The 59982-nt window shown below is 39.0% G+C and overlaps 5 protein-coding genes and 1 pseudogene across 5 annotated transcripts; all 6 read left to right on the top strand.

The window, feature by feature from the left end:
* The first annotated feature begins 10650 nt into the window (after positions 1–10650).
* LOC129242168 (uncharacterized) lies at positions 10651–18963 on the top strand. The gene is given in 6 exon segments (XM_054878731.1): positions 10651–10949; positions 11043–13175; positions 13526–13663; positions 16498–16722; positions 16808–17800; positions 17802–18963. Coding segments are annotated over 6 exon segments (4860 nt in total). The 5' UTR covers positions 10651–10739; the 3' UTR covers position 18963.
* Positions 18964–19233: 270 nt separating this feature from the next.
* Positions 19234–20284, top strand: LOC129242167 (larval serum protein 1 beta chain-like). Its single transcript, XM_054878730.1, has 2 exons — positions 19234–19246; positions 19551–20284. The coding sequence occupies exons 1-2, from the start codon at positions 19234–19236 to the stop codon at positions 20189–20191; spliced, it is 654 nt and encodes a 217-aa protein (XP_054734705.1). The 3' UTR covers positions 20192–20284.
* A 10239-nt stretch (positions 20285–30523) lies between these two features.
* On the top strand, positions 30524–33183 carry LOC129240922 (larval serum protein 1 beta chain-like). The gene is made up of 2 exons (XM_054876994.1): positions 30524–30761; positions 30847–33183. Exons 1-2 carry the CDS (start codon positions 30552–30554, stop codon positions 32992–32994), a joined length of 2358 nt encoding a protein of 785 aa, XP_054732969.1. The 5' UTR covers positions 30524–30551; the 3' UTR covers positions 32995–33183.
* Positions 33184–38055: 4872 nt separating this feature from the next.
* LOC129242646 (larval serum protein 1 beta chain-like) lies at positions 38056–40681 on the top strand. Its single transcript, XM_054879412.1, has 2 exons — positions 38056–38275; positions 38369–40681. The coding sequence occupies exons 1-2, from the start codon at positions 38066–38068 to the stop codon at positions 40499–40501; spliced, it is 2343 nt and encodes a 780-aa protein (XP_054735387.1). The 5' UTR covers positions 38056–38065; the 3' UTR covers positions 40502–40681.
* Positions 40682–45682: 5001 nt separating this feature from the next.
* LOC129240995 (larval serum protein 1 beta chain-like) lies at positions 45683–48241 on the top strand (annotated as a pseudogene).
* An 8883-nt stretch (positions 48242–57124) lies between these two features.
* LOC129240857 (larval serum protein 1 beta chain-like) lies at positions 57125–59771 on the top strand. Its single transcript, XM_054876888.1, has 2 exons — positions 57125–57361; positions 57447–59771. Exons 1-2 carry the CDS (start codon positions 57152–57154, stop codon positions 59580–59582), a joined length of 2346 nt encoding a protein of 781 aa, XP_054732863.1. The 5' UTR covers positions 57125–57151; the 3' UTR covers positions 59583–59771.
* The last annotated feature ends 211 nt before the right edge of the window (positions 59772–59982 follow it).

Genomic DNA, 59982 nt, shown 5'->3' with positions numbered 1-59982 from the left:
TTTTCATGGAAACTTTTCTGCAAATTCTAATAACTATCCCTGCATGCGTGCATCACTGTATAACCAAAATGGAGGAACTCTGTGAGAATAAACAGGCCACAATTCACTGGATACAGGTGCACAAGGGAATATAGGGAAATGTAAGAGCTAACGAGCTTGCTCAGGCAGACACCCGCTTGCCTAGGCTGAGTAAGTCGAATATATATCCCTCACTCTCAGTTTTGAAGACGGAACTAGACGAGGAACTAACTCGGGAAGCACAGTCTATATGGGAAACCACGACCCCCCGCAGGATTACCAAAATATTGCTACAAACTTGCAATATGAAAGCAAACAACTTTATTCTATTATTCCCAAGGAAAGAATATAAAATATTGGTTGGGGTACTGACGCGTCGTTGTCTCTCTCTATTTCTCGCAGCTAAAATGAGATTGGACCAGAACGATGCGTGTAACTCTTGCGAAGAAGAAGAAGGGCAATGCATTGCGTTAGAACACCTCCTTTGGCACTGCCCTGCTCTAAGAAGAACTCATTACAACTGCCTGGTGTCGTATACTTTTCATCTCTAAAGAATATTGCTGACAAAAGTTTTAACCGGTTTTTAAAACTCGCCAAGACATGCATCACGAACTACATTTAACACGACTCCAACGACACTGCTGACACTAACGACCCTTGTGGTCCATGTAAGATCTATTCAGACCAGTCAGTAAGTTAATTTATTCTGCAAATCAAAATTTAGCTATACAAAAAGGTTTAACACTTAAAGTAAAGAAGTAGCTCGTGGCGGGATTGCGGGTTCCACTCCAAGGAGGGGAAAATTTTATTAGAAAGAAATAATGCAAAAAATATGTGACTGAAAAAAAAAACTTAAATATTCATTTGCATGTTTTGGCATTATAATTTATTTTCGACATGATCGCCCATATTTCTAATACGAATGTCATTCTTTTCCTTAACTTGATTTTCCGGTAAGCCTTTAAATTTTCTCGAATAAACGAAGTAAATAGTCGCATTATTTGAAATTATTTTTTTTATATACTTGTTCACTCCGCGCGGTAGTCTAGGACCTCAAGAAGACTTTGCCAGCATACACGGTTCTGGGTTGTTGTTCTTGCGCCGTCCCATGTGATCTAGTTCGCGCAACATCGACCTTCGCCTGGTGATCATTGGCCCACCGCGACCTCTGCTCCCATGTGGGTTTCAGTCTAGTGCCATCCTCGTTATGCCATCTGGTGGTTTTCTAAGCGCGTGACCTATCCATAGCCACTATCTGCGTTTGATTTCCCAAAGCTGGGCTCCTCATTCGTTGATCTCCACAACGCGTCGTTGCTGATGGTGTTCGGCCAGAATATTCCACAGATGATGCGGAGACATTTGTTGACGAAAGATTGTAGCCTCTATGTGATGGTGTTGAAGACCAGCCATATTTCACTTCTGTACAACAATACAAACTTCACACATGAGCTGAATATTCGCAGTTTAACGCGCCTGGAGATTTGCGAACTCGCCCATACTGTATGCATTCGCCCGACCGCCGCCCTTGATTTGTTTAGCCTGCTGTTGACATCTTCATCTGCTCCGCCGTCTGTCATGATAGTGCAGCCCAGGAAGCAGAAGCTTTCGACAAATTCCACCGGACACCCGTCAACCATTATAGATCTTGTTTTATTGTGGTTGACTGTCATAGCCTTGGTCTTGGCGATGTTGACCTCCAGTCTGACAGTGCGTGCCAGCTTGTCTAATCTGTCCGCCATCGCTTGCATACCAGTGAGTTTGTGAGAGAGGAGGCAGATGTCATCGGCGAAGTCCAGGTCCTCGCGATGTCTGGTCAAACTCCATACGTTACCTCTTTTATGCAGAGTCAATTGACTCATAATGTCATCTAGAACGATGGCGAAGAGAAGGGGCTACAGGGGACAAGCTTGCTTTATGCCTGTGTTGGTGGTGAACGGGTCGTTAATGTTGCCGTTGTGGAGCACTGCCAGTTCGGAGTTCACAGGTAAAAGGCTCTGAAGGGCTCAATGCTAAATAAACAAACAAACAAAATGTTCACTGTTCTAGTGGCCATCTCTTGACAGCAAACCTCAGATGTAACTTTATAGCGGTGGAAACGGCTGTTACTACTGAAGCTTAACAGAGCTCTTAATTGCTGTTAAATATCATAGATTCTTGATGGAAATAGGCTATTACATACAAATATTATATAAATATAATACTGAAACTCCGAAACATATGTATATAGATTTAAAAAACGTGTTTATTTATTATTCAAAGATTAAAATTAGTGCTCCATAGTTTTTTTTTTATTTTTAACAAAATTTATTTGTATTAGAAAATTTACTATAGACATACATATTTACAATAAAAATATATACACACATAATATATATTTACTTATTCTAAAAAACTTATTTAAATAGAAGAAATTAAAGATCATATTTGAAAGAACCTCCAAGGATGCCATGGTAACTTACTTCAGCAGCATTAGATAGCAATTGAGTGTACAATTTAGCACTTAAAACTATAGTCGCAATCATTAAAAATAGGCCAAGCCAAATAAGGCAAGCTCAGACAACGCCGAACCGCTAATATCACAACGCTACGCGGAAGATAAACGTGGTAGAGCAACAGTTAAGTCAGTTAAGTCTTAAAGCTATAATAACCGAGCCATTTACTGCACATATCTGACGCCAGCACTCAAGTGTTTCAATATTATAAAAAGCAAAATGTTTACTCCAAGTTCAACTGACCCATCTGACTACCGCCGGAATGTATATTTTTCCTGTAGGCCTACTTAAGCGGTTAGGGGTACTCACAATTTTCCCAAAATTTAATTTTTTTCGCATTTGCTTAAAGTATAATATCTTAAAAATATTCTGTGAAAATTTGAAGGGAATCCAACAAATACTTTTTGAGGTATTCAACAATTAACAAAGGGCGCTCGGGAGCGTTCGAGAGCAAGTAGCTGGATGCTGCACGTAAAACAGCCATAACTTTTAGAATTATTACCATTTTTTTGTTTTTAAATTTTGCTAAAGTCAAGTCGAAACAAGATATATTAATACTATGTTTTTAGTTTTGTAAAATAAAGTAATTGACTAGCAAAAAAACTTATTGAAAATCATCATTTTTTTCGGGCCTCTGACTACCCCAAACCTCTTAAAGTCGATTTATGCACAACAAGCCAAGGACCTTAGATTAACTTAGGGCAAATATCTAACATAAAAAGATGTCAAATATGCCAAAACATGGGAAAAAATGCTGGAAAATTACGAAAAAGGGGCACATGCCGGCATTTGAGCGATTATTTCGCGAAATATAAAACTCAAAAATATTCCCGAAATGAAATTAAATAATTTTTTAAAATTGAACGGAAAAAATTGTATAAAATTCTTTATGATTTTTTTTCACTAACCAAAGCACTGGACCTTATTTATATGCAATGATGAGTTGAAGCTAACGATGTTCTTGTATTCTCGGCGCGTGCTGGTCCATGATCTTTCCCTTGAAGTACATAGTAGGCATCAAAAGCAACTCATCTAATGGATAACTGGAAATAAATAACCGAACATGGTTCGCCGATGTGGGTGCTAACGCAGGTAAGATTGTAGGAAGAGAAATTGAATAGATTGTACGCCTGTTTGTGGCGAGTCTTTACCAAGTTACGTTCAAACAATAGTTAACTCAGTTGATATGTAGAGCTCGTCCAATTCCACCATCTACTAATCGAAGTGCTGAAATAAGAATGAATATTTATAATTAAAAAGGTGTGCTCAAAAAACGTTTATGAATAAAAATCTTACCGTATGGAAGCTTAAACGCCCTATACTGTTATCAATGACATAGAGAAATCGTAATATAGGGCGAGGAGATAAAAAGCTGCGCCGTTATCTGGTTGTTACCACCGCTCGGATATATCGATATTGTCAAGCTCTCGCCACGGAAAATCGGTTAATATTGCTCCAAACTGAAGGCCACCCAGGATACCGGTATCTCCTTCCTTATTACGAAAGAAATAAGGTGCCCTGCCGGCGCAATGCCATTAACCGTCCCAAACAGAACAGTGGTGGCCAATAAGCCGTCTAAGGCCCAAAATTATTAACTGCTGTTCAACAAAAACTTTTAATTTCGAAAAACTGAGCTAGAGGCTTTTATAGCTACTAAAAAGTGCATATTCCGTTCTAAGCAATGGAATACGCATTTGCTGATAACCTCGCGGTGATATGCTTAATGCTAAAAATAATTTAATTTATTTCAATGCGCTTAATGTATGCAAGTCTTAAAGACTTTTGATGCTGAATTTTTCATTCTTTAATATTTCAACATTAATACAATTTAATTGCATTTTTTGGCAAAACGAAAACCGTCTCCGATAAGCTACAATGAGCCTTGGCGCCGTAATACTATTTTTGGAGTCTTTTTTATTTTTATGAATTTTTTTAATTTTTTTATAAATAAAAAAAAATAATGGTATATATAGAATGCATTTCATATTTCGTCCACCTCAAAATCATTTAATTTTCTGATCGGCCTTCAAAATCGAAAGAATAGTTGCCCTGGGAATCAGAATTTGGAAGTGCGTAGGTTCGTATCTTCGTGCATGAAACACCAAAATTATAAACAAAGTTTTTTCTAAAGGCCCTCGGCAGACAATGCCAAACCTTCCAGAGTATTTCTGCCAAGAAAATGCTTCTCATAAAAAACCATTTGCCGTTCGGAGTCGGCTTAAAACTGTAAGAAGTGTCGCGCCAATTATTTACCTATATATTTTTATTTAATCAGAATTTGTAGGACTTAGAATTTCTAGGAAAAAAAGGCTCTCATTGCTGTCAGAAAGTGGCAATGTATGGCTTTTTCCTATGGATCTTTTTTTTATTATATGAATAAATATTTCATGTAAGGTAACCCAACTGCGTTTAACTATATACATATAAGCGCAGCTTCGATGAGGTCGGACAATGTGAAAATAAACAAAACTGGCGTCATAAAAATGTTTTTGATGGCGCCATCTTTTTACTGAGTTAATGCGTTGAAAGTTATATAAATGACAATGAACATACGGGCCGCCCAAAATCCAGTAATCACCGAAAACTCCATCGAAATTGCTAGTAAATTTATTTATTTTTATTTATTTATTCATGGAATCGGAGTTGAATATCTCCAAAACATCGATTTATTGTATTTTAACTGATCATTGGGCTTACGAAAAGTCTGTGCACGTTTCGTTCCGCTCAAGTTAACCAAAACTTGCTCAGAATTTAACATTTGAAAGACCTCATTAAAGAGGCGAGAAAAGACGAGTGCCGAATGGAAGGCCCAGATGAACCACCACCCAAAAAATCGCGTTTGGAGAAGTTAAAAATCAAGTCCAAGCTCATTTGTATTGACGATTCTAAGGGAATTGCAATTTTCTATCTTGGCGTTTTGAAGCACTTGTTGCGTCGCGAAGAAGAAACTTGGCGCTTATTGCATGATAATGCACCACTTCATCAATCCACTCTTGTGACTGATTTTTTGACTAGAAATCGCATTTTAACCATCAATCACTCACCGTATTTGCCTGATATGGGTCCCTGTGACTTCTACCAATTCGTAAAATTGCATTTGGCCATGAAAGGAAAACGTTTTGCGTCCGTATAGGTCATACAAAAGGCTTGTACCGACATCCTAAAAGACATTCCGGCCAATGACCCGAAACACTCTTTCGAAAAGCTTTTAGATCGCGCAAAACAGTGTATCGATGTCAGAGGGGACAATTTTGAATAAATAAATTCGAAGTTATCAGAACAAAGCTCCTATTGTTTCTATAAGCTTGTTTATTTTGGACGGCGCCTTGTATATGAAATTTAGTTAAAATCGGATAAATATTTTTGAAATTCGTACGCCACATTGGATCCGTCATTTGGAATTTTGAAAAACTAATTTCCGATTCCATTTGTGGAACAACATCAAGACGCACGCCAGAAATAGGAGGAGGAGCTCAGCTAAACCACCAACAGGAGTATACACGGCAATTATTTATTAATTTCCGGTTCCAAACTAGCGACCTCAAAAACTTCTTATGTGAAGTTTCATTCAAATCGATCAACGGCTTTAAAATTTTGGCGCTTTTGAGAGGCTTCTGGCCCAATAAAGCTCCGTTTCTATTTGCAACAAATTAATATTCCAAAGGCGGCCCTTGTATAATTCAGTCAGAAGTAGCTAGAGATTGTGCTCAACAAGTTACCCACACGAATTAGCACAAAAGAACCTCTTACGAAGAAGAACCGATTTTTAACTGAAATGAAACGAATTTACACTTTTTTCAAGCGGATGATAATCGGCGATGAAAAATTAGTTTCATAAACAACAACAGCCAAAGCAGCACGTTGTTGTGGTCGGATTATCTAAACGATTATTAAGCCCGGACTAATGACCGAGAAGGTTTTTGTATGTGTTTGGTGTGATTGGGAAGGAATTATCCACTATGAGCCTCTACCCAACAGGTAAAATATTCAAGCAATCGACCACAAACAGCCGGAATTGGCGAATGGAAAGAGGATTGTTTTACATGTTAATTAAGATTTTTTTTAAGAACACTTTTATGGCAAGCTGTATACATGCATTTAGCAATATTTATAAAATAACTTAAACTAACAGCTAGAGAATTCCAGTCGTTTATGGATGCACCCAGTGATACAACCCATTTTAGTTTTTTCCACTAGAAGACAAGATCTGTGGTGGATTTTCTTTTGAGTGGGGTAAAAACAATGGGATTCAGTAAGAGTGAGCTCGGAGCCTGAGATTGTGGATATTTGGAGGTCACGGTGTATTCGCGAGTTTGTAATATAGTAGGGTGAATTGGTGGTAATTCTTTGGCTGAAATCGTTGTAAAATTTCGATATTGGAGTTTGCCGCTGTGCCCCAAAGTTGAATGCCATAAGTCCAAACGGGTTTTAGAACTGCTGAGTATAAGAACAATTCGCTTTCGAGAGAAACTTGGGAATGACGATTTAAAAGCCAGTGAAGGTCGCTGATTTTAATATCAGGTGCTTTTCTTTTTGAGTATATATGTGTTTTCCACGTTTCTGTCTAGATGCATTCCTAGCTATTTGGTTTCATTGCTTTATGGCATTTCCATATCGTTGAGTTTTACGGGTGGACAAGTGTCTCGCTTAAGAGTGAATGTGACTTGTACTGATCTAGTTTCATTGTTCCATAGGTTGATTTTGTCGAGACCCTTTTGAACGTTAGAAGCAGCTGCTTGCTTAAAATTGTCACTTGCTAGCAAAGCAGTATCACCAGCAAATGTGTTTATATTGTAGTTACCCCCCTTCAATTTCGGGTAAGTCATATGTGTAGAGTAGGTACAATATTACACTTTCTTGGGGAACGCCCGCTGAACTTTCGCAGAGCTCGGAGAAGTGATCTAATTCCTTGACGAAGAAATTTCGACTATAAGACATTATAAGTATGCAGAAGTTTATAGGCGGTCTCGGTAGTCTAGCGTAGGTGCACTAGCCTGCCATTCCAGAGGTTGTGGGTTCGAATCCCACGTAAAGCACGGTCCTCGCACTTTTCCAAATTTACCTACTTTCCCTGTTTATAATAAACAAAAAAAAAACACCTCACTCCTCAAACCCAAAAACTTATCCCTTCCATCCTTACTCCTACACAATAGTCAGCGCTTTATTTGCATTGTGACTGCTAAAACAAGCAAAAACACACAGTTACACATTGCATCAGTGGCGCCAGCAAGAGAAAGTGGGCAACCGCGGTAATAACGCAGACAAACCAAATTTATCGAAGTCCACAACCATCTGTGCGATCCTTTTGTGGCACAAGAATGTGAAACACCGGTGGCGCTCCAAGCAGTAAGAAGCCGTTGTTCCTAAGCAAAGACAGGTGAGCATTCCCACTATTTAGGACTGATAGCGGCAGGCTAATCACCTACCCTGTCCGAAAACAAAAATGTTAACGATACCAACGCAAGACAAGTCTTGTCGAGGCCCTATGCTCACGAGTGGAGTGAACAAGGAAAAACAAAAAAAAAAGAAATTTATAGGGAGTTTGGTTTTAATTTTGTAGAGAAAACCGTCGTGCTATACTTTGTCAAAAGCTTCAGCGATGACTGCTGTACAGCATTTTTTTTTTTGCTCGAATGCATTGTCAATGTATTCAACCATTCGATGAACTTGTTGTATAGTTTTGTGTTCTCTCCGAAAACCGAACTGATGATTGGGTATTATTTTTCGTTCTTCGATGATCGGAAACAGCCTTTTCAGAATCAGTTTGGAAGTGATCGGTAGCAAGCTGATTGGACGATACGCTTCAACTGAATCTGGTTTTTTGCCAGGTTTGAGGACCATTTTAATTTGAGCAACTTTGCTTTGAGCAGAAAAATTTCCAGTTAGTATAACTGCCTCCTATTTCTGGGAGCTCTTTGAGTACTTTGGTTGTAATAAGATCGTAGCCGGGAGATTTATTTGTGTTCAGATTTTTAATGGCAGATTTCACTTCAAGTTTAGAAAATTTACGTATCGGTGGGTCAATTTGATAGGTTTGAGTTAGAACAGAATTTACGTCTTCTAGGGTATCGGGTGAAGAGGCCATTGAGTGCGGGGTAAATACTCTTTTTAAGTGCCGGGGAAACGTCGCTGCTCATTTGGAGTCGCTTTAATTAAGAATGGAAACAAACTAGTCGTTTCATTATCATGGTTTAGATAAAACTAAATGCAAATAAAAATCAATATATTTACATATTCATAGTATTTGTTGTCATTATTAATTTGGCGTTTTCACTTTTTGTAACTTTTACGTATTCTTGAAAATGTGCTCGATTAAGTGTGATGAAACGTACGTCAAAGCAGACTTTAAGCAGGACGAGAGAGGGAGTTCCAGGTGCCTTTCAGCAAAAATGTTGGAGAATTCTCTAAAAAACATTTGGTTTGGCAATCCATCTGCCGGTGTGATATGAAAAGCAAACGTTCATTATCACAGGCACTATAAATCAAGACATTTACATAACGGAGTATTTGCAAAAACATTTGCTGCCATTCGTAAGACAACATAAAGACTCAGTTCTGTTCTTGCCCGATTTAGCATCGTGTCAAAAAAGGCGGCTTCCCATGAATTGATATGAAAATCATGAGGTAAATATTGTTCAAAAGGACCATAGCCCACCAAACTGTTCACAATTGCAACCCATTGAAAAATATTGAGCAATTGCTAAAAAGAAATTGCTGAAAAGGCAAAAAAGAAATTAAAAATAAACAGCAGTTTAAAATGAATTGGCAGAGATCTGCAGATGCCATAACAAAAAATGATGTGCATCGCCCACTGAGAGAAGTCAAAACTAATTCGTTCTCCAAATGTATTCGTTCTCTAAAACTGGAGGATATTTACAGATTTGTCAAAGAATCTGGAAAATTCTCACAGGACTAACTACCTTTATCTCTGTCTCTATTCATTCCTATCTCTTTCTCTAATACTTTTCTCTTTCCCTCCTTTACTATCTACCCTCTTTACAGAGCTCTTTTAGGAGCCACCAAACCTCTTGGTGCTCCTTGGCTCGACCTACTCAAATTTCAAATTGCGCCATAACAAAGACAATTGATATGATAATAAAGAAGAAAATAAAATAAAAATTGTTAAAAAATTTTATGTTACAACGATTTTTGCACGACCAATATTTTTCACGTTCATTCTTATGCCAGATCTAACATATTTTTAGTGAAGCGCCAAAGACTTCGACAGCCTGGATGAGAGTTTCCATGACATCCGGCTTATAGCCGAGACCCATGTAGCTAAAAACGATTGTCATTGTCAAGCATTTGCAAAATTTTTTTATGGCAAAAAACTGGCCTCAGGATACACTTGTGAAAAGTTTTGATGATCAAATTTTTTATTTATACAGACTACAAATTCTTACCTCATAATGGATAAAAGTTATCGAACAAAATGGAGCATCGGATAATTCTAACGTCTAATACAATATAGTCCAAAAAAGAACTTTTTACTCAGCTTAATAATATAAATTTTTAAACATCTCAAAGTATAGACAAGTTATCCGAAGAAATGGCTATTTTCTTCTAACTATCTTAAAAAAAAAAACAAAAAACATACACATATGCATACCAGCCTACATACATATTTATGTATTTTCAACTAACATATTCATCCTGAAATAATTTCAAAGTTCATTACAGTTAGACTACGCCAGGCGGTTTTCCTTAGGCCTTGTTCACCATCCATAGATAAGAAATGCACCTAAAGCCAATTAGTAGAAATTATATTATTATATTGTATATGTGCAAATTTATAAAAACTAAAAACATATATAAGCATAAAACATATGGCATGGCACATCTGCTCGAAAATTCACAACGAAAACATAAACGACAGCTGACCATAACATTATTGAGTAATGATAATGGCCTTATCGTAGCCACATTAAACATAAGAGTATAAGAACACACATATAAACACACGAATGCATCTTACCTTAATACAAAATAAACACATTAAAATATTGATTGTTCTTAATAAATCAGCGCATGCGATCACTAGCTTGGCCACAAAAGGTCATGCAGAATCGGCAATGGTTTGTTATTTTTTTTTTTTTTTGCTTACCGTTTTACTGGAAAAAACTGTTCGCCACTGATAAGTGAAAGTGTATATAAAGGCATCTTTGCTGGCAGAACATCAACAGTCTTTAGGTATTGGAGCAAAGTATCTAATCCGGAGCAGTTGTCGAGATGAAGTTCACTATCGTTCTTTTGGCACTCGTTGGCCTGGTAGCCGCCGTCAGCGTTCCTCCCACCAACAAGGTTACAGTCGCCGATCATGCTTTCTTGGAGAAGCAGAAGTTTCTCCTTGAAATTGTTTACCGCGTAGAGGATCCATTAATGTTCGAAGAATACATCAAGATGGGTCAACAGACAGTCCATGACAAGGCGCTTTATACCGTCAGTTAAAATTCATTCATTCATTCCATATTTAACTTTTACTTTCATACGGAAAATATATAAAACTTTACAAAATATTCTGCATAATTTCAGCATTACGATAGCTATATGGAGAAATTCTACGAGTCCTACAAAATGGGTGTGCTGTTGCCAAGAGGTGAATTCTTTGGCGCACTGGTCAAGACTCACCACAAACAAGCTTATGGTCTCTTCAACTACTTCTACTATGCCAAGGATTGGGAAACCTTCCAACGAAACGTCGCTTGGGCTCGCATGCACGTCAACGAAGGCATGTTCGTCTATGCTCTTACTTTGGCCGTTATCCATCGTGATGACTTCCAAGGTCTGATGCTACCCTCCATCTATGAAATATTCCCACAATACTTCCTCAACAGCAAATTAATTTACGCTGCTGAGAAATTTGACTACAACACCTGGAGCAAATATAACCAGTACGAGAAGGAGTTCAACGATGTCTACTACAGAAACAACAAACACCACAACAAAGACTACTTCTATATGAGAGACTTCAAGACCTACCAATGGTGGAAGCTTATGGGTCTGGGTGAACACTGGCATGCTGCAGAGAAGAACTTCCCACTGCGCGAAAACACCTACGAACTTGTTTCTGACGACAAATATGCCTCATTCATGAAGGATATCAAAATTTTCTGGCATCCCGTTGACTACACTCGTGATATTGAGTTCTTCAATCACCACTCTGTATTGTCATACTTCACTGAGGATTTGGGCTGGAACTCGTATTGGTATTATTTGAATATGGACTATGCTTTCTTCTTGGATGGCAAAACATTCGGTTTGAATAAGGATCGCCGTGGTGAATGGTGGCTCTACAATATTGACCAAATGTTGGCTCGTTACTACATGGAACGTTTGTCCCATGGTATCGGTGAAATCCCTCAACTATCTTGGTATCATGCTTTCGAACAAGGTTATGATCCAGAATTGGTTTCGTATAATGGTGTTGGTTATAGCTACCGTAAGAACTACTTCGAAATACAAGCTTATGGCAACTTCGACATATTGAACCAAATCCAAAGCCATTACAAGCGTATCTATGGTAGCATTGTGTCGGGAGTTTACACTACACAGGATGGTCAGAAAATCGATCTGCGCCAACCGGAATCTATTGAATACATCGGAAACCTTTTGCAAGGTAGCATTGATAGTATTGACAGACAATTCTTCAACGACTGGTACATGCTGCAATATATGTACCTCGCCAACGTCGAAGAGAACGATTACGAAGTAACCCCCAACGTCCTATTGAACTTCGAATCCATGATGCGTGATCCTATCACCTACAGTGGAGCTACCTGGATCACCGAAATACTTCGCCTTTTCAAAAACCAACTCCCCTCTTACACCGAAGAGGAAATTGGTCTTACCGGCGTTGAAATCAAAAATGTCGAGGCTAGTGAACTGGTCACCTATTTCGACATGGTAGACATTGATGTTACCAACTTGATGAATGACAAAATGGTATTCGTTGATGGTTCATTCGTTTGGGATAAATCATTGTACGCTCGTCAAATGCGTCTCAATCACAAGCCATTCCACTTTAACATCACAGTGCAATCTGACAAGCAACAAAAAGTTGTAATTCGCTCATTCTACGGTCCTAAGTACGATGAGTACGGACGTCTTATCTCACTGCAAGAGAACCGCGAGAATTTTGTTGAGTTGGATGAATTCGTTTATGAGCTGACTGTTGGGGAAAATGTAATCAAACGCTCATCCGATGACTACCTCTGGACTGTGAAGGATCGCACCACTTACACCGAACTGTACCACTACGTTATGGCTGCCTTCGATGGCAAATACGAATTGCCATTAGACATTAGCGAACCACACTCTGGTTTCCCAGATCGTCTTCTCTTACCTAAGGGTTGGGAGAGTGGATTCCCTGTGCAATTGTTCTTCCACATTGCGCCCTACCAAGCATCCGTCGAGCAATACTCCAACTTCGACTCAAGCTACAGCAGCGGCATTGGTTCCGGCACACGTTATATTGACAACAAACAATTCGGTTATCCATTGGATCGTCCAATTGATGAATTCGAACTGCTCTCAATGTCTAACAGCTACTTCATGGATGTGAGCATCTACCACAACAACACCCTCAAGCCATACTACGAGGAATACGAGAACTTCGGTCACTTTGACTACAACTTCTACAATAATTACTACACCAAATACTTCCACTAAACCAAAGGCTCGAGCTGGCTGTGGCATAAACTAAATATCGGATTGGATATATTTATGTAAAATATGAAAACCTTGTCAAGTGACTCTCAAGTGTTTATTTAGTATTGTAAGTGTTAAAGGAGCAAAAGAAAATGCAATAAATAAAAAGTTCAACTGATGGTTACGGCAGTTAAATATGTATCCGACAACTTCGTTTAATTATTAAAACAGAGTTATACTGAGAATATTATTACACTTACCTTTGCAAGATAAGAATTTAGAAGTATCAAATATGTATGCTGGCCTTCAATCAGTAAAGCTTTAATGTCCCCAAGATAGGATAGTTTCTCTTTTGGTGTGAACGCTAGATTCCCGCTTGTGAGAGGAGCAGTAAGGAGCTGACATCGAAAGTGCCGCCTAATGCAGCCGAAGATGAAGCCCTTACGCCAAACCACTCCAGTGGTATTCGAGAACTAACAGATAATGTTAGCTCTGGATCAGAAGAGGTAACCGTCATGCATAAAACTGCTTAAGATTCACGAAGAGGGGTGTTGCGAAAAGTCGCTTTGGCAACCCATTTTGCATTTTCTCATCTATCTATTGTATTTCTCTCGCATTCCGCATTTAACACATGCCAAATAGCAGCAAATTCAGTTCTTTGCATTTAGCCGTTGACGAAAGCGCATAGACGCAGCAGAAAAGAAAGTGTAAGTTAAATTATATAGGAATTTTGATATTATATTGTTAAACTTATTGATCACAATAAAGTTTTCAGCTTCTGATTACTATAAACGTTACTTGACAAATTTGGTTATTGAATTTGAAACCAAGCTTAGGAAATAGAGTTTAACTGATCGCCTCACTGCCGTCGTCAAAACCAGTGAAAGAGATAATGTAGGTATTATATTTTGTATATATGTATGTATATATATATATATGTACTTTTAGGTACGTATGTATGATATATTTATAAATAAATATGGGCTGGCACATCTGTTCAAACCCAAGTTCGAGGTCACATACTTAACGAAAACTTGAACGACATTTCATAAGAATACAAATTTAATGAATTTTGGCTTTATGGCATAGAAATAACAGATTTTATATATAATAGATATACATTTTTTCAACACACACAGTTTTTAAATTTTATATTTCTGTGGTGCCAAGCAGAATATCAGAATTACAGTAGAGATGGCAAAGCAAAGCGTTTATCATATACGCATAGAAAAACCGTTTTCATAATGGGAATAATTCATAGGTAAATCCGGAAAAAACGGTTCGGCGACTCTTTAGCAGGAAACATAAAACACCTGTTCTCAAACAAATATCCCTGAGGGAGCACCCCTGAGATTAATGGAAGAGGCGTTTACTGCATAGAAAGCTAAATTGGGGAGTCGCTGTAGCAGGTAGAGAACGCAAACCAATGACGTCGTATTACTCCTGCAGAAGGCTAATTGAAAAAAAACAGGACCAATTTTCCGGCCTAAAGTTAAGCCAATTTTCTACTATGACATTGTAGTAAAGTGAAATGCCCTTAAGAGCGTGTGAACATTAAAGGATTGACAAGATTCACCGACTCGCATCTGTTCTCATAATCGGTGCAATGTAATTCACATCTTCAAAGGCATTAAACTTCCTTCCAGTAGATTTGCATCTGGCCATATTCCGAACATCTGGGAATCTCTTTTAGTTTGCGACTTCCCGACTACTGCAGTGTCTTCCATGTTGAACTGGTGGCAATAATAAAAACCGTAACACTGGTAGGAGAAAATATCTATATTTTTACTGATAGCTAAGCGGCGATAAAATCCCTCCAAGGTAGCCATGAAATACCGCACACCTCTAACGATATGGCTTATTCATTTCAACTAAAGGTAACATGGGTTTCTAGCCATTGTGACATTGGGGGTAACTGTAGGGCCAATGAACTAGCGAGACTTGGCACCAAGTTGACTGATGAGCACAAAGACAATGACATAGGCATACCCTTACAGACTTGCGAACTACCTATTTTTGTAAATTGAAAATTGTAAGCGCAACGAATGAAAGATGGCGTAGAGAACCCACCTGCAGAGTCGCCCGACAATTGTGAGGAAATCTTTGGATGGAAAACCATGAGGTGACTTGTACAAACTTTGCGCAAACATAGAGAGATGTTTAAATCGAAGATATGGGCAGATTAACTTTGAGCTAATAAAACTCCTGATAGGTCATGGTTGCTACCAGAATTATCTACATCGGTTTAAGCAATGTGAGTCGCCTGTATTTTTTGTATACTCACCATTTATGGCTAGCACACGAGATTTAGACACAATATCATAAGATCCGATAATACCAGAAAACTTAGTCGAAATCATAATGACGTAAAAGTATGCATGGTATAATATTTCATTGTCAATCACCGATATGAAGCACGGGATAAAGTCCAATACTGACGGGTTAAAGACTTTCGATGCTTAATCCTCGTAAAACAAAAAAAGTGGATCTAAATGTTATGGTGACATTTGGATATTTCAACAAAACAATGCTCCAAAGCATTTTGGTCCAGGAAAGTACCGCTATTGGACTGGCCATTAAAAAGTTCGGATTTGAACCCTATAGAAGAATATACATAAATTTAACACCTCAAGAGAGTGAAAAGGTCTTAACCAAGGTAAAATTTAAAAGTTAAACCCAGCTGTTGCGAGGGGCGAAGACTACATGACTTACGGACTATTTTTGTTTAGGCGCTGGGCCAAGAAAGGCAGAGAAGATAGCATCGTTTTCTTAATAGTAAAAAGCAGGTCGGATATATGAAAAGTGCCGGACCGACAGGTAAAATCTATGGCATAAGGATAGAACTGGTTCAGTTCCATAAAAAAAGCGACCTAAAGTGTATTGACAATCGTGATAAAATATTAAAGTTAACTTCCATGCAAACAAAACGGCTACTTATTGCCTCTATAATTGCATCCGAGCTCATTGTTTGAAATATGTGTCAAGTCTCAGCACTGCTGGCAATTATTTCAGATGCTGCTTGTGGATTCGAGAAGAACCATTATTTGTGATTCCTATAATTGTGCCTTCAATAGCTATACCACATCTTCACACACAATGTAAAAACACTTATCTGCTTATTTTACCCTAATACTGAAATAAAAAATAAAACATTTAATAAATATGCATTTAAATTTATTCTTCATAATGCATTGTTTATGATCACTAGCAGGTCATGAAGAATTGGCAATGGTTTTTTTTTCCTTACAGTTTGACTGGAAAAAACTATTCGTTCACTGATAAGCATTTTTGCTGACAAAACATCAACACTCTTTAGGTATTGGAGCAAAGTATCTAATCCGGAGCAGTTGTTGGGATGAAGTTCACTATCGTTCTTTTGGCACTCGTTGGCCTGGTAGCCGCCGTCAGCGTTCCTCCCACCAACAAGGTTACAGTCGCCGATCATGCTTTCTTGGAGAAGCAGAAGTTTCTCCTTGAAATTGTCTACCGTGTAGAGGATCCATTGATGTTCGAAGAATACATCAAGATGGGTCAGCAGGCGGTCCATGACAAGGCGCTTTATACCGTAAGCTAAATTCATTTCATCATTTAATTTTTACTTCCATATAGAAAAATTATAAAACTTTACAAAATATTCTGCATAATTTCAGCATTACGATAGCTATATGGAGAAATTCTACGAGTTCCACAAAATGGGTATGCTGTTGCCAAGAGGTGAATTCTTCGGCGCACTGGTCAAGACTCACCATAAACAAGCTTATGGTCTCTTCAACTACTTCTACTATGCCAAGGATTGGGAAACCTTCCAACGAAACGTCGCTTGGGCTCGCATGCACGTCAATGAAGGCATGTTCGTCTATGCTCTTACTTTGGCCGTTATCCATCGTGATGACTTCCAAGGTCTGATGCTACCCTCCATCTATGAAATCTTCCCACAATACTTCCTCAACAGCAAATTAATTTACGCTGCTGAGAAATTTGACTACAACACCTGGAGCAAATATAACCTGTACGAGAAGGAGTTCAACGATGTCTACTACAAAAACAACAAATACTACAACCAAAACTACTTCTATGTCAAAGACTTCAAGACCTACCAATGGTGGAAACTCATGGGTCTGGGTGAACACTGGTATGCTGCAGAGAAGAACTTCCCACTGCGCGAAAACACCTACGAACTTGTTTCTGACGACAAATATGCCTCATTCATGAAGGATATCAACATTTTCTGGCATCCCGTTGACTACACTCGTGATATTGAGTTCTTCAATCACCACTCTGTATTGTCATACTTCACTGAGGATTTGGGCTGGAACTCGTATTGGTATTATTTGAATATGGACTATGCTTTCTTCTTGGATGGCAAAACATTCGGCTTGATCGCCGGATCGGTTAATAGTCGCCGTGATGAATGGTGGCTCTACAATATTGACCGGATGTTAGCTCGTTACTACATGGAACGTTTATCCCATGGGATCGGTGAAATCCCTCAACTATCTTGGTATCATGTTTTCGAACTGGGCTATGATCCAGAATTGGTTTCGTATAATGGTGTTGGTTATAGCTACCGCAAAAACTACTACGAAATTCAAAATTATGGCAACTTCGATACACTGAACCAAATCCAAAGCCATTACAAAAGATATCTATGATAAAATTGTGTCCGGAGTCTACACCACACAGGATGGTGAAAAAATCGATTTGCGTCAACCGGAATCTATTGAATACATCGGAAACTATGTGCAAAGCAATGTCGATAGCCCCGATAAACACTTCTACAACTACTGGTACATGCTGCACTATATGTACTTCGCCGACGTCAAAGAGAATGATTACGAAGTAATCCCCAACGCTCTATTGAACTTCGAAACCATGATGCGTGTTCCTCTCTCTCTCAGCATGGCCACATGTGGCACCGAAATATTAAATATTTTCAAAAAGCATCTCCCTCCTTACACCGAAGAGGAAATTGGTCTTACCGGCGTTGAAATCAAAAATGTCGAGGCTAGTGAACTGGTCACCTATTTCGACATGGTAGACATTGATGTTACCAACTTGATGAATGACAAAATGGTATTCGTTGATGGTTCATTCGTTTGGGATAAATCATTGTACGCTCGTCAAATGCGTCTCAACCACAAGCCATTCCACTTTAACATCACAGTGCAATCTGACAAGCAACAAAAAGTTGTAATTCGCTCATTCTACGGTCCTAAGTACGATGAGTACGGACGTCTTATCTCACTGCAAGAGAACCGCGAGAACTTTGTTGAGTTGGATGAATTCGTTTATGAGCTGACTGTTGGGGAAAATGTGATCAAACGCTCATCCGATGACTACCTCTGGACTGTGAAGGATCGCACCACTTACACAGAATTGTATCACTACGTTATGGCTGCCTTCGATGGCAAATACGAATTGCCATTAGACATTAGCGAACCACACTCTGGTTTCCCAGATCGTCTTCTCTTACCTAAGGGTTGGGAGAGTGGATTCCCTGTGCAATTGTTCTTCCACATTGCGCCCTACCAAGCATCCGTCGAGCAATACTCCAACTTCGACTCAAGCTACAGCAGCGGCATTGGTTCCGGCACACGTTATATTGACAACAAACCATTCGGTTATCCATTAGATCGTCCAATTGATGAATCCGAACTGCTTTCAATATCTAACACCTACTTCATGGATGTGAGCATCTACCACAACAACACCCTCAAGCAATACTACAAGGAATACGAGAACTTCGGTCACTTTGACTGCAGCTTCTACAATAATTACTACACCAAATACTTCCAACAAACTTAATATAGGATTGGATATATTTAAGTAAAAAAAAAGAAAATATTGTCAAGTGGCTCTGAAGTCATGATTTAGTATTGTAAGTGTTAAAGGAGCAAAAGAAAATGCTTTAATAAAATGTAATAAAAATGTATTCGACAACTTCTTTTAGTTATTAAAACAGAGATATACTGGGTAGATTATTACACTTACTCTTGAAAGATAGAAGAATCAAGTATTTATGTTCTCAATCAGTAAACGCTTAATGTCCTTAAGATAGAACACTTTCTCTCTTGCTATGAAAGCTGGAGGTAGACTAACTCTGGAAGAACTTAATGGCATTTAATGCATCTGGGTTTTGCAGATCTATATTGTAAGCAGGCAGGCAGGTAATCAAGGCAGTAGTCAGCGCTGAATTTATAGGATGCATTTACATTTACAGCATAAAGATTCCCAATACATGTAGGGGGAATACTGCTGGAGTGACAATCCTTGGCCAGATGAAAACCCGAATCGTTTCGGTAATACAGAACCGACTGCCGTTGAAAAACTGTCTTTTAATCCAATGAAATCTCTGAACGTTCCATACGCATAAAAAAAAAAATACCATCACAGTGCAATCTGACAAGCAACAAAAAGTTGTAATTCGCTCATTCTACGGTCCTAAGTACGATGAGTACGGACGTCTTATCTCACTGCAAGAGAACCGCGAGAACTTTGTTGAGTTGGATGAATTCGTTTATGAGCTGACTGTTGGGGAAAATGTGATCAAACGCTCATCCGATGACTACCTCTGGACTGTGAAGGATCGCACCACTTACACAGAATTGTATCACTACGTTATGGCTGCCTTCGATGGCAAATACGAATTGCCATTAGACATTAGCGAACCACACTCTGGTTTCCCAGATCGTCTTCTCTTACCTAAGGGTTGGGAGAGTGGATTCCCTGTGCAATTGTTCTTCCACATTGCGCCCTACCAAGCATCCGTCGAGCAATACTCCAACTTCGACTCAAGCTACAGCAGCGGCATTGGTTCCGGCACACGTTATATTGACAACAAACCATTCGGTTATCCATTAGATCGTCCAATTGATGAATCCGAACTGCTTTCAATATCTAACACCTACTTCATGGATGTGAGCATCTACCACAACAACACCCTCAAGCAATACTACAAGGAATACGAGAACTTCGGTCACTTTGACTGCAGCTTCTACAATAATTACTACACCAAATACTTCCAACAAACTTAATATAGGATTGGATATATTTAAGTAAAATAAGGAAATATTGTCAAGTGGCTCTGAAGTCATGATTTAGTATTGTAAGTGTTAAAGGAGCAAAAGAAAATGCTTTAATAAAATGTAATAAAAATGTATTCGACAACTTCTTTTAGTTATTAAAACAGAGATATACTGGGTAGATTATTACACTTACTCTTGAAAGATAGAAGAATCAAGTATTTATGTTCTCAATCAGTAAACGCTTAATGTCCTTAAGATAGAACACTTTCTCTCTTGCTATGAAAGCTGGAGGTAGACTAACTCTGGAAGAACTTAATGGCATTTAATGCATCTGGGTTTTGCAGATCTATATTGTAAGCAGGCAGGCAGGTAATCAAGGCAGTAGTCAGCGCTGAATTTATAGGATGCATTTACATTTACAGCATAAAGATTCCCAATACATGTAGGGGGAATACTGCTGGAGTGACAATCCTTGGCCAGATGAAAACCCGAATCGTTTCGGTAATACAGAACCGACTGCCGTTGAAAAACTGTCTTTTAATCCAATGAAATCTCTGAACGTTCCATACGCATAAAAAAAAAAATACCAGTCTAACGGTTAGACACGATAGAAGTGAAACCTTCCGTAAAACAAACTGAGAGAGAATGAGACGAAAGCAGCATTAGGGGCGGGATAATTATAGGTTCATTATAATATTGCTAAAAAGTTCATATTTTATTTTCTTCATTTTATTATTATTCATCCTCAATGTTTTCAATTTCAACAAATGATACGAGTGGCTTATGATAGCTAAAATATGATACAAATGCTTTGGTTTCGATGTTGTCAACATATCTTTGAAATACCGCGTCAATTGTTGCTTTTGATGGTGTTGTCGATTCAGTGCGATTGTTACACATTTTTAAATTGAATGTTGTATTGAGAAAGTCAATTGAAGGAACTGCTGTGTCCAATGCAAAATTTACGTTAAAATCGCCACTTAAAATCATTGGAACTTTATTGTAATCTTTTCTAAGTATCCGCGATACTTCTGGTGTATACTTTATTAAATTTTCGTGAATGAATTCCGTGATGCTATTTATTGATTTTTTTTTCTGTCGATATTCACGACACTTTTCTACATTATTTTTCGGCATAATTGCGGTAAATATTTAAAAATGAAAATATTTACGAATATAAAAATACACACGCGGTTGCTATTATGAGCGTCCCCAGCAAAACCTGCGTGACCGAAACTCTAACACAATTACATTTTTTTGAATGTTACAAACACATATGCACGCAGGTTTTGCTGGGGCGTGACCGAAACTCTAACACAATTACACATATGCACTCGTATTTGTTTGAAAATCGACTTTTGTTTTTGGTTCTCCGTCACCTTTGGAAAATGTGTAAACAGTAAGCAAACTTTATTCAAATATTTTCCCTCATTTTTGCATCAGTAAAATTAAACAAACGCCGTAGCCGAATGGGTTGGTGCGTGACTACTATTCAGAATTCACAGAGAGAACGTCAGTTCGAATCTCGGTGAACACACCAAAATTAAGGAAAACTATTTTTCTAATAGCGCTCACCCCTCAGCAGGCAATGGCAAAACACCGAGTGTATTTCTGCCATGAAAAAAAGCTCCTCATAAACATATCATAAAATAAAATAAAATAAAATAACTGTATAATTATATATATTTATATCAACATATAATATAACGCTTCGTAACTAAATAACTTTTAGGCCAGCGCCGACAGCATGGCGCGGTAGCCGAGCGACTAGCAATGTGAGCTTCCGATCCAAAATCCTTGGTTCGAATCACAAGAAAAAATAAAAGTTATTTAGTTCGTCGCTACGTTTATATCAACATATAATATAACGCTTCGTAGCCAAGAGGGTCGCTTTTTTCGTTTCACTTTTTCTCAAATCACTCCCAGCGATTCTAAAGAAGTTTTCACTTCAAAATCATCTGACGAAACCAAAATTGGGAGGAACAGAAATTTTGTTCTCACAAGAGATCAAATGTCTAACGGGTAATTCTGAGTAAGCGATTACCAACAAATATAGAAAGGATTTCCATGCGTGAAATAAGCTTCTTAGAATATCATATTGAATATCACTCAGACTAACAAATTGCTCATTCAACCGGGTAACAGCGAGCTGCAGGTTTGGACATCTCATGTATATTCCTTGCATAATAACAGGTTGGTTGGAGTTATCCGCGGACAATAGATGTCCAAAGATAAGAAGGCTCACTGGAACGTGAATCCAAAATTCGTCCTTTATGGTGCCAAGGTGTCAGAATCTTTGTATCACGAAAGAAAGTAACTGAGGGGTGTCAGCGCCTGTTGGGTTGACACACAGCCCACCTTTCCAGAAGTAGACCAGTAGTTAGTCAAGGGAATTACAATCCATTCCTTGCCCATGGAAACCCACCCCTTCGCGATCCTCCCCTGGTCAGTTTGGACTGATTTGAGGTCCTTTCTTTTATTTTTGTTCGATCGCCAATTCTGTAATTAACATTCCCAGCAAAATTTTATGACATTTGTAAAAGTTACGCCGTTTTGGGTAAATCTACCTCAACATGTGTTTTCGATTTTTTACAGTTTTAAAAATGGATTTGAATTTTCAATAGCGAGTTTGTATTAAATGTTTCGTTAAAAATGGATTCAATGGTGCGAAAACCTTAGAAATATTGGGAAACTGTTACTCTAAAGGAATCAGCCGTTTACGAGTTGCATGAACGCTTCAGAAGAGATCGAGAGTTGATCGAAAATTACAAACGTAGTAACTGTCGACATCGAAAGCTGATGAAAACTTCAATAAAGTGGAAGAAAAATTCATTAATAACCGCAAGTTAACCATAACAGAGCTGGCAGAGGACTTGAACATGTCTTATGGATCCATTCAGGGTATTGCAAAGTTGATCCCAATGGGCCTGAATTTCATGCAAAATAGGGACCGCATTGATATCGCAAAATACATGATTTCCAAGGCTGAACCCGACCCAACATTCATCAAACGCATGATTACTGGAGACGAAACGTGGGTTTATGAGTACCTACAACACGCAATCCACACATCAAGCGAGTGAGTGGAGCGCTTTATATGAACTAAGACCAGTCGTTTTCAGTCAAAAAAGAAAGCGATGCTCACGGTTTTTAAGGATTACAACGGCTTTGTATGCCATGCATTTTTCCAGAGGATCAGGCAGTTAAAAGCACTATTACTTGAGTGTTATGAGACGTTCGCAATTCGCCAAAAAAGAAAGAAATTGTGAGAAAATTACTCGTAGATTTTGAACCATGGTAACGCACCGCGCACAGTGCCATTATTATCTGTGGCGATTATTTTCGAGTACCATCCAGGTGCCCCCGAATACGTCTGATATGGCTCCTTGCTATTTGTTTCTGTAATCTGTTCACTCAAAAAACCACTACGGAAAACGTATTTTAACAGGCGAAAGGAAGTAATGAAAAAATCGAAAACGGCTCTGATGGATATACCCAAAATAGAATTCCAGTATTTTTTTTTAGAGCTGAATCGAAAACCGGCATAAGTGCGTTGTAGTTGATTGGGAGTACTTTGAAGCCAGTAATATCACTTTTAAGGAATAAATTGTATAAGTATTTTGAATTTTCTGAATATTCCGGGAATTTTTTGATCAAGCACAACCTTTTTATCTAATATCTTTTTTTATACAATATTATTACACAGTGGGGGTAGCAGACGAAGAGGAAAGCCTCTTTTGCGTTGGAAAGATCAGGTGGAAAAGAACTTGGCTTCACTTGGTGTTTCCAACTGGCGGCAGTAAGCACGAGAAAGAAACAACTTGCACGCTTTGTAAAACTCGGCCAAAATCGTTTAGGCAGTTATGGCGCCAATCAGGAAGTAGAAGTGCAATAGCATTTTTGTGGTCGGAAGGATTCCAACTCAGGATGAAAGACCGAGACGTATATAGTAAAACCTACACTTTCTGTTTTGCATTCTAAGGTAAACTGGTTTTTTATGGCCATATTAAGTTGATAATTTTTGGTCTTAGAGCTTTTAGAATTAGTGGAAAAAAGGGCTACATATCGGAGCGACATGCATATGTAGTTTAAATACAAAAAATTAAATTTCATGAGAAATAATTTTTTAGAACATTTTAACCTAGTAGCTTTCTCACGAAAAGGTCATTTAGACCCTTCTTTTGGAAAACCTTAATAAGGTGGCATTTGGGAGGTCGCCAGAGGGTCAAAATATTCTAAAAAATTATTCGCTGCAAATTTTCACAAATGGTATTCTCAAACAAAATATTTGTATAAAGAAAGCAAAAGAAAATACACAGAAAATAAACGAACAATTATGTCCTCTTGAAATATGCAACAACTTTTTTGTGTGCTAGACCAGCACGGGTGTAGTTCCTTCATCCTGATTTGGAATTATTTTGCCCCTGAAATTGAGTATTATTATTATCACTTTACTTATATTTTTGTTGACATGTTTTTAATTTGATTTCGCGTTAAATATAGACTTCTCGTAAAGCTTTGGCGTGCTAATTTTCCCTATGGGACAACACTGGCCAACGCTATGGCAGCAGGTGTTGAAACTATCTGAAAGTAAAAAAGACGAAGAAACGTGTGTATATGTACGTACATACATACAAATATTTATATACTCTCAACAGACAAATAAAATCAGCATCACGCCTAAAGTGTGATTAATTGTCGCCCACATTGGTAGTTTTCCAATCCACTGATAAGAGTAATGATAAGATAATGTAGGCATTATATATTGTGTGTATGTATGTATGTATATACGCACGTACGTAGGTATGATATATTTATAAATAAATATGGTTTGGCACATCTGTTCGAATCAAATTCATGTTCGAGGTCAAATGCATAACGAAAACTTGCACGACGTTTCAATAGATTATAAATTTAATGAATTTTGGCTTTATGGCATAGAAGTAGCATTTTTTTTTTCAATTAGCAAATTAACACGTATCATCTAATCTTATACGGGATAACGCACTTTTTAAATTTTATGTTTCTGCGGTGCCAAGCTAAATATCAGAATTGCAGTAGGGATGGCAATGCATCGGATGGTAAAAAATCGTTCTCATGATGGGAAAAATTCATGGGCATGTGGGCCGTACTGGTGGAGTAAATCCGGAAAAAACGGATCTAATACTTTTTAGCAGGAAGCAAAAGACACCTCTTTTCAAACCAATATCCCAAGGGCTGAGAGTAACAGAAAAGGCTAAATATTTAGGCCTTGTTTTGCATAGAAAGCTAAATTGAGGACTAATTGTTGCAGATAGAGTGCCCAAAGCAATGATGGCGTTGTACTCCGGCAGAAGGCTAATTGGAAAAAAAATACCAGTCTAACGGTTAGACACGATAGAAGTGAAACCTTCCGTAAAACAAACTGAGAGAGAATGAGACGAAAGCAGCATTAGGGGCGGGATAATTATAGGTTCATTATAATATTGCTAAAAAGTTCATATTTTATTTTCTTCATTTTATTATTATTCATCCTCAATGTTTTCAATTTCAACAAATGATACGAGTGGCTTATGATAGCTAAAATATGATACAAATGCTTTGGTTTCGATGTTGTCAACATATCTTTGAAATACCGCGTCAATTGTTGCTTTTGATGGTGTTGTCGATTCAGTGCGATTGCTACACATTTTTAAATTGAATGTTGTATTGAGAAAGTCAATTGAAGGAACTGCTGTGTCCAATGCAAAATTTACGTTAAAATCGCCACTTAAAATCATTGGAACTTTATTGTAATCTTTTCTAAGTATCCGCGATACTTCTGGTGTATACTTTATTAAATTTTCGTGAATGAATTCCGTGATGCTATTTATTGATTTTTTTTTCTGTCGATATTCACGACACTTTTCTACATTATTTTTCGGCATAATTGCGGTAAATATTTAAAAATGAAAATATTTACGAATATAAAAATACACACGCGGTTGCTATTATGAGCGTCCCCAGCAAAACCTGCGTGACCGAAACTCTAACACAATTACATTTTTTTGAATGTTACAAACACATATGCACGCAGGTTTTGCTGGGGCGTGACCGAAACTCTAACACAATTACACATATGCACTCGTATTTGTTTGAAAATCGACTTTTGTTTTTGGTTCTCCGTCACCTTTGGAAAATGTGTAAACAGTAAGCAAACTTTATTCAAATATTTTCCCTCATTTTTGCATCAGTAAAATTAAACAAACGCCGTAGCCGAATGGGTTGGTGCGTGACTACTATTCAGAATTCACAGAGAGAACGTCAGTTCGAATCTCGGTGAACACACCAAAATTAAGGAAAACTATTTTTCTAATAGCGCTCACCCCTCAGCAGGCAATGGCAAAACACCGAGTGTATTTCTGCCATGAAAAAAAGCTCCTCATAAACATATCATAAAATAAAATAAAATAAAATAACTGTATAATTATATATATTTATATCAACATATAATATAACGCTTCGTAACTAAATAACTTTTAGGCCAGCGCCGACAGCATGGCGCGGTAGCCGAGCGACTAGCAATGTGAGCTTCCGATCCAAAATCCTTGGTTCGAATCACAAGAAAAAATAAAAGTTATTTAGTTCGTCGCTACGTTTATATCAACATATAATATAACGCTTCGTAGCCAAGAGGGTCGCTTTTTTCGTTTCACTTTTTCTCAAATCACTCCCAACGATTCTAAAGAAGTTTTCACTTCAAAAAAATTAGTGTTGGAACCCAAAATTTTACACAGGCTGTACACAACGGGTAGTTGTATGGTGGAATGCCTTTGAGAAGGGGTTTTTCCGGTATGACGCCCGTGAAGAGGAAACTCTCATGAGTACTGTTATACCGGCATAGCAATATGCACTACTTGTAGCCTTACAGCCACACCTCCTACTAAACTCTCCACTATCTACCACTCTCCCCGCGGAGCAGTACAAAAAAAATTACTTCAAGGGGCTGGTTAGCTCATAGGCTGCTAGGTATTTCGTCTACGAACCTCCGCGCGTCTTAAATCTTTGGGGATATGGTTTACATGCGTGCAGATTCGCTTCCAGTCTATAATATTCTCTCCGTTTAATATGCTACAGTATTCGGGAGCATAGCATAGGCATTGAAACACGACCTGATCAGCGTCTTGGGCAGTTTGGTGAACTATCATAACCGAATCTATGGTGGTATTTTCGAAACACCTCGTGCCCTTAGAGGAATTGGGTTTGATGGAAATTTGTTTCTCCATAGCGCCTTTTCCTTTGTAACCACGTCGTAAGAATGGGTGTTAGCCCATGCGTCCATCTACCTTTTGGTGACCTGTTCCACCGAGCTTACCGGTGGAAGATTGAATGACGCCTTTCTTCTTCTGCAATATTTTTACGACTTGCTCTACCGTCGGACTCGCATAGCCTTAAATACACTCTCTGCATTTCTTCCGCCCTAAATGCCTATGGGGCGTAGACCGGCTATAACGACCGGCTGAAATTGTACGGAAGTCGCAGATAGTCCACAAAAGCGCTGATAGATGGCTATCAGTTTTTTTGTGTAGCTATTTATGTTCAGTGCATCAGCCCAGAGCGGTGCGGCATGTAAGAGAACCTAGCTGACTACCCTGCTACATAGTATTCTTTTGCTGCGGCTAGGACCGCCGTTGTTTGCATTATTCGCGACAGACACGACTGCACACTCGATGCGTTCTTCACAGCATATTCCAGGTACGTTTTGAAGTTTAAACGACTGTCGATCATCACTCTAGGCTTTTAATAACGGGTTTTGAACTAATAGTTACAGGCCCAACTTTTACATTTATGGTTTCTACTATCTTTCTGCTGCTTATTAGGACATCGGTCTTTTGCTCAGCTAATTCCAAATTCATAGACCTTAGCCAAGCTTTGATTCTGCTTACTGATTCACTGGCGATCCTCTCAATTTCATGGATTTGCTTTGCTACCATTACCATTTGCGCTGTCCTCCACGAATCCAATGACTTTAGTTCTAGGGGGCATATCCAGTCTTAGAACCGTCATACATTAAGTTCCATAGCAGTGGACCCAGAACTGATCCTTGAGGAACCCCTGCTTTCACGATATACTCCTCAGCGCCTTCGTCGCTTCTAACCCCCAGTTTACGGTCCGTGAAATAGCTCTCAATTATTCTGATAATATAACTATTTTTGCGAGGGTTCCCAGTATACGTTGCCAGCTAGCCGTGTTAAAAGCGTTTCTAACGACCAGAAATACCACAGCGCAGTACTTTTTTCCCCCGCCGCGCCATCTCTTGCCTTCAGTGGCTTCTGTTGCTAAATCTACCACGCATTTGATGGCATCCACTGTTGAGTGGGATTTCCTGAAGCCAAACTGGTATGTGGATGGAATACCTTTATCTTCAGCGAAAGATGACAATCTGTCCCAAATAATACTCTCGAGAATTTTTCGCATTGTGTCTAGTAGACATATTTGTCGGTAAGACTCAAATTCGCCAGACTTTTTGTTGCCCTTGGCGAAAAGCACAAGTGTTTGCTTCTTCCACCTCTTTGTGAAAGTGCCTTCGTTAGGGCAGGTTTGGAATACTGCTAGAAATATGTCTGGACGTTTGGAAATAGCCCTTGAGAAGGGTGTGAATATTAAAAGGTTTGGCAAGGTTCAAGGACTGGTATCTGTTCTCATAACCGGTGCAATGTCAACCACGCCAAAGAAAGCATTATGAAGGGCGATCAGATTAGAGGTACTTTCTCTAATAGGGGTTTTTTGACAGATCACGCGTGACTACTGTCAAAATAAATACATAGTATTCATTGGCATTTCATTATGAAAAGATTTACCCCTCAACAAGGTTTACAAATCGTGAAATTATATTACGAAAATCGACGCTCTATGAAAAGTGTTCATCGCGCGAACAGGCCAACTTATGGTGATGAGGCCCATTAATGGCTATGTTAATGAGAAAAATTGCCATATTTGGGCTGAAGAGCAATACGAAGCCATTCAAGAACAGCCATTACATCCATTGAAAACAACAGTTTGGTGCGACCTATTGGGCCATTACAAAAGGACTCTTTGATGCCGGATACCGGATGCCGTATGCCGTATGCCGGAAATTAAAGCCCTTCATCTCCACAACATTTGAACCCAACAAGACCAAAATCAATAAATTCACTCGGATTGATTTTAGCCTCACGATCAGAAGATCCCACAATACCAGAAAACTTACTCGATATCGTAATGATGTCAAAGTGTGCGTGGGACTTGAACCCTACTGAAGATCCGTGGGCATCAATTTAACACCACAAGAGAGTTAAAAGTGGCAATACAAAGAGAGTGGGCCACTATCAGCAAGTCCACGCTAAAATCTGTAGTTGAATCACTGCCATCTCATCTTAACAAGTTAAAATTTAAAAAGTAAAACATTAATAAGTGAAATCCTTCATTCAAATAAAAGCATAAAACACAAAAGAAACGTCCTATTACTGACCCGAAGTTTTTAATTTCAAAGTAATAATTAAGTTATCCGGGATTAATTGTCACACCTCCTATTTACTTATTATTCTCTTGAATAGGTATACACCGCTTCTCTCTTTCTACAACGCTCCATGCGCTCATCTGTTGCTTCCAACTTAGGCCTAGACAAGACCAGAGTTTATTAATTATCCTTTGAAAATGATTTTGATTTGATATTTATTAATAATAGCAATGACAAATCTCTGAGTGTATTTCTGCCACGAAAAAGCTTCTCATACCGCCGGGGCGGTATAAAATATATAATTAAAGAAATTCATAATATATTCATTGCATCCTTATTACTTCTAGCTCGGAATAATTTCTTTGATTGGTATAACCTGCATTTCAAGCATTTAATTGGTAAATGGTTGCAATAATACAGAGGTATTATGCCGATGTTCGGCATATAATACCAGCTGAGTAAACTCAAATAGAGAGAAGTCTCTTCGCAATAGTTACCGAACCTTTTCAATAATTTTTTTATTATTCAACCCAACTGTTGCCCTCATTCCGCCCAAACAATACGAGGGGGGCAGACCGCATGACTTACGGACTATTTTTGTTTAGGCACTGGGCCAAGACTTATCTGCTTGTCTTACCCTAATGCTGAAAATAAAAACTAAATAAAATTTAATAAACATTTAAATTTGTTCTTCATAATGCATTGTTTATGCTCACTACCTAGGCAACAAAAGGTCATGCAGAATCGGCAAAGGTTTTGTTTTTGTATTCTTCATTTTTTTCTTACAGTTTTACTGAAAAAAACTGTTCGTTCACTGATAAGTGAATGTGTATATAAAGGCACCTTTGCTGGCAAAACATCAACAGTCTTTAGGTATTGGAGCAAAGTATCTAATCCGAAGCAGTTGTCGAGATGAAGTTCACTATCGTTCTTTTGGCACTCGTTGGCCTGGTAGCCGCCGTCAGCGTTCCTCCCACCAACAAGGTTACAGTCGCCGATCATGATTTCTTGGAGAAGCAGAAGTTCCTCCTTGAAATTGTCTACCGTGTAGAGGATCCATTGATGTTCGAAGAATATATCAAGTTGGGCCAGCAGGCGGTCCATGACAAGGCGCTTTATACCGTAAGCTAAATTCATTTCATCATTTCACTTTTACTTCCATACGGAAAATATATAAAACTTTACAAAATATTCTGCATAATTTTAGCATTACGATAGCTATATGGAGAAATTCTACGAGTCCCACAAAATGGGTGTGCTGTTGCCAAGAGGTGAATTCTTTGGCGCACTGGTCAAGACTCACCACAAACAAGCTTATGGTCTCTTCAACTACTTGTACTATGCCAAGGATTGGGAAACCTTCCAACGAAACGTCGCTTGGGCTCGCATGCACGTCAACGAAGGCATGTTCGTATATGCTCTTACTTTGGCCGTTATCCATCGTGATGACTTCCAAGGTCTGATGCTACCCTCCATCTATGAAATATTCCCACAATACTTCCTCAACAGCAAATTAATTTACGCTGCTGAGAAATTTGACTACAACACCTGGAGCAAATATAACCAGTACGAGAAGGAGTTCAACGATGTCTACTACAGAAACAACAAACACCACAACCAAGACTACTTCTATATGAGAGACTTCAAGACCTACCAATGGTGGAAGCTTATGGGTCTGGGTGAACACTGGTATCCTGCAGAGAAGAACTTCCCACTGCGCGAAAACACCTACGAACTTGTTTCTGACGACAAATATGCGTCATTCATGAAGGATATAAAAATTTTCTGGCATCCCGTTGACTACACTCGTGATATTGAGTTCTTCAATAAGCACTCTGTATTGTCATACTTCACTGAGGATTTGGGCTGGAACTCGTATTGGTATTATTTGAATATGGACTATGCTTTCTTCTTGGATGGCAAAACATTCGGCTTGATCGCCGGATCGGTTAATAGTCGCCGTGGTGAATGGTGGCTCCACAATATTGACCAAATGTTGGCTCGTTACTACATGGAACGTTTGTCCCATGGTATCGGTGAAATCCCTCAACTATCTTGGTATCATGCTTTCGAACTGGGCTATGATCCAGAATTGGTTTCGTATAATGGTGTTGGTTATAGCTACCGTAAGAACTACTTCGAAATACAAGCTTATGGCAACTTCGACATATTGAACCAAATCCAAAGCCATTACAAGCGTATCTATGGTAGCATTGTGTCGGGAGTTTACACTACACAGGATGGCCAGAAAATCGATCTGCGCCAACCGGAATCTATTGAATACATCGGAAACCTTTTGCAAGGTAGCACTGATAGTATTGACACACAATTCTTCAACGACTGGTACATGCTGCAATATATGTACCTCGCCAACGTCGAAGAGAACGATTACGAAGTAACCCCCAACGTCCTATTGAACTTCGAATCCATGATGCGTGATCCTATCACCTACAGTGGAGCTACCTGGATCACCGAAATACTTCGCCTTTTCAAAAACCAACTCCCCTCTTACACCGAAGAGGAAATTGGTCTTGTCGGCGTTGAAATCAAAAATGTCGAGGCTAGTGAACTGGTCACCTATTTCGACATGGTAGACATTGATGTTACCAACTTGATGAATGACAAAATGGTATTCGTTGATGGTTCATTCGTTTGGGATAAATCATTGTACGCTCGTCAAATGCGTCTCAACCACAAGCCATTCCACTTTAACATCACAGTGCAATCTGACAAGCAACAAAAAGTTGTAATTCGCTCATTCTACGGACCTAAATACGATGAGTACGGACGTCTTATCTCAATGCAAAGGAACCGCGAGAACTTTGTTGAGTTGGATGAATTCGTTTATGAGCTGACTGTTGGGGAAAATGTAATCAAACGCTCATCCGATGACTACCTCTGGACTGTGAAGGATCGCACCACTTACACCGAACTGTATCACTACGTTATGGCTGCCTTCGATGGCAAATACGAATTGCCATTAGACATTAGCGAACCACACTCTGGTTTCCCAGATCGTCTTCTCTTACCTAAGGGTTGGGAGAGTGGATTCCCTGTGCAATTGTTCTTCCACATTGCGCCCTACCAAGCATCCGTCGAGCAATACTCCAACTTCGACTCAAGCTACAGCAGCGGCATTGGTTCCGGCACACGTTATATTGACAACAAACAATTCGGTTATCCATTGGATCGTCCAATTGATGAATTCGAACTGCTCTCAATGTCTAACAGCTACTTCATGGATGTGAGCATCTACCACAACAACACCCTCAAGCCATACTACGAGGAATACGAGAACTTCGGTCACTTCGACTACAACTTCTACAATCATTACTACACCAAATACTTCCAATAAATCTAAGGCTCGAGCTGGCTGTGGCATAAACTCAATATCGAATTGGGTATAATTAAGGAAAAAATTAAAATCTTGTCAACTATTATGTAGCGTTCAAGTGTTGAATTAATATCTTAAGCGTTATTCAATTAAAACAAAATACAATAAAACAAAAAAGTGCAACCAATCGCTACGACGATTCAAAAAGTATGTCGACAACTACTTTAAATTAATAGATTTCAAATTAGAGGGGACTGAAGATATGAAACTAAATGAACAGAGTTAAAAGTGTTGTCCTACTTATTCTTTATTGTCGGAAAAAAGTCACTCAAGACAGAGAAGGCTCAAAACATTTAAAAACTTAAGCCAATGTGGCCACACCTTCGCATTCATTATCCTGCGGTTATTCATTGGGGCGTATATTAGAGTCAATTGTTCCTTAGACCCGAGTTGCTGCACTTCTATCATTACTTCTTTTAGGCCTGGAAAACCACAAAAGCTAAGAAGTAGTTCTGAACAGAGTCCAACGTCTCATCTTCCTCTGAAAAACGAGGCTAAATATTTTTTGCATAAATATTTCAGAGGTGAGCTAAAACTCTAGTTTTTAAAGGGTGACGATTTATCAACAAGAACTTGGCTACTTGCAGCCTCTCACCTCCTCCGAGTCGTCACTGAGCGCAAAGCTTAAAGATAGGCAGGAAGGCTAAACATAAACTGTGCAGATTTGGACAACTGTGTGTACGAGTACAAAAACTAGCGCCAGGTCAATGAATTTCATTCCGCCTTGTCCCTCTTTTTCCATTAGACGCTGCGAGAGAGAGAAAGACTAGGGGATTACGCCCATATACATGGTATTTCTTTAAAAAAGAGACCAGAATGCATGACTATACTAAAAGGGGTACAAAAAATGAGCCTCGAAGTTCATTTCATACTTTAAATTGTGCCTAGTTGTCAGAAGCTCGTTGAATACTTAAGTGAATACCAGAGTATCGCCGGGATGTTCATAAAATTTCCACACTTAAACTTTAATATGACACAACATAAAAAACATATTTGAACTTGAGTGTAGTATAAAGTAAAAAGAGGGGAAAGCCGTAAGAATATAAGCAAAAGTTAACGGATTTCGGTGAAATTCTGCAGCAGTGAACTTCAATTGAAGAAATAGTCAAGTTCATACAAGGGCCTGGTAAAAGACGAGTAGCAAGACTCTTCTAAGAGAGATAGTTATTGGAAAACGAAGGGCGGCACCGCCAAATATTCATACTGTTGATCTCTGGAACTATGCGTACTAAGGTAATCGATGCATTTTACATCGATCGGATACAAACAGCAAAGCAGTTGTAAGTATTGAAAAAGGGGGTGTGTCAACACCCTTATGAACTAAAATTTTGGTACTGTTTAATTTACTGAAATTTGGTAGGCATCTTTATGCATATATATACGGCGACTGCTGTAGCTGGTGCGTGACTACCATTCAGTAGTATCTTGATTCGAAACTCTGCGTATGAAACACCAAATGATAAAAGTTGATCGCCCCCGGCAGACATTGGCAAGCCACCGAGGGTATTTCTGCCATGATAAAAGCTACTCAAGAAAACCATCTTGGCCGTTCGGAGGCGGCATCAATAGAAAAAAAATGTTATAATGCAACATTTGACACATATAAATTTTCTTTGGAAAATTTATAGAAAGTTGAGTGAGTGATAGTGTATCTCCCGAGGCGTCTCGAAAAAAAAGTTATTTTGCGGTGTACCTCATAAATCTCACCAGAAGCAGTTAAAATAAAAAAGTCAAACTGGGATTATTAAAGGAGAACTTTCTCGAGGTATCCCTAGTAATTTTTGTTTTTAATTTTTCGTAGCACTTGGAAGCCAAAAAGCCCTTATTCGCACAAAAACAAAAAACGACGAATTTGTTAAGATAAATAATTAGGGTATACCTGGTGAATTATGTGAAGAAGTCTGTGTAAAATGTCAAAACGATTGGTCTAGCAAATTTAGATCTGCACTCCTTAAAAAATAAAGCACGTTTGAGAAATTCGCTTTGAAGGCGAGCAGATATAGAAACCCAGACTGGAACAACGGACGCTCAAATACGCGCCATTTTGTCAATTTTGCTGCGGATCGTCTCAAAGTCCCGACACTTTTGATTTTGATATATTAACATTCATTTATAACAGCAGAGGGGCAGACGGAAAATTTATCTTAACATATGTAAGTATAAAATAGGTGAAGTTTTTTCCGAGCTCAATAGAATTTATCTCGAATTTAAAAGAGTTGTACCAAGTTTGAATGAATTTGATTAAGCCGTTACGCATTTACCCAAAAGTGAGCGTGGCACCGCCCATTTTTTAATATTTTACTTGTGTCGCATTTATTTTTTTTAATTTTTCTTTTTTTTTTTTTTTGAGTTCATCATTTGTACCAAATTTATGTAATTTTGCATAATTTATAGCAGAGAAATCACATTTTTTGCTTTTTATAAAAGTTATACCACTTTGGCCAAAAAGTTCCTCAAAAGTGATATTATCGTATCAAAGTACTTCCAATCAACTTCTTTTTTTTTTGTCGGCACAGACTAGCAAGTGCAGCACTCAGACACAGTCAAATCCATTGTACTGCACTCGGATTCCCTTTTTAATTTTCTTTAAATCTACTCAACCTCCGAAGAAATCTGAGTAGATCTTGTGGTGCCAAGGAGCCAAGGTGGTCGCTTCTTAACACACCAGTGCAACAGACCTCAAGACTGATTCGAGCGAAGGCTGGGCAGACGCACAGAAAGTGGTCCGCCGTCTCATCCTCCTCTTCCCATACTGGGCAGAGATTCCCACCTTTTCCATGTGCTTCGTCCATAGAAAGTGGCCCGTCATCAGTCCAACCAGCCTGCTTAGTGACATCAGGAACTGCTACAGTAGGTCGGACATGACAGCCTCTCTCAGCCTGCCAAGCTCGATTGTGGGTTAGAGTAACCCGTTTGCTAACCGTGGCTTTGATAGCCGTAGAAGGGAGTGGCAGAACGGGCTCCGGGCCAAGAAAGTTGTGCCTCAGAACCCATTCTAGCTAAAGAGTCAGAGATCTCGTTACCCGCGATACCCACGTGCCCCGGCCGAAGTCTGCGCAACCGCTGTATTTTAATACATAGGCTTCTCTATGTCCACATCTTGGTATAGCTCATACAACTCGCTGTTCCATCAGAGAATACGGAACTCATTCTCGCCTACGAGAAGAGGACCAAAGATTTTTCGGAGAATTCTTCTCTCGAACGTTCCCAGTGCTCTCTCATCAGTTGTCGTCATCATCCACTCGCTTCAGCGTCATACACAAAGACGGGAATGAGTCGGCTTTTGTACCGCATTGTACAGCGTTGTTTTCGTTGGAGTCATCTGTGTAATGAATGAATTTAATAGAAGTAGTAGGGATGAATGGATGATAAGAGGCATTTTTCATTTCATAGTTCTATGTTATTTTGAAGCATTTTCGCTTTATATAAATGCATTTATTTATTTAACATTAAGTTGTTCATGGCAATTTGCAATCACCGTTCTCGATTCGATGATCGAAGTTTTATCCAGCTCCAGTTTGAAATATCTGTTTAGAAAACCACTTCGATTTGGATTAGTGGCCAATAAACACTTCAAATACAGTACTAATTCTTTTGGATAATTCCCTAAGTCTACTTTAGAGAGTGCATCAACTCACCTTCTATTGGGTGTGGGAATAAGATTCCGCCCTCGTAAAAGAGGTGTCGCTGCTTCCAAAGTAACAATTTTGACGTGAGTGATAAAGATCGCGCAGGGGCACCTAAAAAACTCGAAGATACTCAACTACAACAATTATTGGATGAAGACGCATGTCAAGCCCTTGATGATATGTCTAAAGAGTTGGATGTTGACAGATCAACCGTCGGTAAACGGCAGGTAACCGGGTGCCACATCAATTGAAGGAGAGGGATATCGAGAGACGTTTGGTGGCGTGTGAGATGATTTTCAAACTGCAGAAAAGAAAAGGTTTTCTGCATCACATCGTCAGTGGCGATGAAAAATGGATCTATTATGATAGCCCTGAGCGTCAAAAACCAGCTCCATCGGCAGCGAAAAAAAATATTCATGCTTCAAAGGTTATGTTGTGCAGCTGGTGAGATAAGAAGGGTGTCATCTATTATGAACTCCTTAAACCAGCTGAAACCATCACTGGCGACCGTTACCGACTGCAGCTAATGCGTTTCAATCGAGTTCTCAAAGAAAAGCGGCCGGAATGGAACGGTAGGCATGACAAACTGATTTTGCTGCATGACAACGCCAGGCCACACGATGCTAAATCGGTTCAGAGATTTTTAGAGCGGCTGAATTGGGAAATCTTGCCCCACCCGCCGTATTCTCCAGACATTGCACTTTCGGATTACCATCTGTCCCGATCAATGCAGGCAGTTCGAGCGGTTCACATCTTACGAGAGCATCGCAAACTGGCTCAACGAATGGATCAAGTCGAAGGAACTCGAATTTTCCGTCAGGGGAATCCGTATGTTGCCTAAAAGATGGAGTAAAGTTGTAGCTTCCAATGGCACTTACTTCACATAATATAAGATCATGAATTCTTTAAATGTTTAAATAATTCGTAACTTTGGCTAAAAAAGTACGGAAACTTATTCCCATACCCAATAATTACATATTCAAAACATGTTGTTATGCCAGGCCAAAAAACATAACGCTTATCACATACCATAAATGCTTACGTGAAAAATTAAAGAAACATTTAGTATGTCTTGTTCTTTTGCCGATCTTTTATTTTCGGCTGGTGTCAGCGCATCACATCCCGTTATCAACAACGTAATTATTAAACTAAATGCAACTCATAAGGCCTGCGCATTAATTTTGAACTATGCCTACATTCACAAAAATATACAAAAAGATTGCATTATGTTAATTATTTTTAGCAATAAACATATCACCAAAATGTAGTCATTATTGATAGGCCTCACCTAAAGTAGTGAGCTGAGACTTCTAAATTTTTGTATAAAAGTTTTGGTTGCGGCTGCTGTAAGCAACAGTCTTTGGGCATTGGAGCAAAGTGTCTAATCCGGAGCAGTTGTTGGGATGAAGTTCACTATCGTTCTTTTGGCACTCGTTGGCCTGGTAGCCGCCGTCAGCGTTCCTCCCACCAACAAGGTTACAGTCGCCGATCATGCTTTCTTGGAGAAGCAGAAGTTCCTCCTTGAAATTGTCTACCGTGTAGAGGATCCATTGATGTTCGAAGAATACATCAAGATGGGTCAGCAGACAGTCCATGACAAGGCGCTTTATACCGTAAGTTAAAATTCATTCATTCATTCCATATTTAACTTTTACTTTCATACGGAAAATATATAAAACTTTACAAAATATTCTGCATAATTTCAGCATTTCGATAGCTATATGGAGAAATTCTACGAGTCCTACAAAATGGGTGTGCTGTTGCCAAGAGGTGAATTCTTTGGCGCACTGGTCAAGACTCACCACAAACAAGCTTATGGTCTCTTCAACTACTTCTACTATGCCAAGGATTGGGAAACCTTCCAACGAAACGTCGCTTGGGCTCGCATGCACGTCAACGAAGGCATGTTCGTCTATGCTCTTACTTTGGCCGTTATCCATCGTGATGACTTCCAAGGTCTGATGCTACCCTCCATCTATGAAATCTTCCCACAATACTTCCTCAACAGCAAATTAATTTACGCTGCTGAGAAATTTGACTACAACACCTGGAGCAAATATAACCAGTACGAGAAGGAGTTCAACGATGTCTACTACAGAAACAACAAACACCAGAACCAAGACTACTTCTATATGAGAGACTTCAAGACCTACCAATGGTGGAAGCTTATGGGTCTGGGTGAACACTGGTATCCTGCAGAGAAGAACTTCCCACTGCGCGAAAACACCTACGAACTTGTTTCTGACGACAAATATGCGTCATTCATGAAGAATATCAAAATTTTCTGGCATCCCGTTGACTACACTCGTGATATTGAGTTCTTCAATCACCACTCTGTATTGTCATACTTCACTGAGGATTTGGGCTGGAACTCGTATTGGTATTATTTGAATATGGACTATGCTTTCTTCTTGGATGGCAAAACATTCGGTTTGAATAAGGATCGCCGTGGTGAATGGTGGCTCTACAATATTGACCAAATGTTGGCTCGTTACTACATGGAACGTTTGTCCCATGGTATCGGTGAAATCCCTCAACTATCCTGGTATCATGCTTTCGAACAAGGTTATGATCCAGAATTGGTTTCGTATAATGGTGTTGGTTATAGCTACCGTAAGAACTACTTCGAAATACAAGCTTATGGCAACTTCGACATATTGAACCAAATCCAAAGCCATTACAAGCGTATCTATGGTAGCATTGTGTCGGGAGTTTACACTACACAGGATGGTCAGAAAATCGATCTGCGCCAACCGGAATCTATTGAATACATCGGAAACCTTTTGCAAGGTAACATTGATAGTATTGACAGACAATTCTTCAACGACTGGTACATGCTGCAATATATGTACCTCGCCAACGTCGAAGAGAACGATTACGAAGTAATCCCCAACGTCCTATTGAACTTCGAATCCATGATGCGTGATCCTATCACCTACAGTGGAGCTACCCGGATCACCGAAATACTTCGCCTTTTCAAAAACCAACTCCCCTCTTACACCGAAGAGGAAATTCGTCTTACCGGCGTTGAAATCAAAAATGTCGAGGCTAGTAAACTGGTCACCTATTTCGACATGGTAGACATTGATGTTACCAACTTGATGAATGAAAAAATGGTATTCGTTGATGGTTCATTCGTTTGGGATAAATCATTGTACGCTCGTCAAATGCGTCTCAACCACAAGCCATTCCACTTTAACATCACAGTGCAATCTGACAAGCAACAAAAAGTTGTAATTCGCTCATTCTACGGTCCTAAGTACGATGAGTACGGACGTCTTATCTCACTGCAAGAGAACCGCGAGAACTTTGTTGAGTTGGATGAATTCGTTTATGAGCTGACTGTTGGGGAAAATGTAATCAAACGCTCATCCGATGACTACCCGTGGACTGTGAAGGATCGCACCACTTACACAGAATTGTACCACTACGTTATGGCTGCCTTCGATGGTAAATACGAATTGCCATTAGACATTAGCGAACCACACTCTGGTTTCCCAGATCGTCTTCTCTTACCTAAGGGTTGGGAGAGTGGATTCCCTGTGCAATTATTCTTCCACATTGCGCCCTACCAAGCATCCGTCGAGCAATACTCCAACTTCGACTCAAGCTACAGCAGCGGCATTGGTTCCGGCACACGTTATATTGACAACAAACAATTCGGTTATCCATTGGATCGTCCAATTGATGAATTCGAACTGCTCTCAATGTCTAACAGCTACTTCATGGATGTGAGCATCTACCACACCAGCATCATGCCATACTACGAGGAATACGAGAACTTCGGTCACTTTGACTACAACTTCTACAATAATTACTACACCAAATACTTCCACTAAACCAAAGGCTCGAGCTGGCTGTGGCATAAACTAAATATCGGATTGAATATATTTATGTAAAATATGGAAACCTTGTCAAGTGACTCTCAAGTCTTTATTTAGTATTGTAAGTGTTAAAGGAGCAAAAGAAAATGCAATAAATAAAAAGTTCAACTGATGGTTACGGCAGTTAAAAATGTATCCGAAAACATCGTTTAATTATTAAAACAGTAAAGCTTTAAGGTCCTCTAGATAGGATACTTTCTCTTTTGGTATGAACGCTAGATTCCGGCTTGCGAGAGGAGCCGTAAGGAGCTGACATCGAAAGCATTTTGAATTCAAGGCCATTGACTTACGTGCTGCCTAATGCAGCCGAAGATGAAGCCCTTACGCCAAACCACTCCAGTGGTATTCGAGAACTAACAGATAATGTTAGCTCTGGATCAGAAGAGGTAACCGTCATGCATAAAACTGCTTAAGATTTACGAAGAGGGGTGTTGCGAAAGGTCGCTTTGGTAACCCATTTTGCATTTTCTCATCTATCTATTTCTCTCGCATTCGGCAATCAACACATGCTAAATAGCAGCAAATTCAGTTCTTTTGCATTTAGCCGTTGACGAAAGCGCATGGACGCAGCAGAAAAGAAAGTGTAAGTTAAATTATATAGGAATTTTGATATTATATTGTTAAACATATTGATCCCAATAAAGTTTTCAGCTTCTGATTACTATAAACGTTACTTGACAAATTTGGTTATTGAATTTGAAACCAAGCTTAGGAAAAAGAGTTTAACTGATCGCCTCACTGCCGTCGTCAAAACCAGTGAAAGAGATAATGTAGGTATTATATTTTGTATATATGTATGTATATATATATATATGTACTTTTAGGTACGTATGTATGATATATTTATAAATAAATATGGGCTGGCACATCTGTTCAAACCCAAGTTCGAGGTCACATACTTAACGAAAACTTGAACGACATTTCATAAGAATACAAATTTAATGAATTTTGGCTTTATGGCATAGAAATAACAGATTTTATATATAATAGATATGCATTTTTTTCAACACACACAGTTTTTAAATTTTATATTTCTGTGGTGCCAAGCAGAATATCAGAACTACAGTAGAGATGGCAAAGCAAAGCGTTTATCATATACGCATAGAAAAACCGTTTTCATAATGGGAATAATTCATAGGTAAATCCGGAAAAAACGGTTCGGCGACTCTTTAGCAGGAAACATAAAACACCTGTTCTCAAACAAATATCCCTGAGGGAGCACCTCTGAGATTAATGGAAGAGGCGTATTACTCCTACAGAAGGCTAATTGAAAAAAAATAGGACCAATTTTCCGGCCTAAAGTTAAGCCAATTTTCTACTATGACATTGTAGTAAAGTGAAATGCCCTTAAGAGCGGGTGAACATTAAAGGATTGACAAGATTCACCGACTCGCATCTGTTCTCATAATCGGTGCAATGTAATTCACATCTTCAAAGGCATTAAACTTCCTTCCAGTAGATTTGAATCTGGCTATATTCCGAACATCTGGGAATCTTTTTTAGTTTGCGACTTCCCGACTACTGCAGTGTCTTCCATGTTGAACTGGTGGCAATAATAAAAACCGTAACACTGTTAGGAGAAAATATCTATATTTTCACTGATCATTTCAACTAAAGGTAACATGGGTTTCTAGCCATTGTGACATTGGAGGTAACTGTAGGGCCAATGAACTAGCGAGACTTGGCACCAAGTTGACTGATGAGCTCAAAGACAATGACATAGGCATACCCTTACAGACTTGCGAACTACCTATTTTTGTAAATTGAAAATTGTAAGCGCAACGAATGAAAGATGGCGTAGAGAACCCACCTGCAGAGTGGGTCGCCCGATAATTGTGAGCGAAATCTTTGGATGGAAAACCATGGGGTGACTTGTACAGACTTTGCGCAAACATAGAGAGATTTTTAAATCGAAGGTATGGCCAGATTAGCTTTGAGCTAATAAAACTACTGATAGGTCATGGTTGCTACCAGAATTATCTACATCGGTTTAAGCAATGTGAGTCGCTTTTATGCCCAGTATGCCATGAAAATGAAGATGCAAGGCATGTATTTTTTGTATACTCACGATAAGGTCCGATAATACCAGAAAACTTAGTCGAAATCATAATGACGTAAAAGTATGCATGGTATAATATTTCATTGTCAATCACCGATATGAAGCACGGGATAAAGTCCAATACTGACGGGTTAAAGACTTTCGATGCTTAATCCTCGTAAAACAAAAAAAGTGGATCTAAATGTTACAAAAATGAGAATTTGTCAAATAATTCATGAAAACCCAAACGTGAAACACCTTTCTACGGCACGACAACCAGACTTCTTGCCGCGACATATAAACGCTGTTTAGTATTTGCAGACAAATACGCACTTAGAGTGGCTAAGTAACATCTTCAGGGACGAAAAAATATGTAACCTCTATGGCGCTGACGATTATAAGAAGTATTGGCACAGTACAAAAAATGCTCCTGACTCCGTTGCTTTTATAGCGGAGGTTCAAGTTCGGCGAGGGCTACCTTTTGTTAGGAAAAAAAATTCTTACTTGTTTCATACCGACGCAGATAAATCCACTGATGAGCATATTTGAACTTGCTTAATTATGAATATATAGAATTTGCTTGCCAACTATATGGTGACATTTGGATATTTCAACAAAACAATGCTCCAAAGCATTTTGGTCCAGGAAAGTACCGCTATTGGACTGGCCATTAAAAAGTTCGGATTTGAACCCTATAGAAGAATATACTACATAAATTTAACACCTCAAGAGAGAGAAAAGGTCTTAACCAAGTTAGAATTTAAAAGTTAAACCCAGCTTTTGCGAGTGGCGCAGACCACATGACTTACAGACTATTTTTGTTTAGGCGCTGGGCCAAGAAAGGCAGAGAAGATAGCATCGTTTTCTTAATAGTAAAAAGCAGGTCCGATATATGAAAAGTGCCGGACCGACAGGTAAAATCTATGGCATAAGGATAGAACTGGTTCAGTTCCATAAAAAAAGCGACCTAAAGTGTATTGACAATCGTGATAAAATATTAAAGTTAACTTCCATGCAAACAATACGGCTACTTATTGCCTCTATAATTGCATCCGAGCTCATTGTTTGAAATATGTGTCAAGTCTCAGCACTGCTTGTGGATTCGAGGAGAACCATTATTTGTGATTCCTATAATTGTGCCTTCAATAGCTATACCACATCTTCACACACAATGTAAAAACACTTATCTGCTTATTTTACCCTTCAGTAAAAAATAAAACATTTAATAAATATGCATTTAAATTTATTCTTCATAATGCATTGTTTATGATCACTAGCAGATCATGAAGAATTGGCAATGGTTTGTTTTTTTCCTTACAGTTTGACTGGAAAAAACTATTCGTTCACTGATAAGGGGGCGTCCATAAATTACGTGAGGTGTTTTTTTTAATTTTCTATACCTCCCTCCCCCCCTAGTGAGATGTCGTGAGATTTTATTCAACCCTCTCCCCCATCCCCAATCTCACGTGAGATTTTTCAAAATGTGGGTTTCTTATGTAAACGCGTTGGATTGTTATTGTAAAAAGAGAAAAAAAAATTTGCTACGTGCTTTTATTTACAATTAGTTAAGACTAGTATTCAATATTGCTGAGAGTTATAAGTGTAATAAAAATTTAACAATAGAAGACTTAAATCGTAACTACTGCGGTTCAAAAAAGAATATCTACTCTAATTCAGTCCATGGAAAATCACTCTAAGCCGTTGACGCTTGCGCACAGTAACTCATTAGCTCGTCTTGTGACAATCCGTGAGGGTCGCACTTTGCGGAACATATGCGCTTGCTTAGCTGGTGCAATGTGAGCTGCTCGCCTGTGCTCTGCAGCTCTTGTGATAGATGCGAAGTAAATACCGCATGGGCAATAGAGATCATAAGGTGTGCTGATGAAGGCATTCAGCGGTTGAATCGGTAGGCGTATTCGAAATGGAGCGAATGACTTTCCGTCATGTTCTTTAAAGTCCGAAATTGTCAAACGTCCACCAACCTGAGTGATAGGGTATTGAGGTGGCAGAAAACGGTCGTGAAGAATCATATGCAGATCACTCCGGCGTGCGCTGCAGCACTTAGGTCAAGCTCCATATGCAGCTTAGCAATCTGTTTCTTCATAGTATCTTGTGCTGGAGTGGGACGTACGTTGGATGGTGTAGTGTTCGATATAGCTTCATCCACATCATCGCTGATCACAAGAAGCTGATTTTGAATTATGTGAAAACAGTGAAGGAAATGACCGCGCTAATATTTTGTAGTTATGATTTTAGCATATTTTATCAAGAATTTCACTGTTTCAGTTCTTTTTATGCTATTAATTGTAACAATAAACTTTATATAAAAAAAATTTTTTTTCTTAAAAAAATATATATTTAACCTACCTTGTGAAGGAATTCTAAAGTAGACCGAACTTTTGTCTCAGTGGATTCCCTGAGAAGCCGTTCAATCTCATGTTTAATGCGATGTATTAACTCTTCTTTCTTCGGGAATTTTTGCTTCGCAGTATTCCATAATTTTATCACATCGTCGTGGCAGGACTTCTTCGCCTTATAGACGTGTCTTTTGACGTATGCGTTATAAAAATCTTGATAGCTCATTTTAAATTAGTAAGAGCATGAACTGAGTCGAGTAAAACATTTACAAGAATAAACAAAGAAGGTTGGAACCTGTCCGTGTGTCGCTGCCACTCAGCTCGTACGCTCTTGTTCATCGAGTCGCGCGTTCGGCTGATAGTGGCGAGAAAACAAACGACGGGCTGCACTGTACCGTAAATTCAGATTAAATTGAGCTATTTGGTATAAAACAAATATGGTGGTTTGACAGTAGTAATGTACATATGACGTCGAAGTATGAATGAAATTATTTTCCTTCGAACGAATTAGTGAATGATCTTAATCATACTACGATTACGCTTAAGATTGAATCTTAAGCATGTACAATCTGGATAATGGACCAAAATAGTATAATTTGTTTTGTTTCAATCAGAAAAAAAATTGCGTGATATTTGCCGAGACCCCCCCCTCTCTCCAACGCAAGATTAGATGAGATTTGACTCGACCCCCTCCCCCCTTAAACATCTCACGTAATTTATGAACGCCCCCTAAGTATTTTTGCTAACAAAACATCAACACTCTTTAGGTATTGGAGCAAAGTATCTAATCCGAAGCAGTTGTCGAGATGAAGTTCACTATCGTTCTTTTGGCACTCGTTGGCCTGGTAGCCGCCGTCAGCGTTCCTCCCACCAACAAGGTTACAGTCGCCGATCATGCTTTCTTGGAGAAGCAGAAGTTTCTCCTTGAAATTGTCTACCGTGTAGAGGATCCATTGATGTTCGAAGAATACATCAAGATGGGTCAGCATTCACCCTTTGACAAGGAGCTTTATACCATAAGCTAAAATTCATTTCATCATTTAACTTTTACTTTCATATGGAAAAAATATAAAACCTTTCAAAATATTCTGCACAATTTCAGCATTTCGATAGCTACATGGAGAAATTCTACGAGTCCCACAAAATGGGTGTGCTGTTGCCAAGAGGTGAATTCTTTGGCGCACTGGTCAAGACTCACCACAAACAAGCTTATGGTCTCTTCAACTACTTCTACTATGCCAAGGATTGGGAAACCTTCCAACGAAACGTCGCTTGGGCTCGCATGCACGTCAACGAAGGCATGTTCGTCTATGCTCTTACTTTGGCCGTTATCCATCGTGATGACTTCCAAGGTCTGATGCTACCCTCCATCTATGAAATCTTCCCACAATACTTCCTCAACAGCAAATTAATTTACGCTGCTGAGAAATTTGACTACAACACCTGGAGCAAATATAACCAGTACGAGAAGGAGTTTAACGATGTCTACTACAGAAACAACAAACACCACAACCAAGACTTCTTCTATATGAGAGACTTCAAGACCTACCTATGGTGGAAACTCATGGGTCTGGGTGAACACTAGTATGCTGCAGAGAAGAACTTCAAAGTGCGCGAAAACACCTACGAACTTGTTTCTGACGACAAATATGCCTCATTCATGAAGGATATCAACATTTTCTGGCATCCCGTTGACTACACTCGTGATATTGAGTTCTTCAATAAGCACTCTGTATTGTCATACTTCACTGAGGATTTGGGCTGGAACTCGTATTGGTATTATTTGAATATGGACTATGCTTTCTTCTTGGATGGCAAAACATTCGGCTTGATCGCCGGATCGGTTAATAGTCGCCGTGGTGAATGGTGGCTCTACAATATTGACCGGATGTTAGCTCGTTACTACATGGAACGTTTATCCCATCTTATCGGTGAAATCCCTCAACTATCTTGGTATCATGTTTTCGAACTGGGCTATGATCCAGAATTGGTTTCATATAGTGGTGTTGGTTATAGCTACCGCAAAAACTACTACGAAATTCAAAATTATGGCAACTTCGATACACTGAACCAAATCCAAAGCCATTACAAAGATATCTATGATAAAATTGTGTCCGGAGTCTACACCACACAGGATGGTCAGAAAATCGATTTGGGTCAACCGGAATCTATTGAATACATCGGTAACCTTTTGCAAGGTAGCATTGATAGTATTGACAGGCAATTCTTCAACGACTGGTACATGCTGCAATATATGTATCTCGCCAACGTCGAGGAGAATAATTACGAAGTAACCCCCAGCGTCTTATTGAACTTCGAAACTATGATGCGTGATCCTATCACCTACAGTGAAACTAACTTTATCATCGAAACACAACACCTTTTCAAAAATCAATTTCCCCCTTACACCAAAGAGGAAATTGGTCTTTCCGGCGTTGAAATCAAAGGTCGAGGTTAGTGAACTGGTTACCCACTTTGACATGGTAGAGATTGATGTTACCAGCCTCTTGAATGACAAAATGGTATTCGATGATGGCTCATTCGTTTGGGATAAATCATTGTACGCTCGTCAAATGCGACTCAACCACAAGCCATTCCACTTTGACATTAACGTGGAATCTGACAACCAACAAAAGGTTGTTATTCGCACTTTCTACGGCCCTAAATACGATGAGTACGGACGAATTATCTCAATGCAAAAGAACCGCGAGAACTTTGTTGGGTTGGATGAATTCGTTTATGAGCTGGCTGTTGGGGAAAATGTAATCCAAAGCTCATCCGATGACTACCTCTGGACTGTGAAGGATCGCACCACTTACACAGAATTGTACCACTACGTTATGGCTGCCTTCGATGGCAAATACGAATTGCCATTAAACATTAGCGAACCACACTCTGGTTTCCCAGATCGTCTTCTCTTACCTAAGGGTTGGGAGAGTGGATTCCCTGTGCAATTGTTCTTCCACATTGCCCCATACGAAGAACCCGTTGAACAATGCTCGAAACTTCGGTTCAACCTGCAGCAGTGGCATTGGTTCCTGCTCCCGCTATATTGACAACAAACCATTCGGTTATCCCTTAGATCGTCCGATTGATGAATTCGAACTGCGCTCAATGTCTAACATCTACTTCATGGAATACGAGAACTTCGGTCACTTTGACTACAGCTTCTATAATAATTACTACACCAAATACTTCCAATAAACTTAATATCGGATTGGATATATTTAAATAAAATATGAAAATATTGTCAAGTGACTCTGAAGTCTTGATTTAGTAGTAAGTGTTAAAGGAGCAAAAGAAAATGCAATAAATGAAATGTAATAAAAATGTATTCGACAACTTCTTTTAGTTATTAAAACAGAGTTATACTGGGTAGATTATTACACTTACTCTTGAAAGATAAAAATTTAGAAGAATCAAGGATTTATGCCTTTAATCAGTAAACGCTTAATGTCCTTAAGATAGAACACTTTCTCTCTTGCTATGAAAGCTGGAGGTAGACTAACTCTGGAAGAACTTAATGGCATTTAATGCATCTGGGTTTTGCAGATCTATATTGTAAGCAGGCAGGCAGGTAATCAAGGCAGTAGTCAGCGCTGAATTTATAGGATGCATTTACATTTACAGCATAAAGATTCCCAATACATGTAGGGGGAATACTGCTGGAGTGACAATCCTTGGCCAGATGAAAACCCGAATCGTTTCGGTAATACAGAACCGACTGCCGTTGAAAAACTGTCTTTTAATCCAATGAAATCTCTGAACGTTCCATACGCATAAAAAAAAATCATCTGACGAAACCAAAATTGGGAGGAACAGAAATTTTGTTCTCACAAGAGATCAAATGTCTAACGGGTAATTCTGAGTAAGCGATTACCAACAAATATAGAAAGGATTTCCATGCGTGAAATAAGCTTCTTAGAATATCATATTGAATATCACTCAGACTAACAAATTGCTCATTCAACCGGGTAACAGCGAGCTGCAGGTTTGGACATCTCATGTATATTCCTTGCATAATAACAGGTTGGTTGGAGTTATCCGCGGACAATAGATGTCCAAAGATAAGAAGGCTCACTGGAACGTGAATCCAAAATTCGTCCTTTATGGTGCCAAGGTGTCAGAATCTTTGTATCACGAAAGAAAGTAACTGAGGGGTGTCAGCGCCTGTTGGGTTGACACACAGCCCACCTTTCCAGAAGTAGACCAGTAGTTAGTCAAGGGAATTACAATCCATTCCTTGCCCATGGAAACCCACCCCTTCGCGATCCTCCCCTGGTCAGTTTGGACTGATTTGAGGTCCTTTCTTTTATTTTTGTTCGATCGCCAATTCTGTAATTAACATTCCCAGCAAAATTTTATGACATTTGTAAAAGTTACGCCGTTTTGGGTAAATCTACCTCAACATGTGTTTTCGATTTTTTACAGTTTTAAAAATGGATTTGAATTTTCAATAGCGAGTTTGTATTAAATGTTTCGTTAAAAATGGATTCAATGGTGCGAAAACCTTAGAAATATTGGGAAACTGTTACTCTAAAGGAATCAGCCGTTTACGAGTTGCATGAACGCTTCAGAAGAGATCGAGAGTTGATCGAAAATTACAAACGTAGTAACTGTCGACATCGAAAGCTGATGAAAACTTCAATAAAGTGGAAGAAAAATTCATTAATAACCGCAAGTTAACCATAACAGAGCTGGCAGAGGACTTGAACATGTCTTATGGATCCATTCAGGGTATTGCAAAGTTGATCCCAATGGGCCTGAATTTCATGCAAAATAGGGACCGCATTGATATCGCAAAATACATGATTTCCAAGGCTGAACCCGACCCAACATTCATCAAACGCATGATTACTGGAGACGAAACGTGGGTTTATGAGTACCTACAACACGCAATCCACACATCAAGCGAGTGAGTGGAGCGCTTTATATGAACTAAGACCAGTCGTTTTCAGTCAAAAAAGAAAGCGATGCTCACGGTTTTTAAGGATTACAACGACTTTGTATGCCATGCATTTTTCCAGAGGATCAGGCAGTTAAAAGCACTATTACTTGAGTGTTATGAGACGTTCGCAATTCGCCAAAAAAGAAAGAAATTGTGAGAAAATTACTCGTAGATTTTGAACCATGGTAACGCACCGCGCACAGTGCCATTATTATCTGTGGCGATTATTTTCGAGTACCATCCAGGTGCCCCCGAATACGTCTGATATGGCTCCTTGCTATTTGTTTCTGTCATCTGTTCACTCAAAAAACCACTACGGAAAACGTATTTTAACAGGCGAAAGGAAGTAATGAAAAAATCGAAAACGGCTCTGATGGATATACCCAAAATAGAATTCCAGTATTTTTTTTTAGAGCTGAATCGAAAACCGGCATAAGTGCGTTGTAGTTGATTGGGAGTACTTTGAAGCCAGTAATATCACTTTTAAGGAATAAATTGTATAAGTATTTTGAATTTTCTGAATATTCCGGGAATTTTTTGATCAAGCACAACCTTTTTATCTAATATCTTTTTTTATACAATATTATTACACAGTGGGGGTAGCAGACGAAGAGGAAAGCCTCTTTTGCGTTGGAAAGATCAGGTGGAAAAGAACTTGGCTTCACTTGGTGTTTCCAACTGGCGGCAGTAAGCACGAGAAAGAAACAACTTGCACGCTTTGTAAAACTCGGCCAAAATCGTTTAGGCAGTTATGGCGCCAATCAGGAAGTAGAAGTGCAATAGCATTTTTGTGGTCGGAAGGATTCCAACTCAGGATGAAAGACCGAGACGTATATAGTAAAACCTACACTTTCTGTTTTGCATTCTAAGGTAAACTGGTTTTTTATGGCCATATTAAGTTGATAATTTTTGGTCTTAGAGCTTTTAGAATTAGTGGAAAAAAGGGCTACATATCGGAGCGACATGCATATGTAGTTTAAATACAAAAAATTAAATTTCATGAGAAATAATTTTTTAGAACATTTTAACCTAGTAGCTTTCTCACGAAAAGGTCATTTAGACCCTTCTTTTGGAAAACCTTAATAAGGTGGCATTTGGGAGGTCGCCAGAGGGTCAAAATATTCTAAAAAATTATTCGCTGCAAATTTTCACAAATGGTATTCTCAAACAAAATATTTGTATAAAGAAAGCAAAAGAAAATACACAGAAAATAAACGAACAATTATGTCCTCTTGAAATATGCAACAACTTTTTTGTGTGCTAGACCAGCACGGGTGTAGTTCCTTCATCCTGATTTGGAATTATTTTGCCCCTGAAATTGAGTATTATTATTATCACTTTACTTATATTTTTGTTGACATGTTTTTAATTTGATTTCGCGTTAAATATAGACTTCTCGTAAAGCTTTGGCGTGCTAATTTTCCCTATGGGACAACACTGGCCAACGCTATGGCAGCAGGTGTTGAAACTATCTGAAAGTAAAAAAGACGAACAAACGTGTGTATATGTACGTACATACATACAAATATTTATATACTCTCAACAGACAAATAAAATCAGCATCACGCCTAAAGTGTGATTAATTGTCGCCCACATTGGTAGTTTTCCAATCCACTGATAAGAGTAATGATAAGATAATGTAGGCATTATATATTGTGTGTATGTATGTATGTATATACGCACGTACGTAGGTATGATATATTTATAAATAAATATGGTTTGGCACATCTGTTCGAATCAAATTCATGTTCGAGGTCAAATGCATAACGAAAACTTGCACGACGTTTCAATAGATTATAAATTTAATGAATTTTGGCTTTATGGCATAGAAGTAGCATTTTTTTTTTCAATTAGCAAATTAACACGTATCATCTAATCTTATACGGGATAACGCACTTTTTAAATTTTATGTTTCTGCGGTGCCAAGCTAAATATCAGAATTGCAGTAGGGATGGCAATGCATCGGATGGTAAAAAATCGTTCTCATGATGGGAAAAATTCATGGGCATGTGGGCCGTACTGGTGGAGTAAATCCGGAAAAAACGGATCTAATACTTTTTAGCAGGAAGCAAAAGACACCTCTTTTCAAACCAATATCCCAAGGGCTGAGAGTAACAGAAAAGGCTAAATATTTAGGCCTTGTTTTGCATAGAAAGCTAAATTGAGGACTAATTGTTGCAGATAGAGTGCCCAAAGCAATGATGGCGTTGTACTCCGGCAGAAGGCTAATTGGAAAAAAAATACCAGTCTAACGGTTAGACACGATAGAAGTGAAACCTTCCGTAAAACAAACTGAGAGAGAATGAGACGAAAGCAGCATTAGGGGCGGGATAATTATAGGTTCATTATAATATTGCTAAAAAGTTCATATTTTATTTTCTTCATTTTATTATTATTCATCCTCAATGTTTTCAATTTCAACAAATGATACGAGTGGCTTATGATAGCTAAAATATGATACAAATGCTTTGGTTTCGATGTTGTCAACATATCTTTGAAATACCGCGTCAATTGTTGCTTTTGATGGTGTTGTCGATTCAGTGCGATTGTTACACATTTTTAAATTGAATGTTGTATTGAGAAAGTCAATTGAAGGAACTGCTGTGTCCAATGCAAAATTTACGTTAAAATCGCCACTTAAAATCATTGGAACTTTATTGTAATCTTTTCTAAGTATCCGCGATACTTCTGGTGTATACTTTATTAAATTTTCGTGAATGAATTCCGTGATGCTATTTATTGATTTTTTTTTCTGTCGATATTCACGACACTTTTCTACATTATTTTTCGGCATAATTGCGGTAAATATTTAAAAATGAAAATATTTACGAATATAAAAATACACACGCGGTTGCTATTATGAGCGTCCCCAGCAAAACCTGCGTGACCGAAACTCTAACACAATTACATTTTTTTGAATGTTACAAACACATATGCACGCAGGTTTTGCTGGGGCGTGACCGAAACTCTAACACAATTACACATATGCACTCGTATTTGTTTGAAAATCGACTTTTGTTTTTGGTTCTCCGTCACCTTTGGAAAATGTGTAAACAGTAAGCAAACTTTATTCAAATATTTTCCCTCATTTTTGCATCAGTAAAATTAAACAAACGCCGTAGCCGAATGGGTTGGTGCGTGACTACTATTCAGAATTCACAGAGAGAACGTCAGTTCGAATCTCGGTGAACACACCAAAATTAAGGAAAACTATTTTTCTAATAGCGCTCACCCCTCAGCAGGCAATGGCAAAACACCGAGTGTATTTCTGCCATGAAAAAAAGCTCCTCATAAACATATCATAAAATAAAATAAAATAAAATAAAATAACTGTATAATTATATATATTTATATCAACATATAATATAACGCTTCGTAACTAAATAACTTTTAGGCCAGCGCCGACAGCATGGCGCGGTAGCCGAGCGACTAGCAATGTGAGCTTCCGATCCAAAATCCTTGGTTCGAATCACAAGAAAAAATAAAAGTTATTTAGTTCGTCGCTACGTTTATATCAACATATAATATAACGCTTCGTAGCCAAGAGGGTCGCTTTTTTCGTTTCACTTTTTCTCAAATCACTCCCAACGATTCTAAAGAAGTTTTCACTTCAAAAAAATTAGTGTTGGAACCCAAAATTTTACACAGGCTGTACACAACGGGTAGTTGTATGGTGGAATGCCTTTGAGAAGGGGTTTTTCCGGTATGACGCCCGTGAAGAGGAAACTCTCATGAGTACTGTTATACCGGCATAGCAATATGCACTACTTGTAGCCTTACAGCCACACCTCCTACTAAACTCTCCACTATCTACCACTCTCCCCGCGGAGCAGTACAAAAAAAATTACTTCAAGGGGCTGGTTAGCTCATAGGCTGCTAGGTATTTCGTCTACGAACCTCCGCGCGTCTTAAATCTTTGGGGATATGGTTTACATGCGTGCAGATTCGCTTCCAGTCTATAATATTCTCTCCGTTTAATATGCTACAGTATTCGGGAGCATAGCATAGGCATTGAAACACGACCTGATCAGCGTCTTGGGCAGTTTGGTGAACTATCATAACCGAATCTATGGTGGTATTTTCGAAACACCTCGTGCCCTTAGAGGAATTGGGTTTGATGGAAATTTGTTTCTCCATAGCGCCTTTTCCTTTGTAACCACGTCGTAAGAATGGGTGTTAGCCCATGCGTCCATCTACCTTTTGGTGACCTGTTCCACCGAGCTTACCGGTGGAAGATTGAATGACGCCTTTCTTCTTCTGCAATATTTTTACGACTTGCTCTACCGTCGGACTCGCATAGCCTTAAATACACTCTCTGCATTTCTTCCGCCCTAAATGCCTATGGGGCGTAGACCGGCTATAACGACCGGCTGAAATTGTACGGAAGTCGCAGATAGTCCACAAAAGCGCTGATAGATGGCTATCAGTTTTTTTGTGTAGCTATTTATGTTCAGTGCATCAGCCCAGAGCGGTGCGGCATGTAAGAGAACCTAGCTGACTACCCTGCTACATAGTATTCTTTTGCTGTGGCTAGGACCGCCGTTGTTTGCATTATTCGCGACAGACACGACTGCACACTCGATGCGTTCTTCACAGCATATTCCAGGTACGTTTTGAAGTTTAAACGACTGTCGATCATCACTCTAGGCTTTTAATAACGGGTTTTGAACTAATAGTTACAGGCCCAACTTTTACATTTATGGTTTCTACTATCTTTCTGCTGCTTATTAGGACATCGGTCTTTTGCTCAGCTAATTCCAAATTCATAGACCTTAGCCAAGCTTTGATTCTGCTTACTGATTCACTGGCGATCCTCTCAATTTCATGGATTTGCTTTGCTACCATTACCATTTGCGCTGTCCTCCACGAATCCAATGACTTTAGTTCTAGGGGGCATATCCAGTCTTAGAACCGTCATACATTAAGTTCCATAGCAGTGGACCCAGAACTGATCCTTGAGGAACCCCTGCTTTCACGATATACTCCTCAGCGCCTTCGTCGCTTCTAACCCCCAGTTTACGGTCCGTGAAATAGCTCTCAATTATTCTGATAATATAACTATTTTTGCGAGGGTTCCCAGTATACGTTGTCAGCTAGCCGTGTTAAAAGCGTTTCTAACGACCAGAAATACCACAGCGCAGTACTTTTTTCCCCCGCCGCGCCATCTCTTGCCTTCAGTGGCTTCTGTTGCTAAATCTACCACGCATTTGATGGCATCCACTGTTGAGTGGGATTTCCTGAAGCCAAACTGGTATGTGGATGGAATACCTTTATCTTCAGCGAAAGATGACAATCTGTCCCAAATAATACTCTCGAGAATTTTTCGCATTGTGTCTAGTAGACATATTTGTCGGTAAGACTCAAATTCGCCAGACTTTTTGTTGCCCTTGGCGAAAAGCACAAGTGTTTGCTTCTTCCACCTCTTTGTGAAAGTGCCTTCGTTAGGGCAGGTTTGGAATACTGCTAGAAATATGTCTGGACGTTTGGAAATAGCCCTTGAGAAGGGTGTGAATATTAAAAGGTTTGGCAAGGTTCAAGGACTGGTATCTGTTCTCATAACCGGTGCAATGTCAACCACGCCAAAGAAAGCATTATGAAGGGCGATCAGATTAGAGGTACTTTCTCTAATAGGGGTTTTTTGACAGATCACGCGTGACTACTGTCAAAATAAATACATAGTATTCATTGGCATTTCATTATGAAAAGATTTACCCCTCAACAAGGTTTACAAATCGTGAAATTATATTACGAAAATCGACGCTCTATGAAAAGTGTTCATCGCGCGAACAGGCCAACTTATGGTGATGAGGCCCATTAATGGCTATGTTAATGAGAAAAATTGCCATATTTGGGCTGAAGAGCAATACGAAGCCATTCAAGAACAGCCATTACATCCATTGAAAACAACAGTTTGGTGCGACCTATTGGGCCATTACAAAAGGACTCTTTGATGCCGGATACCGGATGCCGTATGCCGTATGCCGGAAATTAAAGCCCTTCATCTCCACAACATTTGAACCCAACAAGACCAAAATCAATAAATTCACTCGGATTGATTTTAGCCTCACGATCAGAAGATCCCACAATACCAGAAAACTTACTCGATATCGTAATGATGTCAAAGTGTGCGTGGGACTTGAACCCTACTGAAGATCCGTGGGCATCAATTTAACACCACAAGAGAGTTAAAAGTGGCAATACAAAGAGAGTGGGCCACTATCAGCAAGTCCACGCTAAAATCTGTAGTTGAATCACTGCCATCTCATCTTAACAAGTTAAAATTTAAAAAGTAAAACATTAATAAGTGAAATCCTTCATTCAAATAAAAGCATAAAACACAAAAGAAACGTCCTATTACTGACCCGAAGTTTTTAATTTCAAAGTAATAATTAAGTTATCCGGGATTAATTGTCACACCTCCTATTTACTTATTATTCTCTTGAATAGGTATACACCGCTTCTCTCTTTCTACAACGCTCCATGCGCTCATCTGTTGCTTCCAACTTAGGCCTAGACAAGACCAGAGTTTATTAATTATCCTTTGAAAATGATTTTGATTTGATATTTATTAATAATAGCAATGACAAATCTCTGAGTGTATTTCTGCCACGAAAAAGCTTCTCATACCGCCGGGGCGGTATAAAATATATAATTAAAGAAATTCATAATATATTCATTGCATCCTTATTACTTCTAGCTCGGAATAATTTCTTTGATTGGTATAACCTGCATTTCAAGCATTTAATTGGTAAATGGTTGCAATAATACAGAGGTATTATGCCGATGTTCGGCATATAATACCAGCTGAGTAAACTCAAATAGAGAGAAGTCTCTTCGCAATAGTTACCGAACCTTTTCAATAATTTTTTTATTATTCAACCCAACTGTTGCCCTCATTCCGCCCAAACAATACGAGGGGGGCAGACCGCATGACTTACGGACTATTTTTGTTTAGGCACTGGGCCAAGACTTATCTGCTTGTCTTACCCTAATGCTGAAAATAAAAACTAAATAAAATTTAATAAACATTTAAATTTGTTCTTCATAATGCATTGTTTATGCTCACTACCTAGGCAACAAAAGGTCATGCAGAATCGGCAAAGGTTTTGTTTTTGTATTCTTTATTTTTTTCTTACAGTTTTACTGAAAAAAACTGTTCGTTCACTGATAAGTGAATGTGTATATAAAGGCACCTTTGCTGGCAAAACATCAACAGTCTTTAGGTATTGGAGCAAAGTATCTAATCCGAAGCAGTTGTCGAGATGAAGTTCACTATCGTTCTTTTGGCACTCGTTGGCCTGGTAGCCGCCGTCAGCGTTCCTCCCACCAACAAGGTTACAGTCGCCGATCATGATTTCTTGGAGAAGCAGAAGTTCCTCCTTGAAATTGTCTACCGTGTAGAGGATCCATTGATGTTCGAAGAATATATCAAGTTGGGCCAGCAGGCGGTCCATGACAAGGCGCTTTATACCGTAAGCTAAATTCATTTCATCATTTCACTTTTACTTCCATACGGAAAATATATAAAACTTTACAAAATATTCTGCATAATTTTAGCATTACGATAGCTATATGGAGAAATTCTACGAGTCCCACAAAATGGGTGTGCTGTTGCCAAGAGGTGAATTCTTTGGCGCACTGGTCAAGACTCACCACAAACAAGCTTATGGTCTCTTCAACTACTTGTACTATGCCAAGGATTGGGAAACCTTCCAACGAAACGTCGCTTGGGCTCGCATGCACGTCAACGAAGGCATGTTCGTATATGCTCTTACTTTGGCCGTTATCCATCGTGATGACTTCCAAGGTCTGATGCTACCCTCCATCTATGAAATATTCCCACAATACTTCCTCAACAGCAAATTAATTTACGCTGCTGAGAAATTTGACTACAACACCTGGAGCAAATATAACCAGTACGAGAAGGAGTTCAACGATGTCTACTACAGAAACAACAAACACCACAACCAAGACTACTTCTATATGAGAGACTTCAAGACCTACCAATGGTGGAAGCTTATGGGTCTGGGTGAACACTGGTATCCTGCAGAGAAGAACTTCCCACTGCGCGAAAACACCTACGAACTTGTTTCTGACGACAAATATGCGTCATTCATGAAGGATATAAAAATTTTCTGGCATCCCGTTGACTACACTCGTGATATTGAGTTCTTCAATAAGCACTCTGTATTGTCATACTTCACTGAGGATTTGGGCTGGAACTCGTATTGGTATTATTTGAATATGGACTATGCTTTCTTCTTGGATGGCAAAACATTCGGTTTGAATAAGGATCGCCGTGGTGAATGGTGGCTCCACAATATTGACCAAATGTTGGCTCGTTACTACATGGAACGTTTGTCCCATGGTATCGGTGAAATCCCTCAACTATCTTGGTATCATGCTTTCGAACTGGGCTATGATCCAGAATTGGTTTCGTATAATGGTGTTGGTTATAGCTACCGTAAGAACTACTTCGAAATACAAGCTTATGGCAACTTCGACATATTGAACCAAATCCAAAGCCATTACAAGCGTATCTATGGTAGCATTGTGTCGGGAGTTTACACTACACAGGATGGCCAGAAAATCGATCTGCGCCAACCGGAATCTATTGAATACATCGGAAACCTTTTGCAAGGTAGCACTGATAGTATTGACACACAATTCTTCAACGACTGGTACATGCTGCAATATATGTACCTCGCCAACGTCGAAGAGAACGATTACGAAGTAACCCCCAACGTCCTATTGAACTTCGAATCCATGATGCGTGATCCTATCACCTACAGTGGAGCTACCTGGATCACCGAAATACTTCGCCTTTTCAAAAACCAACTCCCCTCTTACACCGAAGAGGAAATTGGTCTTGTCGGCGTTGAAATCAAAAATGTCGAGGCTAGTGAACTGGTCACCTATTTCGACATGGTAGACATTGATGTTACCAACTTGATGAATGACAAAATGGTATTCGTTGATGGTTCATTCGTTTGGGATAAATCATTGTACGCTCGTCAAATGCGTCTCAACCACAAGCCATTCCACTTTAACATCACAGTGCAATCTGACAAGCAACAAAAAGTTGTAATTCGCTCATTCTACGGACCTAAATACGATGAGTACGGACGTCTTATCTCAATGCAAAGGAACCGCGAGAACTTTGTTGAGTTGGATGAATTCGTTTATGAGCTGACTGTTGGGGAAAATGTAATCAAACGCTCATCCGATGACTACCTCTGGACTGTGAAGGATCGCACCACTTACACCGAACTGTATCACTACGTTATGGCTGCCTTCGATGGCAAATACGAATTGCCATTAGACATTAGCGAACCACACTCTGGTTTCCCAGATCGTCTTCTCTTACCTAAGGGTTGGGAGAGTGGATTCCCTGTGCAATTGTTCTTCCACATTGCGCCCTACCAAGCATCCGTCGAGCAATACTCCAACTTCGACTCAAGCTACAGCAGCGGCATTGGTTCCGGCACACGTTATATTGACAACAAACAATTCGGTTATCCATTGGATCGTCCAATTGATGAATTCGAACTGCTCTCAATGTCTAACAGCTACTTCATGGATGTGAGCATCTACCACAACAACACCCTCAAGCCATACTACGAGGAATACGAGAACTTCGGTCACTTCGACTACAACTTCTACAATCATTACTACACCAAATACTTCCAATAAATCTAAGGCTCGAGCTGGCTGTGGCATAAACTCAATATCGAATTGGGTATAATTAAGGAAAAAATTAAAATCTTGTCAACTATTATGTAGCGTTCAAGTGTTGAATTAATATCTTAAGCGTTATTCAATTAAAACAAAATACAATAAAACAAAAAAGTGCAACCAATCGCTACGACGATTCAAAAAGTATGTCGACAACTACTTTAAATTAATAGATTTCAAATTAGAGGGGACTGAAGATATGAAACTAAATGAACAGAGTTAAAAGTGTTGTCCTACTTATTCTTTATTGTCGGAAAAAAGTCACTCAAGACAGAGAAGGCTCAAAACATTTAAAAACTTAAGCCAATGTGGCCACACCTTCGCATTCATTATCCTGCGGTTATTCATTGGGGCGTAT

This window comes from Anastrepha obliqua, chromosome 3, assembly GCF_027943255.1.
Source record: "Anastrepha obliqua isolate idAnaObli1 chromosome 3, idAnaObli1_1.0, whole genome shotgun sequence".
Classification (NCBI taxonomy): domain Eukaryota; kingdom Metazoa; phylum Arthropoda; class Insecta; order Diptera; family Tephritidae; genus Anastrepha; species Anastrepha obliqua.
This window is presented reverse-complemented; position numbering and strand designations above follow the sequence as displayed.

Excerpts from the sequence above, each read along its gene's own strand:
- LOC129240922 (XM_054876994.1), top strand. The coding sequence starts at position 30,552 with ATGAAGTTCACTATCGTTCTTTTGGCACTCGTTGGCCTGGTAGCCGCC. Across the intron at positions 30,762-30,846 it reads ATGACAAGGCGCTTTATACC|CATTACGATAGCTATATGGA; the intron begins GTAAGCTAAATT and ends GCATAATTTTAG.
- LOC129242646 (XM_054879412.1), top strand. The coding sequence starts at position 38,066 with ATGAAGTTCACTATCGTTCTTTTGGCACTCGTTGGCCTGGTAGCCGCC. Across the intron at positions 38,276-38,368 it reads ATGACAAGGCGCTTTATACC|CATTTCGATAGCTATATGGA; the intron begins GTAAGTTAAAAT and ends GCATAATTTCAG.
- LOC129240857 (XM_054876888.1), top strand. The coding sequence starts at position 57,152 with ATGAAGTTCACTATCGTTCTTTTGGCACTCGTTGGCCTGGTAGCCGCC. Across the intron at positions 57,362-57,446 it reads ATGACAAGGCGCTTTATACC|CATTACGATAGCTATATGGA; the intron begins GTAAGCTAAATT and ends GCATAATTTTAG.